This window comes from Ruditapes philippinarum, unplaced genomic scaffold (genome assembly GCF_026571515.1).
Source record: "Ruditapes philippinarum isolate M1 unplaced genomic scaffold, ASM2657151v2 ctg1401_1_1_1_1, whole genome shotgun sequence".
Taxonomy (NCBI): domain Eukaryota; kingdom Metazoa; phylum Mollusca; class Bivalvia; order Venerida; family Veneridae; genus Ruditapes; species Ruditapes philippinarum.
In genome coordinates, this window is record NW_026854330.1 from 25627 (window position 1) to 97715 (window position 72089).

The window sequence follows — 72089 nt, forward strand, 5'->3', positions numbered from 1 at the left end:
ACACATACAATAAAACACAATTAAACAATTTAAGACTAAATATAGTACTGAACGATCAAACTAGGGGGTTAATGGGATAGGAGTAACAAATATACAGGGAGTATTTTTCTTTATTTATGGAGTTGTAGTTGTTTGTTTCGTTGCTTAACAATTGTACATGTACTGTCTTATTATCAGATGAAAATGGATAAGTCATACACAATAAAATAAAATATAAATAAAATTATTTATTTTTGTTTGTTTGTTTGTTTGCTGTTGGTTTTTGTTGTTGTTGTTTTGTTGTGATTGTTTGTTTCATTTTTCATTTTTTATAGTACTGATTTCTTACCCTTTTATCGAGGTATAAAGAATAAGTATCCTGTTATTTATCATATAACCAAGGTTTTCATTACATTAATACGACATGCTTTATCATCTACGGGAATATTAAAATAGTGGTGTTGATTTTATTATAACTTGTAACAACGAAGTACTTTATGCATGCAAGCTGGAAATAAACTATTCCTCTTCTTCTATATAAAAACAACCTGGAAACGGGAAGATCCCTTGAGAGCAAAAAATATAAAGTGAAAAAAGTGAAAAATTCAGGCTCGGTCCGATTTATTATGTTTTTTGTTTTTTGTTGTTGTTTTTTTCAGCAGAGACAATAGAACGTAGAAAGTCCCACGCCCCCTAGCACCGGTTTAAGCAGTATTCACTCCCCGACACCGTATAGTACACGAGTTGAAATCAATTATCCCGAAGAACCAAAAAAATAATACAACAGAGAATATTGACAAAAACTAGAACTAAATGTAAATGAAAAGAGTATTTTTTTCATTTCTTCTTTGTGATTTTCATGACCATCAAATATGGTATCAATCAGTATTATTATTGCCTCGAAGCACAAGGTCACCATAACTTTATATTTTCGCCCGATCTGTGAGAAATGAACATGTTTTACTATAGACGAAGATAAAATGTCAACTGCGTTTAAACTTAATATCTTTGGACATTGTTTAAATTCTGTACATTCCTTTTGTAGTACTATCAAAGTCCTGGCACGAGTAATATAACACTACCAACGATATACATACATGTACGTGGAAATGGCATAGATAATGACTTGTTTGTGTGTATTAAATCGGATCATAATATCTGAAAAATAGAAAATGAATTACAACAAAAATAGATAGGCTTTATTAACACTAGCTAACACTTACCTTCTTACATAGCACGCGATTCTAAAAAAAAAAAAAAAACATTCAAATAATTATACCATTTTCAAAAAGCTATACACATGATATGGTTAAGTGATCACTGAAGTGAAAATTAAACATGGTGGTCACTGTGAGGAGCGAAACAGATCCATATGAATAACCAGCAGAAATGACTTACATTGCAATAATAGTTCAAGGACGTCTTGTTATACACATGAACAATTTTTAAGTGTTGTATTCTTAAAAATTATACGACGAGAACATAATAACATGTCATAGTTCATTCACCTTTATTATTCGTAAAGGTGCCCGTGGACATACGATTCTGGTGAGTTTAAATCTAACATTTGCGGGGAAAGGTGCCCTATAGGATTAACTGGCTGCCTTGGGAACGTGGGTTCCATCCTGGTTTCAATGATATGGTTCCCCTTAAAAAGCTAGTACTAGTTAGGTCCGTGGAGCATGATTCAAAACTTCGCAATTAAACTAATGTATAAAGATTAAACTTAACCCGTAACGTGACACCCATAACATTCCAAGGGTGCGACACGTGTACCTTCTCAAACTTATTTAATAAATTTATGACAATTTCTGTGGTTGGAAGGAAGATTTTTTCACAAATGAACGTGCTGGACGGAAAATATCTTTGTGTGAACTATCATAATACGAATACGAGAACGCTTATGGTGAAAAGTACAATTAAGGATAATGTCCATCGTCTTGTAAAAATAACTATTTGAAATAAATATAAGAAAGTTTTAAGTACATGTAGTTTGTTTTATAAATACAAATATACAAGTGAGCTGGTAAATCAATGTAAAATACGTATTAAATACTTTTGGGACGGATGTCAAAGAACAGTTTTTCCTTTTTAATTTTTTATTCATTCATTCATTCATTCATTCATTCATTCATTCATTCATTCATTCATTCATTCATTCATTTATTTATTTATTTATTTATTTATTTATTTATTATTTTCAAAACATATTTTTTGTTATGTTCAAATGAAACGTATTGTTTTTCGCCATACAAGACATTGCCCCCTTCAGGCTGTCTTGAATATCAATATAATGAAACAACAAATAGAAAATGATACGGTTACGATGAATAATTTAAGCAAATACAGTTAATCTTTACTTTTATCACAAGCTTTATTTCTTGAAAATATTCGCAAATGTCTTTGGTTATCTATAATAAAAACGACAGTAAAATTTGAATCATTTTCGTTTCCACGCGGTATACACTTCCTTAGTTTCAGTTGTAAACAACGTACTTTAGTTCTAATTGACTTATGACGTAGTTTATCACCAAAACCTATTGTTTTGAACGGAAATTTACTCGTAGATACTTCATTGTTTTCAAGAGGATCATAATTTACTACAAACTTACAATCAAGTGTTGGTAAATAATCTATATATGAGCCGCGTCACGACAAAACCAACATAATGGGTTTGCGACCGGCATGGATCCAGACCAGCCTGCGCATCCGCGCAGTCTGATCAGGATCCATGCTGTTCGCTTACAAACCCTATAGCAAGTAGAGAAACTGATAGCGAACAGCATGGATCCTGATCAGACTGCGCGGATGCGCAGGCTGGTCTGGATCTATGCTGGTCGCAAACGCACTATGTTGGTTTTGTCGTGACGCGGCTCATATATTAAAGAATAAATCACGCGATAATCTCTTGAGACCTTTGTAGATATTTCAGAAAATTTTGAATTGGTGACAACCACATAATATTAGTATCTCAAATTAAATGCAGTTTCTCTGACGTCATAATTATGAACTATATCGTGACGCTTTTAAAGGCACATTATGACTCAGAAATCCTTTTTTTTATTGTTAAGAAACGTCAAAAATTTGTTTTAATAATGGATTTAAAGCAAATCAGATGTTTATCAACTGAAAAAAGTTGCGCTGAATATGCAGTAATGTGTCGTAAAGGTAGCAAAATGTTAACAAAGGAGTATTTTGACTTCCATACAAAATACTCTTTCACTATATGATTATACCCATTGCCAACAAAGCAAAACAAGTAAAAAAATAGTTCATCTATATGTTTCTCTGGAAACTGTAACAAGATATAACGAATAGAAGGTTTTTGAGAAACGAAAATGATTGCATTTCTTAGTCATAATGGGCCTTTAAGGGTGAACAGTCTGAGAACTATCGCTAAATAATAATAAATACAGGTGCAGATACAGGGTGTTTTACAATGATAAGATTTTTTTTTTAAAAATCGACAAGGGGTTTACACTTCCTGAAGGAGGAAGAGGTTTCCGCGGATGTTGATTGTGGATATGAGTCCTACTTTTTTTTACTTGCTTTTCATTAAAAATGCGTAAATTAATATCCGATCCTTGGTGTTATCCGCGCATATAATAAATTAATTAGTAATAAATAAATTAGTAATCCCTTATTTATCAATAAGGTTTGTTTCCAAGAAAATTTAAACGACGGTTAAATAAAAAAAACGCATACAGGTACATTGTATTTAAAATGTACGTATAAAAGTTCACAGATCCATGTGAAGTTCAAAATAAAAACCTTGCAAAATTTTTAAAAGTTCGAAAATACACTAAGTTATGTTAAGATAGTGAAAACGAGTAGAAGGAATGTTTATTTTAATGATAAAGTCTCGGAGCTCCATTCATACGGGCGCAAACATTTTCTCCGCCAGCGTAAATTAACTGCAATTTTAACAGAAATTAAAGGCAATGGACTCTGTATCATTTATTGCGAGTCTGTATATTAACAAGCACCCTTTACCTCCGTTCATGGTATAATTTATTTTAAGCCAATAAATTTAATGCAATATGTATCAATACTTGCGAGCACCAGGAAGTAGATACGTTTGCCTACTGTGTCAATTATATACAAAATTACTTACATGAACTGGTACTAGTATGATACAGAGGTTAAAAAACATAACATTATGACTAATGTGTGATTTTAATACAAATTAAGACATACCAGTTTAAACTAAATAAAACACTCATGATTTCTTAATTATAGACTCATGTTTTTGGGAGTGTTACTGTAATAAAATATATCTCCTTCAGCCTTTATTTTATATTGACACGGTCTTCCCATATACATTTTTTGTACGGGGCAATTGGTGTGGCCTTACATGGAATTTAAATAAATAACTTAAACTCATTTTCTTCAACCTTTCTGCTCGATGTTACGTCATTTTATTTTGACACTGTTTATATTTTAAAACGCAGTATTGGAGTGTATCATCACTACATTGACATGCAATACGACATATTATATTCCCCTTATTTACACAAATATGCAAATTAAACATACCGTATTTTGGATTCAATTGATAAATACACAATTTTTTGCGCGTTTCAACCAATCAAAAGTCGTCTGCTCACAGACCGCGAAGTTGAATAAATTCCCCTAACCTAAAAAACAGACACGTTCAACCGCAAGATTGATAATCTATAAACATTTCTTAGAAAAACGCCGGGTTATAGTTTAATTAATTAGAAACAAGCCTTTTCATGTTTATAAATTAAATATACATTTTTTCTATACAAAGTCCGGCCCTAAACTTTCCATAATTTTTTCCAACGAAGAATGGATTAGAAATCATTCATAAACGTACAACTGCCTTGTCTAATTCAACACTTTTCATACTACCTGCATTAAGATTTTAATGCAATATCTCAGATAATAGGCCTAGTAAATAATTTATTGTCAAACATTCAAATTGATAAAACATATTTGTATAATAGGTGATTTTATCAATGAAATCATTTAAACTAAACCTGTGTTAAGGGATTTAATATAAAGTCGTAATTTATAAGCGTAAAGAACTCTCTTAAGAATTTCAGGAATATAAGCAACAATTTATAAATTTAATCAATTACTAAATGGGGTAAAAGTTTTACACGTGGAAATATTGAAATATTGATCAATAACGCACAAATATACCATTCAAACATTTCATTAATGTTAAACACTTTATATAAAGTATTGTTAATGGCCAAGTCAACAAAAAATATAATCGAATTCTTAAACAAACAAAGTGACGTGGTTTTTCTTCTAGAACCAAGGCCGAAAAGTCTATTTTGTACTAGAGGTCAAAAAATAGAACCATTACTTAAGAAACTTATATTCTCGTGCATAAAGCTATATATCTGATGCAATAATTATTGTTGGAAATGTACCTCCAAAATGCTTGTATGAAATAAATATGGTAATTTATTGCCTTAAAAGCGAAAGGCGCATGCACAAAATCATCACAAAACGGATAAAACCCTACTTGAAATACTAGTAGCAAAATAATATTTTGTTCCGGAACATTTTATTCTGTTTACGTACATTATTCATGTGTATTTAATGACACATTGTATGTAACAACTTTTTCGGGAATCAACCATATAGTAATGGAACCTATATAATTTTACTGTTGATAAATTTTATCAAAATATTTCATATGATAATAGATTTATACCCTTTTATATACTTAAGAATGTTACTAGAGGAAGAAACGTAAGGGTTCGTTCTGATATGTACGAAAGACCGGCGGAGGGCATTTCAATTAACCTCACGAATTCCAGATTTCAACATCATAAATTCACGATTTCAATTTCATTAAGTTGAAATCGTGAATTCGTGAAGTGGAACTGTGAATTCATGAAGTTGAAACCTTGAATTCGTGAAGAAGAAATCGTGAATTGGTGAAGTGGAAATCGTGAATTCGTGAAGTGGAAATCGTGAATTCATGAAGTTGAAACCTTAAATTCGTGAAGTAAAAATCGTGAACTGGTGTAGTTAAATTCGTGAAATTGAGACGGTACATTCATCGTGAATTCGCAAAGATGAAATCGTCACTTCATAAAGTTAAAATTGTGAATTCATGAAGTTGAAATCGTGAACTAATGAATTCCGTATGTTGAAAACGTGAATTCATGAAGTTAAAATTGTGAATTCACGAAGATGAAATCGGAAATTCATTAAGTTGAAATGTCCCCACCGGACTTTCGTAGATATGTTTTACAATATGCGACTGCTCGTGTTAATTTCTTTCATATAACTATATATGTCACACCGAAAATGATTAGCATTTGCCGCCAGTTTAATTTAGAGCTAGGCCAGCGTCCATACCGATGCAGTCTAACAATGCTCTATACTCGTTGGCTGGCTAGCTTGATATCCCTAAGAATGAAAATAGACAATTACTGGTCAAGTACATTTAATTAATTCGGCAGGTTAAGGGTAAGGGTCATTTGATGCAGATGATAAGGTTGAATAAGGCAAATAAATAATAATGTTAATATTTTCCGAGGAAATGACAATAAACAACACTAGTCAAAAAATTTTGACGTGTTAAAGCTAGATTCTGAGAGATTGCTCTGGAGAGCGCAGCATCTCAACGCACGATTAGTCACGTGAAATAGGAACAGTGCCCGATGGTTATCTGAGGACTATATTGCGATCATTACTAAATGTGTACATGTATATCCAGAAGAAACGCTTGATTAGTAATTAGAATTAAATAAAATTGAAACTAATCTGGAAAAAATGTACATTACGGAGTGGAAAATTTTATGTAAATAGCCGGCCTGCTTTTGTTTGACAGTCCCAAAGCGGAAACAATAATTTTATATCAGTTTTACTTTGCTATAAGATCTAAATCAACATAACGACCACCGCTATTCATAAAAAGAACGAAGAAACAAAACGCACAAGTTAAATAACGTTTATTTTAATGGAAAGCAGAGAGAATATGATACATGTATGAATCGAACGAGACAAACAACACAAGCATGCACGTATATGATCCACTAGACAACAATAAAGTTTACACATAAACAGAGCTCTTTATACAAATCGCCTTCCTTTAATATGTACCACTGTTTTTATTTACATATTCAACAACACTCTTACAATAAAATGTCCACTAAATTACGTATTAAAGCTGTATGAGTAAAAAAAATTTTGAAGAAAATAAAAAAAAATCATGAAAATTATCGTGTATCTAGAGGAATGCTGCTTTAAAATAAAATAGTCCATATGGAAACAACATGGATATCGACAAGTCATTTAACACATATATAACTCGGGCTATCTTTGAAAGTTTCTGCAACAAATAATTTTAACGGAGAAAGAAAACGTACGTACTTTATCTGATATAAGATTAAAGAAATAGGATAATCTGAAGGAGATGCAATGTGTTTATGCAGAGACTTATATTACAGATATAGCTCTGTGGTTTATGTGATATGTTCTTACATTTATCTTAAAATGTGCGTGTACATTTATGTAATTATATGAGATCGCTTTGCACTAAACACGAATGCTTTAATTAAGCATTTTAATATACATGTAATGGTCAATTAGTCTTAATAAAAAAGAGAAACAAAACATATCTGTTCAGATTGCGTTGTATGTCCTACAAAAACTAGCACGGGCCCCACAGATACACCCATAGTTTGTTATAGGTGATAATGTTTTAATAAACTTTATAGAATAGACAGAAATGGAGAAGGGGTGTCTCCAATACAGAGACCTAATTAATAACTTTAAATATATGTGACCGGGAGACCAGGTCTTTCAAATCATTTCATATTTGAATAAGACAAATAATGTCACGTGACTACAATATCTCTGTAATCGTGCTAAAACTGGGTTGATTGTTTATCTATGTTTTCCCTTCTTTGTTCCGATATTTTGATATAAAATGTATATCAACATCTGACCTCTTTTTATTGTGAACTTATATGACGTTGTATCAAATGTTTAATGTCACTGACTGTTTGAGTTCTGGTTTACTTTTCTAAATAGTTCAAATTTTAAAAATAGATCTAATTCCATAGAAACTAAAAAGATCTAATTCCGTAGAAACTAAAAATAGATAAAATATAGATCTTGGATGAGACTGATGCAACATTGCTGTAAACTGCGTTCTTAAGTTAAGCTACTATATAGCATGATGTAAATGATTTTACGCGGATGAATATTCTCCCATAACAAAATGCAGTTAGATTAAACGGCTCCCTAAACGGCCTGGTTTTTGGTGACATTCAGTTACCTTATCATAACAGCTGAGCTGAACCGCTCTTTACGTGTTGAAAAAAAAATGTGGTATTGCACCATTTACATAGCTAATGGGGGGAACAGTGAAAGAGAAGGGTGACAAAAAGACACTGACAAATTGTCATGGTCATTACGGTTGACATTACGATTTATAATAGTCCTACAACTTGAGATAAATACCTATCAAAGTAGAAGAATGTGAAGGTTTTTTTTATAACATAGATATACTGTACAAAATGACCATAACTTTTACACCACTAAAACGTACTTGTCTTTTAATAGCAGCCAATGGTGCCCTCAATTTGACTTAAGTTATATACTCAAGTTATTTCTTCGTTAATATAGATAGGGGCTGACTTAAATCAGACTGTGGGGTCCTTAACTAAGAAATTAGTATTGAAATAGTTATTTTAGTCTTTAATGAATTTATTCATACAATTATCCTTTTATGTAGGGGACATAAATATAATCAAAGCATGGTAACTTGTAACGATTCTTTTTTAATGCAAAGAGATCATTACAAAGTGTACAAAATAAAACATATCTTAAAAACATGCAAGTACATATTCTAATAAAGTTATCATTGTGTGTACAAAACTTCCAGCTAAAATTCGTATTGCATTCACACTGGATTTCTTCAAATTCTTGGTCCATTAAACATGCTTGATCCGTTACGTCATCATATTCATTGATAAACATATGAACAATTTCAATAAATACTGTTAACAATAATTCTATGCCATGACAATATTTTAAATGAAATAGAAATGCTATTTTTCTGTTGCCAAGTTTTATGTAAAGTACATGCAAACTACATAGAGAACATTGTTGAGATGTATAAATATGTATAAAGAAGTATAAAATATTATGACTATAGAAAGGGTCTACACTAATACAAAACAAGTCTGCATATGATTCACAACAGTAAGTAGGTGGGATGCATTTTATGATAAAATGTGATAAAAGTTCAATGTCACTAATGAAAGTTTTATATGTCCAACAGTTTGGGTCATCTACTGAGAATTTCTTCAAAGTTCTCTGGTAAAGATGCTCCAACATTGATAAACAAGCTTTTCAGCACTGTTAGTTCTTTGGATAACAAGTCAACCTTCTTCTGAAGTCTGTCGTTTTCTGATGTAAGTTGTTGAACTCTAGTCTCGGTGACAGTTTGCTTTATTTTGGCTTTTTCACGACTTTTACGCACAGCTACGTTGTTCCTGGCTCGTTTTTCGTAGTACTCAGCTGTGTCTTTCTTTGGTTCCCTTTTTCTTGGTCGTATAGGTCCGCCGGCCGATGGTTTGCGGCCTGGTTTCCTGCACTCGTAGACGATTGGTGTCTTTGGTGTACTAGCACGGGAACTATCTAAAGATGAATAGTCGTCGTCTTCAGCCCCAACAGTGACGTCCTGCTGGTTGCAGGCAGTGAGATCCAAGTCCTCGGACTTGATCGTCAGAATCTGCCTGCCGTCACTGCCGCTGGTTGTACTTGAAACCTCCTCAGAATTAGTCATGCAGATGTTTTGCACTGGTTCAGGCACAAACTGGAAAAAGAAGAGAGAATGTTCGTTTTAATAATCGTATAATTCAATTATTAAATGGATTATTTCTTAAAATCTTGAAAATATCAAACACAAAATAATTCAGAATATTATGAACATTTGATGTGTTATATTATGAAAAAAATACAATAAATCTATTTAATTAATCCTTAAACTATAAACGTTTAATAATTCAACTCAAACACAAATATCGATTGATAAAATTGTTTGTGTACTAGATAATAACTTTAAGTCACGTGCTGTTCTATAAATAGACTTGTTTTGACAACCTATGTAAATAATCGTCAATATTTAACCAATGTCATAATGTGAAACATTCTAAAATCGATATAACTTTAATATAAGTGAAAGCAAGATATTTACCTTGGATATATCCAAGAAATTGTTTTGATTGCCCAGTGGATAGTTGGAGGTGTGGCCCTCGACAAGGTCAAGGTCACTTGCAGGAAATATGTTATCCAAGTTTATCGGTCCCTCTTCGTTCTCCAGAGCTGGGATCGCAGTATTTATTAAATCCTGTAAATCTACCACGTTTTCAAGTGATGGATCAAGATTAAGAGCGTGTTGGCTCTCTTCTGTGAATGTAAACACTGGCTTAAATAAGTCCTTTTTAAAAATTATGTCCGGTTCACCCTCTTCATACATGCGCGGTGATTCCATCACTGGAGAAGATGATTCTTGGGTCCTGCTTGATTGGCATGTTGAATCTATTAAAGAGTCAGCAAAAACAAAATTTAAATTCTCCAGACCTGCGGTTTCTAGATCCCTAAATAAAGAATACAGTTTCGTAGCTTATTTAGCTCCGTGATTGTATTTTTAGTGTTTATCGTTCAAAGACGAATTTCGCAATGATTGTGAAAGTAGTGAGGGGCATATTTATACACTCTTAATCAAAGTGACTACGTCACATATTCATACGCTAATAGCTCTATATTTAGATTTCATATTGGCAATGTACTTACAATCCTTTAATGAATAAAATATAGCAAATAAATATAATTGAATTTGAAAATTTCTTTACTTTTACTTTTTACCCCAAGATAAACAATTAAAACGGTGGATATTCCAAGAACTATTTTTCAGTATTAGTCCTATGACGTCAATCGGAGGAAAGCCTTACTAAATTTAGCATATGAGGTAATAGAAATTTACTGATGTTACTATTATTAGACTTTAGTAATTGGCACATGCGACTGGTTTGACGTCATATCGATCACCTCCAAGTAGGTCAGAATCTATGACTTAGTTTTAGACTTCAAATAGTATTGACCAATTTTTTACTAAAACTGACATGGGAATCGCTTTTAATTAATTAACTTCTAAAAATAAACTTACGATGAAACGATATCGTCTGACTCAAGTAGCCCAAATCATATGGTTTAATGGAGATTTCAGGTATATCGTGAATCACAGGCGTGTAGCTGGACTATTCGTTTGGATGTTTCACCAATTGAAATTGTTTTTTTTTTCAAAAGTCTTTCAGAAGTTAGATTTCACTTAACAAATATTTGTTTTTTCGTTTTCTTGGGATTTACATAATTATTTTCTTTGTATAAATTATATTACAGTATGCACATATATAGATAATAATAGAAAGACATGTAAGCCTACAGTAGAGCTATATATTATGAAAGATTTTTAAAAATATTATAGTTCATTGATTGATATATATAACTTTGATTACTTGCCAACTCTACAATTTTAATTCGCCCGAAACGTATGTTTATACACCTTTATACACTTACTATGCATATATACCAGTAATTGTCAAGCTAGAAGTAGAGGCTTACAGTCCTGTCACCCATAATTAAGAAGTATATATATATATATATATATATATATATATATATATATATATATATATATATATATATTATATATATATATATATATATTTGAGACCATACTTGTGGGGTGTATATTTAATGTGGGGCATACATAAGGCCTCGCAACTCTGGCATGTTTAAAACGATGTATGGGGCGTAGGCTACCCTTCTAACATAGTGCCCGTAGGCCGGTTTTAGTAGTAAATGATATATGTCCCACAAATGTATATATTTATTATGGGGTTTTATGTTATTAGTCAATATGTTTTCACCTATGGTAAAATCAAATATATAGTTTATATATATAAATTAGTACCCCTTAGTTCTGTTGTATGGAAATGTTCATTATAGGCCTATATAGTGGCGTATATAAAAACTGACTGCATGAAATAATGCCACTCAACTCGGTCTTATATATGGGCCCCCGTAAGTGAAAATATGTGTGAATTTATATATATATATAATATATATATATATATATATATATATATATATATATATATATATATATATATATATATATATATATATATATATATATATATATATATATATAAGTATTAATTATTGTAAAAAAAGCACTGACATTGATCAATTAATAAAACTTAAGTGGGTGGCTGTTGCTGCTGTTGAGATCTTTAGCCAGGGTCTTTCATATGGAGAAAGGTCCTACTTTAGCAAATCGTTGTGTCAGAGGGTTTGTCCACAAATACTTTGTAAGTTCACGTTTCTCGTATATTCATAACTTTTCAATTTTGTTTATTCTGATCACACTCGCTTTCATATTATCATATGCTAGTAAGTCATGTAACCAAGATAACCGGAAATGGCTTACCTTAAAATAAGATGATTTTCATGTTATATGTACAGATAGGCACAAATGCAATGCATGTCATATTCACCAAGTGGAATGTGCAATTTCATATTAAAATTAAATTAATTAATTTATCCTAAAAAAACAGTACATTTAACGTAGTTTTTTCTTTTTCTTTTTTAACTAGCCACATTTGAAGAACAATCACTCCCCCCCCCCCAATTTAAATAAATAAAACAAACAAAAAATAAACAAATAACATAAAAGAGACTTAGATCTATAAATATTAATTAGTTCTACGTAAATTATTATGACGAAACACGTATCATTAGCGGTCAAAGGGACATAAATGCCGCAGAGAAAACAGAAAGTATGTGGTATTTCGGTTGCCTCCCGTTGAAAAAGTAGACAGACATTTCATAATTTAGACGGTTCACACCAAGACGGTTCACACCAAGACGTTTCACTCCCTTTTATACCAAAATTATTTTGATACTTATGATATACTGAAATAAACCTAAAATATTGAATTAAATTAAACTAAAATATACCATAAAATTTAATAAAAATAAATTAAAAAGGGGGATTTCACTTTTTTGTCAATGACTTAAAACTCAGTACTTTAAGTCCTATAATTTCAGTTATCTTATCTTCTTTATTGTTGTTTTGAAATAAGGTGTTTTTTTTTCTATTTTTAATCCATATGTGCAATTATCACATTATTTCACTTAAAGAAAAACTATTTTTGATTAAAATAACACTGTAATATAACTAACTATTTGATCTTTTGTAAACATGGACTCAATAGGCTGCCTATTTTAAGGCAATTTTAATTTAAAGCAGAACAATCTTGTGTCAATAATTAACTTCGAGTAATGTGTTTTTTGTTGTTAATTTTAAACATGGGATAAAAAATGTTAAATTATTTAATGCCAGTACAGTACTTTTGCGATATATGTCAAAAAATTTAATGGCCATTGAAATCAGAAATAACTTTAAATTAGATTAGAAGCATTGGGACTTTTATTCAATATTTGTCATGTATAATCATTTTTATGTGACTAAAATTCATTATTATATAAACAAAACTTATGGAGAAGTTTCTGTGTTTAAATTGGCTGTTGTCAAAAAATATTTTAATGGTCCAATAAACCACTGATTAGTAAACTGTTGATGCTTAAGTGCAGTGTTTATACAACTGATTTAATAGTGGTGTCAAACTGTTAGTTGATTGTCTCAGTGTTTATTCAACTAATTTAGGCGATGAGATAACACCACAATTACTTTAAGTCTGTTTAATGGCTACTGTTTAAAAATTGATGAAGAAAATAATTTTAAAAGATAATTTATTTTATACACGTGTTTCGCATTTCATTGTTTAAGAGTTAGACTTACAAAAAAAAAAATAATCATTATATAGTCAATATATTTAATCTATTGATATTTTTTATTATTTGAATAATATTAATTACTTTACTGGTAGTGATTTCAATATTTAAACTGATACTTATAATATGTCTTTGTTGTTCTTTCTATGTTATTCTATTTTTTTTTAATTTACTATAAATAGAATTTCCTTATGTTGTTACACGTATAATAAAAGTGCTATTTCAGTAATTTGTCTTTCATTTATACCTCTTATCACTCAACCCATAATTAAATGAGTAATCTTCTAATAATTCGTATTAAATCAACAAAATGAAACATTAAATTGAATTTCCTTTTTACTCTGTTTGATATTAATGAAATTAAAATTTGTTAACTTTCCTAGTAAACATCTCTAAAAATTGGGAGTGAAACGTACATACAATTGACAGAATGGGAGTGAAACGTCTAGTTGTGAACCGTATTGGGAGTGAAACGTCTCAATAATGAAAGGTCTTGGGAGTGAAATGTCTGACATTCCGTTGAAAAGGGAATTTGAAGATGGAAAATTTATTTTCGCTTTAATTGTTTTGTTTTCTTACATTTTTTTCAATGTAAAATCCATAAATATTTTCAAAATTGGTTCATTTAATCAATTATCTGTAATAATAAAAAAAAAACAACAACAAAATATAGTCAGTGCGGTGCAAGTCTGGATCTAAATTAATCGCGAGCTTATGATTGGTAGATATTCATGACGTTATTCTTGGTTCCCATATTTTCGTGTTTAGGCATTAATAGTAAAGAGCCACGCTGGTACACAATTAATTGCGTCAGGAAATAAATCGATCGTCGACATAAATCTCAGGATATTTTAGTTCTTTTTTCAAAGGTAATGTATCATAACTTCTATTTGCAGGTGTGCATATTGTCTATTAATATGTAAACAAAGTGAAGTGAAAGACTTAACTTCAATTTGTGCCTCCTTTGAACGCTGTCGATGAAAGTTTCAACTTAGGATTTTAGTAATGTTGACGGAAACAAACCAAAACAGGAATATTTGGCTGTGTTGTCAGTGAATTTTCTTCAAAATGTATTGAAATAAGAAGTCATAAGATAATGTATTTACCTTTCTGTGATGGGGTCTCCTCTTCTTGGTACTAAAGGGCTAGTGTGATAAACTAACTTATAATAATAAACGAATTTTCACGATTTCACCACTATTGCGCAATACTGGATTACCATTCTGATTCAATGATTGGTATTCCATTTTAGTTGCATCAGCATTTTGAATAGAAATGTGTTTCGTATTTATATCATTAGCTGGAAATGAACAGTTTCACTTTATAATAAATATTTAGCAGGTTGATTAAGACTCAGAAATTTAAATTGTTTTCAAACAACTTAAAACAATTATAAATTGTATCAGTTGATTGAAAGTAAACTGGTTAGTATTTCACTTATTTGTGTGAAGTTGAACTGTTGATAAGTGAAAAATGAATTTATTGTTAAAATACTATAAAAAGTACATTTAGATAGGAATGTTCACACTGATTGGACACATATATATTATATATTGTTGCTTACAAAGTTTTTTTTTTACCTTCAGGTTCATGTCTGCATCAAGATAGCAAGAGTTTAATTACGAGACAGCTGATGAAAATGCCAATGAAGAAACCTTTCCCAACAAGTGAGAGTTCAGATGATTCAGATGAATTTGTACCCAATGCTAAAAGAGCCAAGATTGAAAAATCAGGTGATGAGTACTCATTGAGAAGGGAGAGGAACAATATTGCTGTCCGTAAAAGTCGTGAAAAGAGCCGTGCTAAAGCCAAGGAAACTCTGGCACAAGTCGACAAATTGCGACAGGAGAATGAGATGCTAGAGCAGAAGGTCACTATTCTGTCAAAGGAATTAAGTGTTTTAAAAGATTTATTTCTGGCGCATGCTGGGAACGTTGGTGAAGTTACTTGTCCATCACCACCGCCAACAACTGTGACGGTGCAGGTTACAGCATCAGCTGATCATCAATACTCGGTGAAGTCGGAGCACGAGAATTGACTCAGGGAGTTTAGAAGGATGTTAGAACTTATAATGTACATTGTGTTAGACAGACTCTTCATCCTTCTCCGAAGTTTTGTGTATATTGTGATCATGGTCAACCATTCAGAAAGAGGATATCCAACAAAACTGTCTGTTATGAATTATAAAGAAGGTTTCAGTTAGCAATATTAAGAATTATTATTGTTCATACCAAAACTGTGTTTACATCATACAATTAAGTCATGACCAATCATCTAATGTTATGATACTATTCTAGGAAATAATCCCGGTTATATTGAACATGGACACATTTTCTTCACACAGACAGCTAATTAATGTTTTGTTGTTGTATCATGTACATTTTATTTAGAAAATTAAAAAAATCTTTTAAATATCCGTTTTTATGAATATGGCTCCAAATATTTCATTTGAGACATTTCAGATGAATTGTTGCATGGCAGAATCAGATGTTTGAGACAGGTTATTGGCATGGGACCAAGCCCTACCCCCAAGGGACATGGTACCACCCCTAGGACCCTCAATACTACCCAAATATTTTTCAACCGATTCAGAAAACATAATGATACAAAATCAATCAATACTTACAAAAAATATTTTATTGATACTATTAACTTGGTATCAGTGAACATACATCATTACATGTAGTAATATATTTTTGGTTAAAATTGATTGATTTTGTATTGACATGTATTTTGAATGAGTTGAAGTATATTTTGGTAGTATGCTGATAACCTATGATGTTTAACACAGATTTTACCTATGTATGCTTGCCATTAAGCCCTCTTGTGTACGAAAAAAAACATAATGCTGAACTGTCTTAATTGCATTGTGTTGTGATATTTTCTCAATCAGTCTACAAATTAATTATTAAGCTTTAGTCAGCTTGGCAAATGAAATGGCTAGTAGAATTTAAGCCAGGCCTGTAAAATTCTCCAAAAACTGACTGGTCCGAGAACAATAAGCAATTAAACCAACTAAGCTTCTGAAAATGAAATGACGGAATTTCAAACAGAGCAACTAATTTATCCTCGAATCAGGAAGTAAAATTACAAAATAACTGTGTAGGTTATTATTCTTAATCTTACTTCCCACTTTAAAATGTTTAATATTTTGGGCTTGTGAAAACTTGATTGGAGAAGTAAATATTGCCAACCACTGGCCCAAATAGTTGGTGGTTTTCCTTTCCTAAATTATTTGATTGACTTAATTATTTATAGAAGAGAATGAATTTACATGTAGCAACAATGCTTTAGATTGAATAGAAATTCCAGTCCTATGTGATGTAGGAAGCTATAAGCATATAAAGTACTCATTCTCTAGAATTTGTTCCTGGAATCAACCAGTATTGAACAAGTAGGGCAAAGTTTCTTTCAGCTGGAAACAACAGCTTGCTATATTATGATGACTATTCTGACATATGAAACCACCCAGCCATGCCTCCACTTAAGTATTACTAAATTTTTACTGAAAAATTAATTCTTAAAAACAAAAAAATTGAAGATTACCTGGCTATCATAACTCAGTGGCAACTTTCCTATCTCTTAGTTTGCCATTACACCATTCAATTTACAATCTAGGCATTTTCACTCTTTCACCAGGGGTGGAGAAATGAGCCCATTTCCAATGCAAAATAGCCTCCTTTTTTCTTCCCCAACTTCAAAAAATAACAACTTGCTCGGATGAGTTCAAAAATGGGTCATCTGGGATCACAGCAGCAAAAAATAGAAAAACCTTGTTAACACTCTAGTGGTCACAATTTTGACTCAATTGTCATCAAACTTGGTCAGGAAACTTGTCTAGAAATTGCTCGGATTATTTCGAACATGGGTCATCTCGGATGAAAAACTATGTCACAGGAGCTAAAAATAGAAAAATCTTGTTAACACTTTAGTGGCTACTGTTTTGATCCAAGTATCCTGTAAATTGGTCTGAAAGTTTGTTTTGATAATTTCTAGGTCAAGTTTGAATATGGGTCACCTGGGTAAAAAACTAGGTCACACTGCTCAAATATGGAAAAACCTTTTCACATTTTCGACTCAATTATCATCAAACTTGGTCAGGATGCTTGTCTAGGATATTGCACGGATGAGTTTGAAATCACATGTGAAACTAGGTCACCGGAGCTAAAAATAGAAAAATCTTGTTAACACTCTAGTTGCTACTGTTTTGATCCAAGTATCCTGGAAATTGGTCTGAAAGTTTGTTTTGATGATTTCTAGGTCAAGTTTGAATATGGGTCACCTGGGTAAAAAACTAGGTCACACTGCTCAAATATGGATAATCCTTGTTAACACTGTAGTGGTCACATTTTTGACTCACCCGTCATGAAACTTGGTCAGAATGCTTGTCTTAAGGTAATTGTTCGGATGAGTTTGATGGGTCAGATGAGGGAGCTAGGGCCATCATGGCCCTCTTTTTTTTTTAATTTCCCAATTACCCATAAAGGTCGGATAATCTTTTCCCAAATCATGCAAGGGACCTCTTCCCAAAATAGCTGGAAACCTGACAGTATTAATGTTATTCAAATAGGAAAGATAATGCACTAAACAGATTAGAAAAGAATGCTTTAAGCTTTTCTTATGGGCACAAGGTCACCAACATTTCTGAATATAATAATCTCGTTGAAAACCTACATGTTTAGAAAACAAGAAGACCATCTGCCCAAAAGCGCTCTCCTGAAGACAAAGTGGTAAAGCGTTTTTAACAGTTCAATTTTTTTGTTTGTTTGTTTGTTTTTGGGTTTTACGTCACATCGACACAGTATAGGTCATATCGCGACGTTCCAGCTTTACTGGTGGAGGAAGACCTCAGGTGCCCTTCCGTGCATTATTTCAGGCACAAACGGGTACCTGAGTAGAACAACCGACGTTCCGTAAGCTAGCTGGATAGCTTCCTCACATGAAAGAATCTAAAGTCCTGGTCGGGATTCAAACCCACAGAGGTGAGGGGCAAGTGGTTTGAAGTCAACGACCTTAACCACTCGGCCACAGATGCCCCTAAAAACCTACATGTATCTTGACAGAAGAAATTTGACCTTCAATTTGTCACTTTGTGACAGGTTAGCTTAAAACAATTGACACCAAACTTATTCATCAAATGAACACAATACTGGTCACAAAATTTCAAAAAAAGTTTTTCTAGATTGCCAGCATCCTACTTTCACTTAACCATGAGGTCACAATCTGTTATGTAAAGTACCAAGAGTATCCGCATTATGATATCTATCTTTTTAAATTCTTTACACATGGCTTCCATTAGTGGACGCTTTGGAGTCATTTGTTCCTTGATTTTGGCTTGTGACTCCAAAAATATGCTTTTCCTTCTTTGCCTATATAATGTGACTTACAATCTCAATTTGTAGTCTTTTGAAATCTAATGAAAGCCCTGTTTATACAATTAAACAATCTATTATTGAATTTACCATTCAATTTCATTAACATGAAAATATATTGCAATCAAAATAGTTATTCTGGATGAAATCTTGATAAAAAAAAACTTGATGTCAGTTAAGCAAAGCAAAGGGGGATCACTGTTACGGAGTTTATAAAATAGCTGGAGATATAACAAACTCACAGTCCGGGAATATTACTTTTGACTGTTCCTACAAAGGTTAGGGCTAAAAGGTTGAGGTCCAAACTTAAGCAGGCATAGGTGGGTTGTTCAGACTAGTTAAAATATTTCAATATACGGTAGTCTTCATTATGTTTTGTTAAACAAAAGAACAAACCCTGCATTCTTTTTCAAATAGTTTCCCTTTATTTTTGTCAAGATAATTACCAGTTCAATCATAAAAACATGAAATAATATGATAATCTAGTGAATATAATAGAACTTTAAAATCTGTTCATAACTTATTACCTATTGTGAATTACCTATTGTGAATTGTTTAGTAAACACTATTTAGTACGCAATGGTCATAAGCATAAAATAAATACATTTAGTTATCATTATTCATTACATTTTATCTGGCGTAGTAAAGATAAAGGCTGATGGAAATGTTTGAAGCAGTAACTATTTTTTAACACTCTTCAGGATACTACTGTACATCAAGACTTCGATCTATAGTTATCTGAATTTATCTATAACGTAATGAGCACTGACATAGCATACACATAAACCGATCAGCATTACTATTCCCTATCTGGAAGAAAGTAAAAGAGAAATAGAGAATATCAAATGAGTTTAATACTTAATATGAGCCAGTTAAATAAAATTATATTATGCAAGCCTCTGTCAAGCGTAATATTGTTTTATTCCGGCCTGTTTTATTCAACAGGTTTCAATAAAATTAGTATTGAATCTACACAAATATAATATTCTATTGATCACATTGGCAAAATAAGAACAGTTTATAGCAAAAAAGAATCACTTTTTCATTGACACGCATATAGTGTAACAGTCACATTTAGCACGTCTTTATGCTACATTTATCTTGCAATACTGTTTTTACGCAAAACCAGCACAAGTGTGTGATAAATAAACATTTAGAATCATCTTCAAACACTATTAATGCTGAAAATATTAAAACATTCTGTTGTGAAACTTGTGTCTCTTACAATTGGAACGCCATCTATAGGCAAATGGTCAAATATCAAACTGATTCAAACAAGTAAGCTAGTCATCCAAATATTTCCAATATGATTTTCTAAGCACTTTGTCATTTATTCTCATTCGTTGCCATGATGGAGTGTCTTTGGGTATCGTGTACACATTGCGATATTTCCCCGGGTTTTGGTCGTGGTTTAATGGGTTGCCATGCGCGGGTTTTTCCGAATATTTTCCCCCCAATTTTTTTTTAAAATCTCTATACAACCCCTGTCCCTGCAAAAAATGCCCCATTAAAGTTGTATTTTTAAAAAGGTTTAAAAAGATAATATTTAGTTGTGATAGCAAAAAATAACTTTAAGTGCAGGGTTTTTCCCAGTTTTTTAAGAACATGACCCATACCCATGGAATTGGGAATTCAGCAATGTTCTGTTAAAATTTGGAAAAAATGCATGACTTTAATTTTGCAGTGATGCAAATGAATGCAAAAAAGCACTGTCTAGGATGGCATCCCTAAGCATTTAAACACCATAACAGTGAAGAAGCCCTTATTTTTAAGATTTTAGAATTTGTTATTCATTATTTTTGTTTTGTAACTTGCAATTGGGATTTTTTTCCTGTGAATTGGGAAAATAATATACTATTTTCAATTGGGAATATGACCAAATATCGGCTATAAAATAAGCCAAAAATAATCCCTGAGTTGACATAATGCCCATCCAAATCTCGGACCAAATGTACATGGTCAGTGAACAGGTAAAATTCAAAATAACTTTACATTTTGCCGTTAAATTTAATACATGCATTTTACTATATAAAAAGATAGTCAATTGTCCATTTGATCAACAGAAATTCCAATTAATATTGTTCAGAATGTGTTGTTAACATTCAAAAGAGTGGGGCAGTCTCTATCATAAACATAAACATTTTTTATTACCAATTATTTGTCAATCAATCTTTTGATATACATGTATATTACTAATTAAATTCAACAGCAAAATAATAAGCAGTATGTCACTTCAACATCTAACCACATGGTTGAAAGTAAGATATTTGAAAAATCCTGTATTTAGCTATTTTTCAATTTTGTGTAACCTAATGTTGTATTTTTCTTGACTAGGTACCATTCACAAAGTCACAAAATTTCTTCATTTTTATTTCAATCACTCATTAATATAATTTACTACAGTAACTTTTTAAGAATGAAAAAAAAAAAACTTTAAAAGAAAGGAAAAAAAATTGAACTTTAAATTAAACTTTAGATATCAAATATTTGTTTATATCTGTAGAAGATGATCCCTCAATCAGGATATTTAATTTTAGTATAAATTTTGCTTTATGCCTTGATAACTTGAATATTAATGTTTCATTAAATTTTCACACTACAGGCCTTTTAACCCATTCATTTCAGAACGAACATATTTTTTTAATGCATTTTCCCGGTAAAAAAAATTTTTTAAAACTTTCAAAAAAATCAAAAAAAAAAATTTATGGAAAAATAAAAACAAATTTTTTTAAAGGCCCAAAAAAAAATTAAAAATTTTATTTTTTAAAAAAGGGAAATAAAATTTATAAGTTTTTAAAAAAGCAAAAAGGTTTTTACCTTAAAAATGGTTAAAAAGGGAAAAAAATTTTTAAAAATAAAAAATGGCCAAAGTATATTTGACTTAACAAAAGAAATTTTTTTTCGGTTTTTGCCAAAAAAAAAAATAAAAATTTTGGTAAAGGCAAAAAAATTTTTGTAATAAAAAGGCCCAAAATTTAAAAAAAAATTAAAAATTTTGGGAAAAAGGCCCTTAAACAAGCAAACACACAAGCTTCTTCATTGCTAGAATGATATGATCTAGGTACTGCTAATTTGCAGAAACTTACACATTAAATGGTTCCCTAATTGGCCACAATTCCTGCTTTGGTACAACTTCTGCTGGAGGTAGAAACTCAAACCTTGGCTCATTCATATCTGCGAATATTTGTGAAAAATATTTATACATCAATGATGTTAGGAATTTTTTATTCTAACAAGAGCTGTCGCAACGCTCGACTATCTTAGTGCTTGATAGTAAAAGAGCCTTGATAATGTAAAATTTTCTAAGTTTACAAAAGGGCAAAATTTTTCTTTAAATCCATGTTACAGTTATAGACCTTGGAAAGAGTCCTATTATGCTCTCAAAGAAGAGTATAATATTTCAACTTGTTTCAAAGCCAGATGTCAATAGAATATGAAAATATCTGAGATGGTATTCAAACTTGTACATCAATTCTAAGTCGAAAAAGGGGCATAATTCTGTCAAGATGCTTGATACAGTTACCTCCTCCTGTTCACAGGTTGGGGTCATGATGGTGAACAAGTGTGCAAAGTTTCAAAGCCATATATCAATGGACTTTGAAAATATTTGAGGTATTACAAAAACTTTAACATATGTTCTAAGTCGAAAAAGGGGCATAATTCTGTCAAAATGCTTGATACAGTTTCCTCCTTCTGTCTACAGATTGGGGTCATGATGGTGAACAAGTGTGCAAAGTTTCAAAGCCATATGTCAATGGACTTTGAAAATATTTGAGGTATTACAAAAACTTTACATAAGTGGTTACGCCGACGCGGACGCGGACGCAGACGCTCGGGTGACTTCAATAGCTCTACTTATTCTTATCGAATAGTTGAGCTAAAAATTAGATATGCCTATATATTTTCATCGCAAACAAGTTAACAAGAGCTGTTGTGGAGCAGGCCACTCCATTTTTCTAAGTGCTAAATATTAAACTGGGCTTGAACAACAAAGTTTATGTTTTGCTATAACAGATACCAGTGATCTTTTGACCTGAAAATGGATGTGTCACTTAAAACCCACTAAAATGCATCCACATATAAAATTACAAAGTAAAAGGGCTGTTAGTATTGAAGTTAATGACCACAAATGAAAACTCAACACCACTCCGCCCCATGTGTCCATAACAAAAAGCATGAAATTAATTTCCTTTATAAATCAAGCGTCAAAGTCATTATACATCAGGACTCATAGCTTTAAATTGGGTGGCATTTAGGTAAAAAATAAAGACTTTAACTCCCTAATTTTGTTAAAGAGCAAGTTATCTTTCACTAGAAAGGGCTTTTCAGTTTTTTTTAATGGATTAAACATATGTATATAATACAGACTTTGTGACATCCTTAGGTATAAAGGGAAAAAAACTGTATTAGAGGTGGTGGTATAATATTGGTTTGCTAGGAAAGAGCCAAAATTATAAGTGCTTTGAATTTTACAAATGTAATACCATGTTTGGTTTTCAGTTATCATTACCTAAAAATGTGTTTATAACATTCTAAATGCTTTGTTGCTTGATTTAACACCATGCTAGGCAACAAAGAATCAAAATTAACAACATAGCTTGGGGTGTCCATGGCTTAGTGGTTGAGGTTGTTGACTTCGAACCATTTGCCCCTCTGCTGTGGGTTCGAATCCCGTTAGGGACTTTGGATTCTTTCATGTGAGGAAGCTATCCAGCTAGCTTACAGAATGTCTGTGGTTCTACTCAGGTGCCAGTTCATGCCTGAAATACTCACCTGAGGTCTTCCTCCACCAATAAAGCTGGGAAGCCACCATATGACCTATACTGTGTTGGTGTGACATAAAAAAACCCAACCAAAAAAAACAAAAAAAACACTGTTTCCGATATGTAACACCATTACATCTCTGAGAAGGCAAGGCCCTTATTAAACGTGGAAGTGAATTATGCTTAATCCTCCGATTTAGCAAAAGATAATAAAATACAATAATATAAAACTTCTTGGTATAAATGCAAATAATTTACCTAAAACATTATGAAACACATTCCGAACAGATTCATCCCACTCTGCTTGGAAGAAACAAATTCCAACAGGAGTTATATGTTCCTGGTTATTTCTGTAAAATTTTAATGTCTTGAATGTTCTCTCTTCTAATGAAGTACTGAAAATATATGACAGATATTTGTAAAGATGTACGAGGGTTGTTCAAAAAGTAATAGGACTGGAGCTCTACTGTTTACAGTTTTTACTTTACGTACATAATTTTACAAGAAACAAATATCGGAACATGTTCTCTTTATACAGTGAAAAAATCATGACAAAATATTAACAAATAACAATTCTGCGAAATTTTCAAATGACAAGGGGTACGAAACCCGGCGCACGCTGACAATACAATAAATGACGTTCATGATGTCGTTAACAAAATACAAAATATAACAAGTGTCATCCATCCTGAAAGTATTCTCCCTAAGCTCTAGGTGTTTGAATCGTGCGACCATGATCACGTTCCATAAGTAGAGATTAAGCGAGAAAGAAAGCGATCAGAATTTCGTTCAATTCTCCAAGAAAAATGCCCGATAGCCGGCCATTCTCCACTTTTCTCAAATATTTGAGTAAACTTGGAACGCAACAAGCATGGACTTATGCTAAAGCAAAACCGATTTTTATTATTAATTTTCACATGTATGTCATTGTACGTTTTTAAACAATATGATATTATACAGTAAAAAAACACTATTCATCAATTGATAAGTATCATTTATTTTAACAAAATTTGGGTAAATTCTACTACTATTTATTAAAACCGTTAATCATTATAATAACCAAGTATATCTAATGAGATGCAATAAAATAATGTTTGATAGAAACGTCTTATAAACAATCCTTTGATGAGAACTAAATAAGTAGACCCGAAGCAGACATAAAAAAATACCGGACAGTCCGCGTACCGTTTACCATTGATCCATTAACAGTGCTTTTGCAATTGACGTCACTAACGTCATGTCAATTTTCCATTTTCATCCTCACACATTCCTGTGAGAGATTTTGTATTCGCCGTTATTAAATTGATTGTACCAGCTGAAAACGAGTGTCCTGATGGCAGGATAATTTTCCTTTCTTAATTTTATGATTTTGTATGTATCTGGAAGAATATTGCCAATTTGTTGGCACAATTTAACGATTGCACGAATTTCTGTTTGTTACCGAGTGCCGTATTTCTACATTAAACGCATAAACCACAGCTATTCAAAACTAAATCATTATGCCATCTCTTGCCCGAATGAAGTCAAATTTAAATATAATGTCACTTAAATATAAATAAATGTGTTCGTGGAATATATGGACAAATAAAGTGTATATTATAAATAAATCAGAAGTACAACTTAGGTTCAATAACTATTTGTATGTGTTGCGCCGGGTGCGTGTTACCATGGTTATTCAATATCACAGGAAACGCGCGTTCATCACAATAAATTAATAAACTTTTGCATAAATTGTAGAAAACATTTTACGATCCTTATACATATGATGATATTCTAAATTGGATGAAATATGAATATGCAAGACTCGCAGTCCTATTACTTTTTGAACAACCCTCGTATACTCTGAGATTTAATAGCTAACAACTCAATGTTCAATAAATTGCTTTAAACAAAAAAAATATGAAATACTCATCAGTTTTGTTTATACTTATCTATTTTACATGTTTTAGTTCGATAGTGTTGGAAGCTATAAGCTAATTGAAACACTCTCGAATCGGGACCTGACACCAACCAGTACTAAGCAACAAGTGTAAAGTGTACTTTGTAAAATAAAACCTGGAATGGCATAGTGGTTAAGGTTTCTGTCTCTTAACACTGAAACTGTGTGTTTGAGCCCTACTTGGGCCACGAATAACTCATACTGCATGTGTACTGTTTAGTCCAGGAAGCTGACTAAACTGCTTTAATTGACCTCAAACGTTTCATCAAAATCAAGCTTAAATGTCAATGATATTTACCTCATAATTTAAGGATCTAAATCTGTGAGGAATATAAGCTTAGCTGCTACCCAGGCATCATGAAATATTTTCAGAATCACTCGTCCTGCAGGATGAGTAGCTTCTAAATCCAATGTGCAGGCAACATTTTTCTTCTTGTCCTGCATTGAGTTCTCTTAGATTCTACTCGTAATTATAAGTGGACAAGTGGAATTTTCTATCTCTCCTACCTACCGCTAAAATGACCAATGGTCATTAAAATTTAAACTTCTAACTTCCCGGTATAACAATTACCTGTCTGAGATTTGTACTTGAGATGAGAAATCAACTGGTTTATCATGTTGATAAAGAATGAACACATATCTATGGTGACCAGTGCCATGTACGGGGAATATAGGTAAATAATTGCAGATTGTCTCCCCTTTGTCCACTGACTCACCTGGTATGTTACACCTGTAGAGTAAAAAGTAATGTAAAAATGAAATTTTCCTGTAAAATGATAAATGGTTTTGTCATGATTGAAAGATGGCCAAGTTCATTTAAGATATTTAGCATGATAAGTGTGAATTAATATGGTTTCTGAAAAATGTTATTAATTTAAGAATACCTAGTTAGTACATGAAGTTATCTCATATGAGCTTAAAATATTAAAGGCTTTCAATGAAATATATATGTGCCAAATGATTTATCATCACAAAATGATTTGCACTGAATGGTATAGTATATACAATCATTTACATGATGAATATGCCCCAGTGCTCATAAATAAAATAAACCAGTCTATACAATTTTCATGATACAACTTGAGAGAATATGAGATATGTACATGGTTACAATGATTTATCACAAGGTTAAACAAAAGATGTTTAAAGAACCTGAAACCTCCACTTTTGTTGCCAACAATGCTCATTGCTAACAAGGTCCCATATAATATCAACAGTTATATGTTAACAAGCAAATTCTTTGAATTTATATCCCCCGCCGAGTACTGGTTATTATTAACACAACAACTGATGATTCCCATAAAGTTTCGTTGAATTCCAGCCAGTAGTTGCAGAGAAGTAGTGCGGAAACGATTTTTACTCTATATGCATACTACATAACTAATCAAGGGCCATAACTCTGAGTTAAAGTGTCTGACCGGAACAAGCCGACAATATGCGCATCTCCTCTTGATATTGATGATTCCCATAAAGTTTCGTTGAATTCCAGCCAGTAGTTGCAGAGAACTACTCCGGAAACGATTTTTACTCTATATGCATACTACATAACTAATCAAGGGCCATAACTCTGAGTTAAAGGGTCGGACCGGAACAAGCCGACAAATGCCCATCTTCTCTTGATAATGATGATTTCCATAAAGTTTCGTTGAATTCCAGCCAGTAGTTGCAGAGAACTACTCCGGAAACGAAATTCGGACGGACGGATGGACGGACATGCCACTTAAATGGACTAAAGGGCCATTTCTTTTGTTATTTTCTTTTGTTTAATAGAGGGCCATGGCCCCTTATTCTATTGTTACGGAATGAACTCTATTGTTCTCTTTTGTTCTGTTTACTGTTAGATGGCCCCCTAACCCTATTTAGTTGCTCGGAAGGACGGACGGACGGACAACGCCAAAACTATATCCCCCTCCCGATTCCATTGGCGGGGGATAACTAGACATGACTGTGACTGAGCAACTGTGAGGTTAGGTACTTGTGACCTTGCATTTAAATCCAGATTGAAACCAAAGAATTATTTAATGTATAGAAGGTTCAGTGCTTCTAAAATGTCCCAACTTATGCTTGAAATTATGTATGACAGGGTATCTAAGGTACTCTTAGAAAAATCTCAATAAGTAACATACACTGTACAATATTAATATAAAACCATACAAATAAACAAATTCAAAACTCTTTAATAGTCTGCTAGCTGTAATAGGTTTATCCCATGTAACTAGTGCCGACCAGGATCTCAGCCGGCATATCCATGCAATCTGATCATTATCTGTACCATTCTTTATACAGTCAATAGATATTTTGAAATCTCTAAAAATGTTGGTTGGTTTTGTCCAAATTTAAGGATCCACAAGTCCATTTAAGAATATTCAAAGCTGTTCTATGTGTTACTAATAACAAAAATGTGAATATATTTGAAAAACTTACACCATCCAGTGTAGATACTCCTGATGATTGTTAGTGAGATGGCTGTCCGGTGCCGTCATACACAATGTGTAAAATTTACCTGGCTCGGCTTTAAATTCAAAGTGCGGCTGTTGGCTAACCTATACCAAAATATATAACATAATGTTAATATTCTCTTAAAACTTCAACTGCATAAGAATATTTGATGCCGATAACTGATGTTGTTTAACTTTTAAAACAAAATAACTTTGTTTATCGTATAAACCACGATGCAGGTGAGTAATAAAGCCATTTAATAAAATCAATATTACACTTGTGTAATAACAATACGGCATGGTGGCATTTGTGTCATTATATACAATTCTAACACATTTCACAATATTCCCCTATCAACCAGTAAGGGATGTCAAGTGCATTATTAAACAGAATAAGTACAATACCAACAAGAGCTGTCACAGGAGACAGCGAAGCTCAACTAATTAAATACTGGACGCAGTAAGGAAGACAAAACTATTAAAGAAAACTCAGATATGATATAAATATATTTCTTCTTATGACATGAAATTATAGTTGTTAACATAAATTTCAAGGGGGGGAAATTCTTGAAATAGTCACATTAGAGTTATGGACCTTGTCAGACAACATGTGTGTAATGATAAGAAATATATGTTTGAAGTAGATACCTTAAAAAGTAAAGAAGTTATAAAATTTCTTAAAGAAAATTCTAAGTTCAAAGGGAGATAAAACTGAAAATATTGCTTCAAGAGTTAATGGGGAGATAATTCTTGCAATATTGGTACTAGAGTTATAAACCTTGTCACATAAAATGTGGTTAATGATAAGAAAAATATATTTGAAGTATTAAGTTGATCCCTTAAGAAATAAAGAAGTTACAGTCAAAAATATTCTTTTTTTTAAGGAAAATTCTAAGTTCAAGGAGAAATCAATCTAAAAATATTGGTGCTTGAGTTATGGTCACATAAAATGTGGCTGATGATAAGGAACATACATGTATATTTGAAGTATAAATTTGATCCCTTAAGAAATCAGTTAAAAAAATAATATTTTTTAAGGAAAATTCTAAGTTCAAGGGGAGATAAATCTTAAAATATTGGTGCTAGAGTTATGAACCTTGTCACATAAGATGTGGTTGATGATAAGGAGCAAATATTTGAAGTATTAAGTTGATCCCTTGAGGAATAAAGAAGTTACAGTAAAAAATAATATTTTTAAGGAAAATTCTAAGTTCAAGGGGAGATAAATCTGAAAATATTGGTGCTAGAGTTATGAACCTTCTCACATAAGATGTGGTTGCTGATAACGAACATATATTTGAAGTTTGAAGTTGATACCTTAAGATATAAAGTTTAAGTGAAAAATAAAAACAAAAAACTTTAATCTGAAATCTGGACGCGGATGCCGGGGCGAGTAGGAAAGCTCTCCAAATACTTTGTATAGTAACAAGCTAAAAATGTAACTTCTTAACTGTAAATCATTGCTATTTTTGATAAATAGAATATTATTTCAAAAGAAATTCTAAAATCTGGCAAACCTACCTCCTCAGGAGGAAATTTATTTCCATAAAACACTGGGTTCACCATACTTTCTTCCCCATCTATTGGATATCCTACATGAAGATCTAAACTTGGGTAAAAGTATGCATTTCCAAATAAGTCTTTAAATATTCCATAATGAGCTGTGAGTGTATGAATTCTTTGTTGTCCTTGACCTTCAAAGTCTTCCTCTGTCACCTTTTTAATTGGTACTTCCACTTTAAATAAATACAATTCATTAAATATTCAATATCTTTATCAAGAGAGGGTATTACTTATCTTCCATAAGATAAGTATCTTTCACAGTTTGGTCTGATCAACTAAAACTTCACAAAGAACATTATTGCAGAGCATTAGAATTCATTTGTAGAAGATTCTCCAAGAAAGAATATGACCTAAAAACTGACAAGAGATTATTAAGCCTGAACATCAGTTTTAACAACAGCTGTCAATAGGACAGTATGAATGCCTTTTCGAGCGCTTGATAGCAAAATAAAAACCCGGAAAATTTGGAATTCTCTAAGTTCTGAGTTCAAAAAGGGCCAAAATTATGTCAAAATCCACATTACAGTTATGGGCCTTGGTCAGTCACCTCCTGTTATGCTCTCAAGAAAAGTGTATGAAGTTTCAACCCATTCCCTTAAATAGTGTTGGAGATACTAACTTGCATGCAAAAACTTAGTCAAAGTGTGATGCTGACACGGACACGGGTGCCTGGGTGAGTTCAATAGCTCCCCCTATACTTTCAATAGTCAAGCTAAAGTATGTGTATACACTCTAATTACTGTAACAGATAAATAACAAACTTCAGAGTCTGTAAGCAAACTTTTATATACAATATCAAACTAGTCATTATGTGGCTTCCACAACCAATCGGGGGATTTTGATTCCAAGGCAGGAGATCTGGAGACACTGTTGAAAATCGGGGGTTTTGTCCCCCGGGGGGATATGGCATGTATGTAATGGATTCTACAAAAGAACCTCAAAATAAAATCATGAGCATCAAACATTGCCTTACATTGGCTACGAATGAAGCTGAATCAGTACAATTATTTGACAGGACAAGTGTATCTGAAAGACAACCCTCAGAAGTGATTAATGTATTACTGAAACAAGAAAGCACCACATTTAAATTGAAGATCTATGGTAGGAGCTAAGGACTAAGGTTTGGTGCTTACACTGATTTAATCTTGATTTCCTCTCTAACTCCTCAAGGTTTCTTTCTGTTTTTAGTTGTCGCATAAACTTCCTTGATACTCTATTTGTTTTGACGTTTGAAACCAATCCAATATTCACAACCATATCTTGATTTTGACCTGCCTTCTCTATCTCTGAAATATAAAAAAATGATATTTTCTTCAACAGATCTTTTTAGAAAGTAGACAATCAAATTTAAAGGAAGATAACTTTTCTATATATATATATATATAGATCTTTTCTATTTTTATTTTTCATTACTTAAAAAACTGAACTTTTAATCTAGTTCTCGAAATGTCAAAACCCGTCTCTTGTTTCTTGTCAAAGTTTCAAACTAAATGAGTCAACCTGTTGAACATATTTTCGAAATCTGTACTTTGTTTGTAGCCCCAGATTAAAAAAGACGGAAAACCCCGAAATATTCTTAATTCTGGAGTAGTCCATGATTCCCCCTATATCAAGCCAGGACTATCCTTTTTAAGGTAGCCAGCTTTTTTCCCCCTGAAAGACCAGATCCATTATCACTCTCAGCAGCAACATTTTCGTATTCTCATGTTTATAGGCTACATAGTACATGTAATAGTACTATGATAACTATTGGACTGTGCATCCCCTGAGAACAATGCTTAATCAGCACTTGGTAAAGTGGGTTCACTTTGTTTGCAGATTTTATACGGGGAAGTCAAAGACCGGGCCCGCGAAGCGGGTCCGGGCTTTGGCTTGCCCGGCTATAGACTACACGTGTATATTTAAAAGAAAATCAAATAAAAAACAATTAAAAAAATATATAGAATTCTATACCTATCAATGAAATTTTCAGTGTCAGTTCTAGTCGGGCGCCGCCATTTACAATGTAACTCAATGATAAAAGGCGGGGTATTCCGATAACGGAACAAATCTCAACTTTTCGGATCAATAATAAACGTCGAGTGTTCCGAGTGAAAACGGAAGCGGTGCATGTAATACCGAATGACAATTTTAAAACGGAAAGAATGAAAGGAATTTTTTAACGACTTCCCCGTTCATAGGCTTTGCCTAATTTCATATTACTTCACAACAGCAGGTGTCAAGTGCTGTGTGGCAGCTGTAAAAAGTTGCCCTGTACTTCACTTCAGTGTTATTATATTTTTCTGGTCTTTCAGGATCCTTGATGCCAGCACTACTAAGTGTTGAGATTTGAGTACCGCTTAAGCCAGTGCTAGGGGGCATGAAGGATGTTGCACTTATTCATTATCCCTCATGTACAGACTCAATCAGACGGAGTCTGCAAATTTCATGTAATTTTGTTGCGATTAATTAATGCTTCCGAGGGATCACTTTGTTTCCAGATTTTTTACAAGAACAACATATTTTTAACATATTTAATAACATTTTGCTGAGATAGTAAATGGCTGATACAGATTTTAGTGTATGATGTCATTGCTTCCTCTCTATTTTATATCACTCTGTGATTGTACCAACAGGCTATGGCCCAAACTTCGGTATAAAGTGTCCGGACTTCTCGTCAGAAATTAGTCCTTCATTGAAAGATTTTGCATTTTCTTTTTTTAACAGTTTTACTTTGATCGGAAAATGCGAAGACTTTCAATGAAGGATAAATTAGCAGATTTGATCAATCATCAATGTATAAAAATTTTATTATAGCTTCAAATCTGTGGACAAGTGTCTGGTTTGCAGTATATGTGATTGGTCTGACATTTCCATATTCCTACTCATTTCTGTTTGCACAATTTAAATATTATCATACTTTGCAATTTGATTTTTGTAAAATGGTACGTTTTGCCTTGGGGACGATTGACTTTCTAAGGTCAACATATCAATGAATAATATACCTTCCTTTCTCTGTTTCCATGATTTTTGAGTATCATAAGACGGTTCATTACTTCTGAAAACGTCGTTTGTTAAAAAAGAGGTCCGAACTTGAGTTTTTAAACAACAGCCCTCTATTTTTGTCAAGTGCTTCGACAGTCGTCCGATCATGGAGGCTGCCATTTTGAGAAGAACGATAACCCTGGACAAAAATGAAGGGACAAGTTATTATTGAAAAATATCTGTTTAAAATATATTCAATTCAGAAGTGAAGATTAATATAAGCCAACATAAAAAGTCTCTGTTCCTTTAAATTTATAATTTTATAATATAATCTACGTATCTCCTGATAATTTGTCTTTCAGTATTTTCTTTAAAGTCTGCTGGTCCCTGTATAGAAAACAAAATGGCGGCGCCCATGAGCACACACGATTTTGACAACAAACAATTTTTGAAACAAGGAGCGGAGGCTAAAGTCTACAAGGAAAAGTTTTATGACAAATGTTGCATTAGTAAAGAAAGGTTCTCAAAAGCGTACAGGCATCCGTCACTAGACAAATCGTTGACTTTGCAAAGATTAAAAGGAGAAATACGTGCAATGAACAAATGTAGAAATTTGGGTAACAATCTTATCATGTTAAACTCAATCTTTGTTCTTAATAATAATTATCATAAATAAAGGGTGGTCTCTGTTTGCACGAAGGGGACATCAGAATTATTTTATCTACCACGTGCGCACGTGATAGCTACTGTACTACTTTGCATGCGATACATGTAGCATACAATACACATGTGCATGTTATGATTAACTAATGTAGGGGCTAGTATCCTGTAATAGTAGCTGTTATGTGAGCACATAGTAGCTATCGCGTGCTTATATAGTATGTATTGCCTGCGCACATGCGCATATAGTTACAATCAAGTGGGCACGGAGTAGCTATCGCGTGCGCAAATGATAAAATCTTTCTGATGTTCCCTCTATGCCACCGTAGTGGTCTCATTAAAACTGCTCTTTTATCTAAGTCATAAGTATAGATATTTTATGACCGTTATATGCATATTTTTTTGTACACAGATAAGGTAAAAAAAAATTATACTCAAGGATGCTAAAATTAGTGTTTTCCAGTTTCTCGTACAACCTTTATTTAGTGACTGATGTACTAAATATTTAGAAGGAACATAACTTTGTTGGTCCAGATTTGGGAGTCACAAGGCAGTGATTTTCCTGCTTATATAACAGACTGCGATAAAAGGCCTCTTCCCAATGGAATTTTCTTTAAAATGATGCAGTTTTCCCAAAAATCTGAACTTAAACCTGCTTTTTTACTTCCCAGTTTAGCAATTTTAGCAATATTTTTTCCCAAAATCAAGTGGCTAAGGCCTCTTCCCAATTAAGTGAGAAAAATCACTGCAAGGTCAAGGTCACGTATGCTAAACAAGAGATTTTAACACTTTTGCTTATACATTCTTTATTTTATTACCATTGTCTTATGATTTGGAAGGAACATACCTTGGTTGATTCTCTCTTTTTTGATGGAGTTTGGGGTCACTTGGTTTAAGTTTATGGTCTTCCATGTATCTTTTTTTGAATTGATTAACTTTTATTGATAGGTAGTACAATTTCTAATTTTATCAAATATAAATGGCATGCAAACATACATTTTTCTACAGTAACAAAATGTCTTGACTGTCAATTTATGATATCAAACTGTGTTTACAATATTCTTTAGTGATCTTTCCTTCCATAACTGTGTGAACCTTTTTGGAAAAATGTGTTACTGACTGTGACAAGAATCTGGGTTTTGTTTTTACCAAAAATGCTCTTGTTTGTCTCTATTTTTTGACAGACTACAGGTTATCCCTTAGTATCACAGATTACAGCTTCATGTGTACAATTATATATAACTCAACTGCATTCTTTACATTATTCAGAACTAAAGTTAAAGCACAATAGTATTTTAAAATAATCCTAATTGTATTTGCAGGAATAAGAGTGCCAGTTTTATACTTTGTGGATACAAACACAAGTACATTTTATATGGAAGAGATAACAAATAGTCAAACTGTTAGAGATTACATCATACATATTCAGTCCACGTCACCAGACGATGCTGTAGAAAAACTTACACCACTAGCTACAAAAATAGGACAGATATTAGGCAGGATGCATCGTGGGAAGGTTATTCATGGAGATCTTACAACATCCAATATGTTACTAAGTGGAAATCCAGACAATTTAGATATTGTGTTAATTGACTTTGGATTGAGTTTTTTGGAAGGTCTACCAGAAGATAAAGGAGTTGACTTGTATGTGTTTGAACGTGCTTTGCTCAGTACACACCCAAACACAGAACAGGTGTTTGAGATCGTATTAGATGCATATAAACATGAAAACAAGAAAGAAGCACCAGATGTGATCAGTAAACTTGAAGAAGTGAGGATGAGAGGGAGAAAGAGGACCATGGTTGGATAGTTAACAAACTGTTGATTATTTGGTTCTGAAAACTGTAACAATTCACCCTTCAAATATATTTTGTCAACTGATAGAGTAACTGAACTTTCTGAGTTCATTTTGTACAATGAAACATTTACTTCCTGCAAAATGAATGATATATGTACATATTAATATACAGTCTTTAAGTAATTATCAAACCATTTACCATTTAGATTAATGAGATTTTTTCTGAACCTAGATGTAGATTAAATGCCAATATATTTTATGGTATAAATTCAGTTAGGGTTTCTAATGAATTCACTGCCCAACAATAAATTTTATTACAAAAAAATAATCTGTAATTAAAACATTATTAAGTAACATTAGTGTATCTACTTTATTTTTGTCACAAAGATTTTCCTTTATCAAAATAATGCAATAAAATTTGGATTATAAATAAACATCATTTTGTTATTCAAAACCATATATATGTACGTGTTGCTTCATTTATAGGCATATTAAAAAAATATGGAGCTTTACTCTAATAACAAATGTGGTGAAGGACATCTGTGTTGAGTGCAACATTAGTGCCTCGGAGGGCACTTTGTCAAATAGATAATAACTGAGTTTATACAAGGTTTATAAGTCTTGTTAGCAATATGATCTTTATTTGATACATATGAGAAAGTTTTCCTTGCTTATTTTAGGTTTTTACTTGTGTGCCAACATATGCTGCATGAAATAATGCATGGTTGGTCACTCACTCAAAAATTCACTTCACCAATGGCAGTACATGTTAAAAGTGTAGGTTTTACTTCAAAATGGAACATAACATAATTGATATTCAAATAAATGGACCCATTGGCTTGTGGAGTAAAATGCCAGAAGGGCTGAAATTGTCAGTTAAATGATTTAATAAGAAATTAATAATTGTACATGTAAATGCCATTTGAAGCTTTAATGAAAAGGAAACATTCACTAAATAAAATTTATGGAATGTACAGAAAACAAAAACAAAACATTTGTGTAAAAATATATTTATTTTTATACTTTACTTCATAGATTAAAAGATTAGTTTAATAAACATATGTAGGGACATTCATTGTCACACACAAAGTTACATACACAAAATATCTGATGAAATGTTGAGCATGCAAGCAACTATGTGTATGTACTGGCATAATCCACCCACTAATAACATAACTTTTATCTTAAAAGGGACATCACTCTATATTTTCATACATAAAAATACATGTAGTTCACAGTACTTTACTTTCTTATAAATCATAAAGGGAACTTATGATCTTGAAAAACAAGAACTAACAAGTTACAAATGTACAAACATAAAAAAATTGTTTTGTTATAGGTTGAACACTTGTTATTAATGCTTTATCCTCGTGGACATTTATCCTTGGGAATTAAAATAAACATTCAAATATTATATGTTTTCAGTAATATTTTTATGTTGATGAAAGGAATACAAAAAAGTGTTTGCACAGTTCTAGACCATGTGTGAGAGGAGATGAGAAATGAGCCGCGTCATGACAAAACCAACATAATGGGTTTGCGACCAGCATGGATCCAGACCAGCCTGCGCATCCGTGCAGTCTGATCAGGATCCATGCTGTTCACTTACAAACCCTATAACAAGTAGAGAAACTGATAGCGAACAGCATGGATCCTGATGAGACTGCGCGGATGCGCAGGCTGGTCTGGATCCATTATGTTGGTTTTGTCATGGCGCGGCTCAAATTGCTCTGATGTTTTTGTTTTATCTTTCAAACTTTGGCCAACTAATTAATATGAACAAAAGTTATTATTCACTATTTCTGTATTAATAGTGGCCTTTGTTTAAAATTGTTTACAAATCTAACTAAACTTATTGTTCACTTAAAACAAATATCCACATAACATCAATGAAAGCAATGAAATCAAACTAAATTATCAAATTTAAGTTACCTGGCTGTAGAAATATCTTTCACTAAATACATGTAGCAACTATGAACTTGTGCTTTGCCTAGGATCTATACTTGCATGCCCTGAAAAAAGGACTCCTCTATCGTCATAAAATGCAAGTAATTATTATAAGATTGTTTAATTACCAAAATTTATTATAAGATGGACATTATTCCATATTTTAAGTTCTTTATCTTTGATGTGTCATATAATATAGAGAGGTAACTGTAAATTTGTCAGTAACATTATAGACATTGTGAAATTATAACAAGCTGGCTATCATTAGTTATGGTATGAAATGATAATTTTAGGCTACATTCATGCAGTATGTCCAGGATTCATGATCATGGCTGGCCAGTTTCAAATTTTCTTTTTTTGATGTAAGCATAATTGGTAATGATCAGTTAAAGATATAGAAGCTGGACAAGTCCATTTATGAAATTCGGCAGGTTAAAGGTTAAATGAATTTCTGAATCACCGTTTCATACATTTTGTGTGAGAATATTGATGACCCTGGATGAATCCTGACACCTCAAATGACCATAATTATAGCCATAAAATTATTATGTTTCACCAAAACTAATAAAGAAGAAGTGAGGCAAAAAAATATGAAAACAAAAAATTTTACACTCGCAGTCTAGAACCTTTTGAAATTAATGCAACCAAAAGTTACTGTTGACAGTTAATTAATGGTAACTTGCATTATGAAATATGTGAAACAACTATCAAGAAACAAAAGAATATTTAGCAATATGAAAATCTATTTTTAGCCTCAAAAGACCTTGACCCTATGTGCCTCAAGCTCCAACCAATGGTAAGTGTTTACTTACTTAATGAATAAATAAATGAACTTGCTATGAAAAAAATGCATAATGAGAGATGGAAAAAATCAACATCTACAATCAACAAAGCTGGCAAGTTAAAAAAAATTCTCTTAAGAATTTTCTTATTGTATTTATATAAAATGACAACAATATTCTGATTTTCTGTTTATCACCTGAATAAAGGATGCTTTATACAACAGTGCTTAATCAAATAATAATCATACAAATGGTAAATAGTAAAAATAATTATAAAAAGTGTGTTGCTGTTTAATTTATGTAAGACCTACAAGCACTCAAATTTTATCATAGTCTTTTATCTATATTGTACTGTAGTCCTTCATTGAAAAACATTGCATGTTCTTTTTTTTTTTACAGTTTTATGTTTTCGGAAAATGCAGATTTGACCAATTTTAAAAAATAGCTTCAAATCCGTGGTTTACGTCTAAATATTTGGACTAAATTGCACTGTAGACTTCATATTGTAATATAGAAATATGTAATGATTAAGTTAAAACAAAGCCAATTAAATGAAATAAATAGAAAGTATTGCACAAGTGTGCTATTCTGACGGGTTGTATTGCTTGAGTTGATTATGTAAAGTTGTTTTCTAGCATCTAGTAAATTTCAGGGTGTATATATTCGTTCAGTTGAAAATCAGAAAACTTGTAGGTATTATATAACATAATCTATATATAAACATAATTTCAATAACATGAATTCAATATTATGATTATACATTACTGAAATAAATAGGGATTGCAAATATAAATATAAAATCATAATTTAAAGAAACCACTATTATAAACCATACACAAGCAATCATAACTTCAATGAGTATTATCTCATGTACCATTTTTACAAGATAAAAACAAGTTTATGATAATTGATCATTGAGAATAAGGTCAAATCTAATAAATTATCACCACACATAACAAGAAGTTAATGATCATCCTAACATGCAAATCTGTATAAATGGATATCAGCTTAACATTTAGTTCGGTGCCTGAAAGGGCAGATGGACCCTCATTAAGCCTAGAATACACATAAACGTTTAGTTAACTGACTAAGGATGCCATAGACTAAAGTATGTGGATGGATCACAAGAAAAAAAAACAAATATAAGTTACTTGAAAATGAAGTCTAAGGTTAGTAAAAGAAAACACCACACACATTAAAACAGATATGAAATTAGTGTTGGGTAAAATATTGTATCAATTGTCACTCATTTTCCGACTAGAAAAATCAAAAAATCACACACTTGTAAAACTATCTTTTTATAATAGTGTTATATATTGGTATAAAAGAGTAACACAATTTGTGAAAGAATTGGCAGTTTTAACAGTCAGGGAGACACAATGTGCCACATACATGGGATATGAAACTTCAGTCAGGTTGACACCAATATATCACATACATGGAATATGACACTTCAGTCACGGTCACACAAATGTGTTACACACATTCTAAAAGATGACACTAGTGGCAATTGTTACAGTCAGGATGACACACTTCTCCATTAACACGACATCTGCATCCACCACTTGTATCTCCATTTCCCTGTTATTGTGAAAAATATCAAATGATAAAATTTCAACATCATGAATTGCAGTTAATCTAAGAAACTATTTGTCACATACATGTAGTTGAAATAATTATAACTCGGACAGACATACTTATCTAAAAACACTTCATTTCCAAGGTTCCTTTGATATTGATGATTTAATTTACATGTTATTGTATACTGCTGATAAAATGGTACAGTGATTAATACTGAGGTTTGTTTTTCCTGGAATATGAAATTGTTTATTGTAATCACAAGTGCCTGACGTCAAACACACACACCCCTACTCTACCCCTTTATATATATATAGATATAAGAAGGTATAATGGGGATATTAGATGTCAGGCACCTGTGATTGTTATATACTTTTAAGTAAATTTATATTATTATTTGACATACTTTTTACTGCAAAAAATATACATGTATTTCATTTGAGGTATCATACAACATTACATGTAACTCCAAACAAATTCAGATCCTTTATGTACAAAATGTATTATAATTATATATTATATTTTCTTCTGGATTTATTACTTAAAAATAACAAGTGATAATAACATACCCCAGGTCCCCATCTTGGCCCTTTAGTCACCCAGCAAATCTCTGTCTTACAGATAGAACATTGAATCCAGTCACACCCTTCCTTCTTCATGATAATTACCTGTAGTAATTGAGAGAAAGTTGTATTTAGCTCATCAAAGTTTGAACTTCTCTGTTATTCAGTTACGGCTTTCGTAAAAAACCTCACAGGAAAATGTCCAGGCAAATGTCAGTATACATAAAATAATCCCATCCATGTTTTACACATGTAAATTATTTAAAAACATATATATCTAAATAACACCTATATTTTAATGATTGAAAAAATTTGGCATATAATCATCCATCAATCCTAAACTGATATGTGGTTGAAGAAAATGGTTGCATTACGTAATAGCAGGGTGGTCTTATTTTTCGGATTGCAAGACAATTGAAATAAGAAGAAAAAAACATTCTTTGACAAATTAGTCATAATAGCGGGGTGTAAAACCTTACCCGACATTGGGGACAGTTCATAGCATCTCCATCATCAAGCATACGTTTTATCATAATTTGTGTCTGACTGGCTGCCTTGTCATTCACAGCTCTTGCCTTCAAATCTTCTTGATATTGTTTACAATTCATCCCTTAAAAGGAAAAGAAATTTGTTAAAAATGAAAACCTTATAATGTAGCTTTACAATTTTGTACATTTTACAAATGTGTACATCTTTACACTTTCATGATTAATGTCAATTTTTACTTGCTTTGTTTAAAAATTGAAACACTTCATTATAAATTTCAGGGAATTCAGAACCTACCTACATTTAAAAAGTTGATTGAATAAAGTTTGATCAGAGAGCATTAGTCATTCTTGACACTACCATTCCAATTTAGTAATGAGAACTACTGACCATGTCGTTTGATGGTAGTCTGAACTGGTTGCAATTCAATGAGTTATTATCAAAATTTTCCCTAAAAATGATGAATGGATAAATTACATTTATCGGTAATTAAAGCTGTGATGCATTCATGAATTTACTTGTATTCTTATTCAAACTCAATAAACATTTTAAATAATTATAAAACAAACATGCATGTAGAATAATAGTTTCCATTTCTCTTACTAATACTGAAACATGTTACAGGCATTTACTTTTGAAGTTGTACGGTAGAAAAAAAATCACTTTTTATTAAGCTTACCTTGATGAATAACTTTGCAAGTCAGACAGTTTTCTTTGCCACATACTTGACAAACGAAAAAATTGACATGGTCCTCATATATACACCATCCAGGGCAATCAGCAGTTTTACAGTGGAAACTATTCTGGGCCTGACTCTCAGCTGTTGCTAATCCACGTGCTAAATACTTCGCAAAACCAGCCTGGCCAACAAGCTGTAAAAAGCACACATTCTAATATTTAAGTACATGTATATTCTGAAGACAGAAGTTCATTTCTTTGTATTTTCAGAATTTTTGCATCAGTGGTGATTTTTCTTGCAAAAACATTTTCTTGTATGGGCTTCCATTGTAAACTAGTTCTGGTTTCTGTTTTGTTCTTCACTATTACTGAGTGGCCCAAAATCAAATTCCACAAGGGACATCGGAAACAGAAGCTCTTCAGCCAGATAACAAGAGCTTGTCGGTTCTTCTTTTAAACCAGCTTACATCTGAAATCATGCATCAAGGGACACCTGTGGTCTTCTTCAATCAATGAAGCTCCTTGTAATCATATGACCTTGACAGTACTGGTGTAATTTTACCAACTCCACCAAATAAATAAATACTTTTATTAAATTAAATAATATAAAGGGGTTCCCATTAATAACTTATTAGCAATCCGTATAATCTGTTGAAATGCTGTTTAAAGTTGGTTGTATTTTCAGCATGTGGATTAAAATTATCCGACTTGACCCTTGGCCAAATCGGTTGTTTTGGCACATCTGTTCTCTCGGATAAAAATGAAAACACTGATTTTACTATACAATCTTATTTACTTATTGTTAATATACAATATTATATGATATAGTGTACTACTTACAGCTTTGATCTCACGTTCCTGTAATGTAGCACAACACATATAGTCCGCATCAACAAATGGACATTTTAATTCTGGTTCCTCATTATACAGTATTGCATCCTTCAGACAGTCCCTATTAACAGATGCAAACTTAATGTCATGCATAATACTTAAATTCATCACAATGGACCTTTTTTATGGCATTTTTTCTACGTTTTCAATGTTAAAACATCTTTTAATTGTTAAATAAGAGCTTCAATGTCATGGGTTGAGCATAACACTCCGGAACAAAAATAATCTTTAAAGGCACTACGATCAGTTATTTGCATTGGACTCTACATATTTAGTAATTTATAAAAACTCAAGCTGCTCTTAATAAAAACAACATACAGTGTATAAATGGAAAATATTTTTTCTCCTTCACAGAAATAACATTCATTTCAGATTGAAAACCTGGAGTTGATGTTTTTGAATTTAGAAATACTCATCTCTTCATCTCATCTGATTTTATTCAGTATTCAGATATAGATGTCTAATATTTTGTATAGTGTAATGTTATGGAGCTGATTTTGACCAGAATTGTCTATATCTTATATTGACTTAGATAGGTATACTTTGTTAATTTTATTTACATTATAATACAAAATAAAATCCAAGATACCTTTGCATAATTCAAGGAGTAAAACTTATCTCTGTATATTCTACTTCAAATATATAATTAATGAGCTTTAAAACATTTGCATGTATTCCTGGAATAAACCACATATCCAGGAGATACCCCTAAATATCTTACTTGCAGAATGAATGTAAACATTCCCTCAGGACCACACCCTCTCCTGCATCATAATCATCAAAGCAGATAGAGCAGGTAAATGCCTCTCTATTTGGGATAAGATCTTGCTCATCCACTTCCCGGAGGTACGCAAAATTTTTCAACTGCTCACGTTCCCTTAATATTCTCTCCTTCTCTGCTGCCTGAATAAAAGGGAAATTAATTTTTGTATTGTCATCTTTCAAGTAAAATTTCATTTTATGCATAACTGGGTTAAAATCCTTTGCAAAACGGTTTTCACCTTGTGCAAAAAACGGTTAACTCCTTAGGGGAAAAATGGGTTTTCACCTTAGTGAAAAAAACGGTTCCCATTATGGTTTTAATCCATTTTTGTTTAAAAAGGACTAACCCCTTATTGCACGGGGGACGATACCTCTCAAATAAAAAAAATTTTATACCTTGAAAATGGAAGTGTCACTCATTGTTTTGTTCTGCATCAACTCTTTATACCCTGAGCAGTAATAATTGCTGACCGATACTACAACTCAAGAGCTAAGCCAGTCTTCCTGTCTGTGCAGGACAGATTAATTATGAAATACATTTACTAGTAATGCTTAAATATTACTATAACTCATATAGTATAGGTTACCATTTAATTTTGTTTCAACAAATTTCCTTTGCCATTGGCATCTTTGTAAAAAAACAAAAAACAGTTGTAATATAGCAAATTCAATCATACAATTAGAAAGCCACTGTGTGTTGTTTTTTTGTTGTTGTTTTTTTTGTCAGTATAAATCTGTAAAATAAACTTTGTTTGCCTTTAGTTATATGTATTGATGCCTTTATAGTAACTTGTAATGATGCAGTTAGTTTCAAGTACATGTACATGTGTAGATGCCTTTATATACATGTATAGATAGTCATTTGAAAAAAATGAACATTAAATATGTCTTCCAATTACACTTTTAACTTGTTAAGTTTGTAGTTAAAGCAGAGTTAATATTCGAAACAACTATCTGGCAACTCTGAAATTATTACGGTGCTGTATATCTTTAGTACACATGTGTACATCATCCAATTAGTTTCCCTACATAAAAGAATTCAATGTCAAAACCACCTGAATAAATTTTGATGGCTAAGCATCAATTAACAGATTGGGAGCATGTTACGTTTGTCCTGTCTGACTGCAATGGCCTTATCATGTTACAAGCTAGAATGTTCACATTTTGACAAGAGTTTCATTTTGACATACTGAATAACAATTTAAACTTGGCCCCATAATAACTTTGACATTAAAGATTAATTTTTTTAAATGCAGGTAAATTCAACATACTTTTGTAGATTTTGGAATAGGCTTTAACATGTTTTGAACACATAATGGTCACCTTTTAGTCATTTCATCTTTTACTCAAACATACATGTATAACAACAGTGTTTAGTTCATATGGAACTTTGTCTTTCCTTAATACCTCAAAAGGAAAACCTTATTTGCAGCATCATTCACTATTTTCAGACAGAAGAATGAATTTCAGATGATCCCCAAACTTTCCTTATCGTAACTAGATAACTTCATCACATGAAAGAATGTGAATATTTCTAGCAGGATTTGATCCCAACATGATGAGGGAGAAATAATTTGAAATTAGGGACATTCACTACTTGAGCCAAAGAAATCTTCCAAGCTACACAGACTTCTGTCAATACCTAATATAACTGCTCTGTATCAAACTGCCCTTTGAGTGCTCAGGCAAATTGACATCTGCTAAAAATGTCATTCTGTTAAAATTTAGAATTTTATCTGAATTTTCTTGAAATAAAGTAAAGGGTGACTATCAAAATGATTGGTTCTTGACAAGATGCTGAGGTATATTTTGTGTGGTCTAATATCAAGCTGTTTGCAATAGCCAATGTGACCACTCTCAGAATAAGTAAGGGTTATAATGTTAAACTTCATTTTTGTATTTCTAACTTAAAGGAGGATAGTGCTAAAACAATAACTCACTTGACTGCATTTATTACATAAAAGCATTGTACATCACTTTTATTAAATCATTTATTTCATATGCACAAATCATTACAAATATGGCTGTATAACTCGCTCCAATAAACAAATAAACAAGAGCTGTCAGTAGGACAGAATGCTCAACTATTCTCAGTGCCTGATAGTAACCCAGAGTCTTGATAATATAGAAAGTTGTCCAAGTTCAAAAAGAGCTATAATTCTGTCAAAATCCATGTTACAGGTATAACCCTAAAAAGTGACCTCTTATTTTGCTCTCAAATAAGCATGTGAAATTTCAATCCATTCACTTTATTATTTGAAGATACCAAATTTCACACAAAAATTTAAACCAAAGTGTGACGCCAACACCTGGGTGGGTACAAAAGCTTTACCTAATTCTTCGAAAAGTCAAGCTAAAAAATCAAACATACTTGAAAAGGGCACATATATACATGTATATATATCATGTGAAGATAATACTGTTCATTTGCAACATCTTATTATAATATTCCTGTTGATTTTTATGACCTTACATCAAAGATGGTCCAATAAAAAACCTTATAATAGATTGTCTTGTATAATAAAACTGTTTTGTTTAGAAAAAATACACACATTAATGAGATTCTCTTATCTTACCTCACAGCAGAACAGAAAAAAAGCATATTTTATGAATATACAAAAGTATTCAAGCCTTTAAACATAAATAAGTCACACTCAATGCAACAACATGTACTTTTTAAAATTAACAATGGTAAAATGTTCCATTTACTTTTCTCAGCAATAATAAGCAGTACATCTACTTTCAAAACATTTATACATTGTACAAATATATTTGCTGTAATAAAAAGGAGTGATACATCAATCACAAAGTAAAAATAATCCTTGCTGCCCTATATAAGAAACATTAAGTGTAAACAGATTATGAGAGATACATCAATTGCACATCTTTTTACAAGAGGGCCATGATGGCCCTGAGGTCGCTCACCTGTATATAGCCCCCCCCCCCCCCCCCCCTGGGCCAATTTTTACCCAAGGGCTTTTATTTGTTTATTTGAACAGACTTGGTAGACACCCATAAGAAGATGTTTCATGCTAAACATCTAAGTTCTAGCTCATTGGGTTTTTTTAAAAGAAGATTTTTAAGTTTTTACTATACACATATAGTTAAAAACAACGACACCCTGGCGGCAGGGCCAGTTTTGACCCCCGAGATTTTATTTGAACAAACTTTGTAGATATTTACTTAAAGATGTTTCATGCTTAATATCTAAACTCTAGCTATTTGGGTTTTTTCAAAGAAGATTTTTAAGTTTTTGCTATACACATATAAGGAAAATCAATGACACCCGGGGCGAGGCCAGTTTTGACCCCAGGGCTTTTATTTGAACATACTTGGTAGACACCCATTAGAACATGTTTCATACAAAATATCTTAGCTCTAGCTCTTTGGGTTCTTTAAAAGAAGATTTTTTAAGTTTTAACTATATGCATATAGGGAAAATCAATGACGCCCTGGGGCGGGGCCAATTTTGACCCCAGGGCTTTTATTTGAACAAACTTGGTAGACATTCACTAGAAGATAATTCATGCCAAATATCTAAGCTCTAGCTCTTATGGTTCTTTAAAAGAAGATTTTTTAAGTTTTCACTATATGCATATAGGGAAAATCAATGACCCCCCGGGGCGGGCCAATTTTGACCCCAGGGCTTTTATTTGAACAAACTTGGTAGACACTCACTAGAAGATGTTTCATGCTAAATATCTTAGCTCCAGCTCTTTGGGTTCTTTAAAAGAAGATTTTTAAAGTTTTTACTACATGCATATAGGGAAAATCTATGACCCCCCTGGGGCAGGGCCAATTTTGACCTCAGGGCTTTTATTTGAACAAACTTGGTAGACACTCACTAGAAGATGTTTCATGCTAAATATCATAGCTCCAGCTCTTTGGGTTCTTTAAAAGAAGATTTTTAAAGTTTTTACTACATGCATATAGGGAAAATCTATGACCCCCCTGGGGCAGGGCCAATTTTGACCCCAGGGCTTTTATTTGAACAAACTTGGTAGACATTCATTAGAAGATGTTTCATGCAAAATATCTTAGCTCTAGCTCTTTGGGTTCTTTAAAAGAAGATTTTTTAAGTTTTTACTATATGCATATAGGGAAAATCAATGACGCCCTGGGGCGGGGCCAATTTCGACCCCGGAGCTTTTATTTGAACAAACTTGGTAGACACTCACTATGTTTCATGCCAAATATCTTAGCTCTAGCTCTTTGGGTTCTTTAAAAGAAGATTTTTTAAGTTTTTACTATATGCATATAGGGAAAATCAATGACCCCCCTGGGGCGGGGCCAATTTTGACCCCAGGGCTTTTATTTGAACAAACTTGGTAGACTTTCACTAGAAGATGTTTCATGCCAAATATCTAAGCTCTAGCTCTTTGGGTTCTTTAAAAGAAGATTTTTTAAGTTTTTACTATATGCATATAGGGAAAATCAATAACCCCCCGGGGCAGGGCCAATTTTGACCCCAGGGCTTTAATTTGAACAAACTTGGTAGACACTCATTAGAAGATGTTTCATGCCAAATATCTAAGCTCTAGCTCTTAGGGTTGTTTAATAGATGATATTTAAAGATTTTTCTTCCGGTTGCCATGGCAACCAGAGTTCTGCATGGAATTAAATTCTTTGAACAATTTTTAAAGGTGACCACCAAAGGAACATTCCTGTGAAGTTTGGATGAAATTGGCTCAGTGGTTTATGAGGAGATGTCATTTAAAGCAAAAGTTTACGGACGGACGGACGACGGACGGACGATGGACGGACGGACGGACGCCGGACGAAAAGTGATCACAAAAGCTCACCCTGTCACTTTGTGACAGGTGAGCTAAAAATGGACAAGCACATTAAGTGTCGTATTGACTGTTTCTTCTAATCAAGAATAAATATGTTCACTATCCGAGTCTATTTCCCCTGCCGAACCACGCCTGAAATTAGTCGCTTCAACAGATCTTGGAGAATTGTGCTGTGGCGACCTACTAGATGGCATTCTTTGAAGCGTGTCTTGCAATGCATCATGGAATTGTAATAAATTGTCAAGGTCACGTTCAGAGTCGCTGTCGTATTTTCTGTCCTGGCTGCCCGGTGGTACCTGCAACACAGGAGAGATAATCTGACAACAACCCGTTGCTATAGCAACCATGACAATTTACAACACTTCCTTGCATAATAATTTGAATGTTTTGATTGTGTAACTATCTTGTCCAACTGAATATTACTATAAAATGTTGCAAATTTCTTTATGTTAACACGAGTTTCCGAAGACGTTCTATAAAATCTATAAATGGAAGATGAAAAGAACAATTATTTAATTCCCATTTTATCTGTAACTAACATTTTATAAACTGAATTTTTAACTTTACCTCTCTTGTTTTTCTTTCAATGAGTGCATCTAGCTCCATACGATTTCTTTCTTCCTCAGTTAATTGGTAATCTGATGGTATTTCATAATCAGCAGGTCTGTCACTGGCACAAACCTCGCATCCAGGACGTGTTGGTTGGTTGATGTATGTACATGCTGGACACGCCCATCCTTGCTGAAGAACACAAACCAAAAAACAGTGTTCAGACTGAATGTTTAGTACTAATAATCATTATCTAAATTACTGAAATTTTGCCTGTTTTGCCAGAACAAAATACAATCCAGAGTATAAAACAGGTATTTTTTATAAAATATCTTTGATACAAAGTAACTGCGAGGGTGGGTACATTTTCCCCCCGGGTACCTGAATCATAAAAGTTTTGATGAGGTCTTCTTGGCAAGGATACATGCCAAATATCTTAGCTCTGGACATTGTACTTTTCCACTATGTTTTCTTGTAATTATATTAATCTATATACATGTTAACTACAAGACCTTGGGCCAGGGTCAATTTTAAAGTTTACTTAAATACAGTAATAACAGAGCTTAAAAGACATTTCATGTTTCAGTCTGACGTTGGCCAGAGGAAGTCCAAACCTGTGTTCTGCACATAGTCTCATTATGAGTAACATTTCTGTCAAATATTTTTAATTGCCTTATATTGGTTAAAAAAAAAAAATTAACACAAAATTGTTTAATCTGATAAGGGAGTGCAACCTTACCCTTGAGCCAAAGCAGCCCCAGAATGTGCTTTGCACATTGTCTCATTATGTTAACATTATAAACATTTCTACTCTACAATTTTAATATCCTTCTTTTAGGGTAAGAGATACAAGGCAGACACAAAATATCATGACTAAGTGTGACCTTGACCTGACAAAGCCCCAAACTAATTCTGCAAATTGTCTTCTTATGTTAAGAGTAATGGATACTACCTAGTAGTTTCGATTTTCATCTACTTAAAAAATAAAGAGCGGACATAAAATTGCAGACACAGACATGCAAATGACCAGATGCATAATATTTAAGGAAGGTTAATTCCTTCGGGCTTCAGAAAAGGCTTTTTTAAATAAAATCTGGTTAACTTTTACAAATCATGAAACAAAATATCTTAGAAAATATAATTAAAAGTTTAAAATTTTCAAACCAGAAAAGGCTTAAACAATGTTTTGTTGTGCAGTGATGTTACAGTTTGGCATATCTGATCAGGCAATTTAAACAGGCAAATTCACTTGCCCTTGAATAAATATCAAATATGAAGAATATATATTGATGCATTACGGAACAGAAATAACAGATATTTTATACCTGAGGCTCCTCATTTTCTTCAGGATGCATGACAGGTACCCGTTGTCTTGACTCCCCATATGGCGTATCATTTATATGCTCCATGTAGGCTCCTAACTGAGGTTCGATCGCAGCAAGACCGTGTACAATTTCCTCGGCACTCTGCTGAACGGCGTTATGTTCGTACTTCACTCTCGATCCCTGCGCTACAGGAAGTTTCTCTGGAGTACGCTTTTCATTTCTCCCTGATATATTTATATTAGGATCTAAAGTTTGTGGCTCCTACAAATAGGGGGGAAAAACAGTATTAAGTACTTGTGTTAGGGAAAAGTGTAATTTAAAGATATTTTACTATTAAAATTTCCCGTTATGAATCTTTATAAAATTTATATGATGCTATTTAAATCACATGACCAAGACATTACCCAGCAAACACCTTATGTTAGATCAATGTTGGATCACAATTGACTATATGTCACAACGTAAAAACCTGAATATGATGTTGAAAAACATTGTATGTGTTTGATTTACATGTAAGTCATTAATGACATCTGATTGATGTTGGATTTCAACATTTTAAAAAAAAACTTTCCTATTCAACTACATTCAAGTGTCTATCCAGCGTTAGGCTCCAATGTCCAACCAATGTTGATAAAAAGTCACGAGTTTGATGGGTAAAAACTAAATGTTATAGTCTTTTTAAAAGTATCATATTTCTTACAACCATAATAAAAGGAGTGAAAAAATGTAAATGTCCGACTTTAAGAAATGAATGTAGAGTGAATGTTTATAATAATATAATATTGTTTGTGGTTACATGAAATGTTATCTAACAGTAAGTATATCACAAATGTTTGGCTCTTTACTCTGTTACTTGCACCTTCACATAAAAGTGTCAAAGTTTGAGCACAAATGGTTTCGAAAATATCTATAAGCTTACCATTCTTGGTTTACCAGTAGATGCTGAACTGGTAGCACCGGACTGTGGTGTCGCTGATGATCCTAATCTGCCATGTGTTGGAATCATTTCAGGATTTGGCGCCGGTGTTTTCGGTGTATGCGACATAGCTAAATCTTAATAACAAATAATTAAATGACAATATATAATATTTATTCAGAATTTCTTATAGTAAGTTATCTCATGGGGCAGAAAATTACTTAAACATCATGGAATGAATTATACTCTTGTTATACATATGTGTATTCAATTATCAACACTTATCTTTAACAGCTTAATCTTATTACATTTTTATATATCTAATCATTTCAAATTGTTCTTAAGTAAGCTATAAAATAAACTATTAACCAGACACAACTTATACAAACAATACATTAATACTAGTATTACATACTTGCTTTTTAGCAAACAATATGATATTAATGCATCACATTAAATGCCCTGTACTGCGAAACTAAACATTACATCTTACATTATAAAATATGAACACTTGATGCCCTGTACTGCGAAACTAAACATTACGTCTAACATTATAAAATATGAACACTTGATGCCCTGTATTGCGAAACTAAACATTACGTCTAACATTATAAAATATGAACACTTGATGCCCTGTACTGCGAAACTAAACATTACGTCTTACATTATAAAATATGAACACTTGATGCCCTGTTCTGCGAAACTAAACATTACATCTTACATTATAAAATATGAACACTTGATGCCCTGTACTGCGAAACTAAACATTACGTCTAACATTATAAAATATGAACACTTGATGCCCTGTACTGCGAAACTAAACATTACGTCTAACATTATAAAATATGAACACTTGATGCCCTGTACTGCGAAACTAAACATTACCTCTTACATTATAAAATATGAACACTTGATGCCCTGTACTGCAAAACTTAACATTACATCTTACATTATAAAATATGAACACTTGATGCCCTGTACTGCAAAACTAAACATTACATCTTACATTATAAAATATGAACACTTGATGCCCTGTACTGCAAAACTAAACATTACATCTTACATTATAAAATATGAACACTTGCCCTAAACACCACATATGAAGTCTGAAGACTTACCTTGGCAAGTGACACTGAACTGTACAACTTACATTTATAATATTCACATTTGTCCTGCCATGTGACACTAAACACTTCACATAAAATCTCGACACTAAACACTACTGCTAAAATTTACATTCTAAACTCTTAACATAGCATGTTCCATTTCATACTACACCTTAAAATTAAAAATAAGTTCTTAAACACTAGGCTTAGCATGACAATCATAAAATCTGAACACTTGCCCTGGCATGTGGCGATACATGTCTACTACACCTTAACTACAAGATCTCATACCTGCTTTGTGAGGCACATTTTGTCTCATAAAGTCCTCCTTGTTGATCCCAGCAGCCTTGGCTGAGATAAGATAAAGAAATGCCGTAAAACCGTGAGTCTTTATCTTACACTTATCCAGTGTCTCGTTATCCTGTGGTATTCGTTTACCAATGATCCAGTACTGAACCTCCAGTGGAAACATGTGTTTTCGTAACATCTAGGAAATTAAAGGAAAAAAATAAGTTTAAATCTTTATCATTTTGATTAATAAACATCTTTAAACAATTTTTTATTGTTTGTTTTTTGTGTGTGTTATTTTTAGGGCCGGGAATTATATTTGAATATTCGAAACACTACCGAATATTCGAACATTGAAAAACAAATACAAATATATTGTATTCGAAAAAACCCGAAATGTTTTGATTTTTTAAAATAAAAACCTGTTATCACAATATGAATCTCCAGAAAAAAGTAACCAATGAACGAGCATCTGAATATGATATTTCTATTGCTATCCCTTTCTCTGCCGTGAAAATAAGTAAACTCCAAGAAAAATGAGCCAATCAATGGGAATGCTCTGGAGTGCAGGTAACTAATACCTGCACTCCAGTTATTACACTGTACATGCATATGTATCGATTTAACACTGACACATTTTCTACAGAAAGGTCCCCAATATAATATACAAACAATAATACAAGGAAGACAGACAAAACCCCACACGTCAAAACCCCACACCTAAATTTTATAGAGTGGACATAACCCCACACTTTTTATAACTAATATGTATAGACCTTTGACTGACAATAAGATAATACAAATGTATATAAACCACAATAATTATACAAACTGACAGGACATAAATGTATATAAACTGTCTGGTGGTAACATTTATCTAGATTTTAACAAATGTATTTTGAAATCTAATATTATCATAATTAAATCTTTTCTGAATGTTGTTACCATATTTTTGAGATCTCTTATTGTATCAGAAGCTTTAACTTTTAGCGTAATAGTGCCTCCAGATGATTCCTTGTCCTCAATGTTCACCTTTAAACTGAAATAAAGACAAAACACATGACTGTAAAACAATTATTCCCCTATAAAGTAAACACATACTGTATTTCAGAGGTCAGAATGTAAGATTGGAGATGTGCATCAGTAATTTATTTTTTTGTTATTTGTTTATGCTGCACCAACACTGTAAAGGTGATATGGTGACTTTCTGTTTTACTGGTGGAGGAAGACCTCAGATACCCCTCTGTACCCAAGTAGAGCCACTGACGTACCGTAAGATAGCTGGACAGCTTCCTCACATAAAAGAATCCAAAGGCGGGATTCAAACCCTCAGCAGTGACGCGCAAGTGGCTTGAAGTCAACAACCTTAATCACTAGGCTAAGGACACCCCACACCAGTAAGTGAAATGTTAAACTGTCCAATTTCTTAATTTAACCCTTAACCTGCTGATTTTGTATAAGGCATTTTTAACAATAATGCCTAAAAATACAGATGCTATATAACGCAAATACAATTCATGCTATGTTACTTAAATAAGTAAACTTACTCAAATTCCTTATCTCCCTTGACAAGTATGTCCTTTTTGTTTGGAGATAAATACATATGAACAACAACAATCTAGTTATAAAACATACCCTTATTATCAATTAAGATAGGATATGTAAGCAAAATTTTGCCAAATACAAAATGTATATATATAACCCCCTTGTAGCTGAAAGGTTTCCTTTAACGGTTGAGGCATCAGAATTGCAGCCACCATTTATACCTGTGTGAGCGTAAGAGCCTTAGAGGCAACTAAATGGGTTTGAATTACTTAAGTCTGTGTATCTCTTACCTTGAGCAGGTGATGTAGTTTTAACCCCTGGTGCTTTTTTAAGTTTGTAACACCCGGGGTTAGCCAAAATCATCTTTCCTGTTTATGGCACAATATGACCTAACATGTGTTGGTGCACCGTTAAGCAAAGCAAAAGTTTATATTTTATATTATTATAAATGTAAATGTATAAACTCACTCAAAATCTTTATCTCTCTCATTTGGAATATGTGTCCTCAGTTTAACATCAATTGTTACAGTCACATTCTCATCACCTGCAAGCTGTCTCGCATAATCCTCGGCACGAGCCAGATCCGTATTATTAATAGCAGTCTGCAATAACTGAGCAACTTCCTGCGCTCTGTGTAATCTAGGATTGGCTTGACCATGTTGCGCCATACCTGTCCTATTCTCCTCTTCTTTCTGATATGCTTTCTTATTATCTCCAGCTACAAATCCCATTGGAATATATAATTCTTCTGTTTGTAAGAATTCTGAGGCAAGTCTTTCAGCAGATTCATTCTTTTGAAACGTATTTATTACTAATTTCCCATCAGGTATATTGTCTCCACGTACAAACGGACTATTTTTATTATCTTCTGAAATACAACAATCAGTTATAATGTCCGAGTGCCTCGATTGCTTTCTCTTTTTCTCTTCTGAATTAACCTGAGCAGATCTCAGAATAGATTCTAACCTTTGTGGTAGTTCGTTTGGATGAATGTGCAGACTGTCACACAAATAATTTATACTTTTTGAAACTGCTGAGTCATGTATTGAATCATTCACAGACTTGTTCTCTTTATTTTCTTCTTTTTCATGACCATGTGGTGACCAGTCAGCAAGGTCAAATGGATCTGTTAATGAAAAGTGTTCTGGACTTTTTCTGTCCTCCTTTACTGGAGAGTTTTCATCACTACTTAATGACTGTTCAGAGTGTGTAGGTGTGATTGTACCCTCTCCAATTAAATTGAGGTTATACAAGGACAATCTGCTGTTTCTGTTATGACTTAATGTACTTTTTCTCTTCTCTAAATTGGTCTGTACAGCAAGGAGAATGTAGGCTATATAATCAAATAGACAAAAGATAAGTTAAACTGATAATAAAGAAAACAAATAATTATCGGTAAGAATAAAATAATTAATTACTGTAAAATCTGGTAAATAAACATACAATACTTAAATTTTAAAATGATTGTCATTGCAGTGGTATTTTTATGTGCCTATTTTTTAATGAAGTTAAGCTTAAGCAAAACAAATTCTGTTAAAAAGAACTAGTATTTATTGTATAGACAATACCTTTATAGCTAATGCAAACCTTATGGACATATATTTACTTATCTATTTCTAAATTTTACAAGAAATAATGTGATATTTATGTATTTTGGCGATTTATATCCTCCCTATTGTTTAAAATGTACATGCATATCATTTTGTGAATTAACTACTGTTTAAACTAAACTCAAACTGATATACACCATTGTTTGGTACAAACTTTCATCTTACTTTTCTTTATCTTAGAGCCTTCAACACTATTCACAAGCAGAAGGATGTTTTTTATTTTATCCTCCAACTCCCAGTACTTCTCCTCCTCCTCCTCGTCAAACTTGAAGAAAAAATGTCGCCAGATATCACCACTTTTGTGACTGAATTCGTGCCAAAATTTATCACGGATTTGGTAACTAAAGTCGCCTTTCTTTGGGCTCAAAACTGCACTAAGACATATCTGAAAATATATCATTTTCCATAGATTTTTACTTTATAAATTATATCAAACAGGACAATTTGCAAATAAATCACTTAAGTAGCATTTAAACATCAAATCCATAGCATCATTATCTGGAGTATGGAGAAAATATTGGAGACAACTATTCTATTAAGCAGCTCAAGTTTAGCATTTTAAAATAAACATTTACTACCAGTGGTTCAGTTTCGGCAACAGACCTGTTCCAACTCATTCAATGTCGTTTTTCTAGATAAACGGCAATTCATAAGAAAATGACCTGCCAATAGATGGTTAGACACACATTGCATTATATTATCAACAAAAATTTCAAAAGTCAGTAATATTTCAATGAAAACGGCATTAAAGAAACTGGCACTGGCCCTGTACCGGAACTGGTTACTTGACTGTACTATAAAGGCTATATTGATTTTTTATCCTTACCTGAGGCTAAATATCTTAAATGGACTTTTTCTTCCCTAATTGTGGGCAGAATTTACAATCATCACTTTTAGTGTAAAATTTCAAAATATGTACTGAATGAATAGTAAACTGAGTGCAGACGGCATAGCTGTGCTCCATGATCTTGGTCTGCACTGGTTGCATTGTTAGAACAGTTGTCACCAGCAGGCAAAAAGATAAGATGATAAAAAATCAAAGCAATACAAGTCTGTTATGTTAGTAAAGTTGAGTAAAAAGAGATAAGCAGTTTTCCTATCAAAATCTGACAATAATTTGCTACAATGTATATTACATCCTGGTCTAAAAATAGATTAAGTGAGTCAACACAGTTGATATTTATAACTACAACTCAATCTCATATTTAAGGTGTTCAACTACCTTTCATTTAGCAAGTTTCAAGCATAAAGTAAAGCAATGTAAATGATGAGATTAAAATATCACAGTGAAACCTATTCTAGTTTGTTTTACTTTATATATACATTGTACGTGTACAAGATTATCAATTCTGCATAGTTTGTTTGGTTGTTTTAAGTCACACCGACACAGTATAGGTCATATGGTGACTTTCCAGCTTTACTGGTGGAGGTGCACTTCTATGCCATAACTTGATTTCCGTATGGTAAAGTTTGTTTAAATTTTGCATACAGGTGTACTTTAAGGTATATATCTGACCTATGATATAATTTTTTCAGTTCCTTATAGTGCCCGTTAGGGTGATAATACCTTAAATGATTTATAAACCTGACCATATTTGAGGATACAAACAGAGGAAATTAAATCTTAAAACCATAACAAGTACTTTTGTCATGAAAAATTGACATTAAAACTTCCTGTTGTCTCAAATTCCAAAATTTAAGTTTCAAATAGTTAAACCTTAGATAAAATGTAAAAATTAGACAAGTCCTGTTTCTTGCTTGTAATCTTACTATGTATACCCACAACTTATTCGCATTATCATTGAAGTTTTTGCGGGTTTTTTTTGTACTGATATTAGACCAAAGATATCAAATGATGATATCAACTATATCATCTTGTAAGAATAACAAACAGGTTTTTAAAGTGTACAGAGAAAATAAAATACAATGATTAAATACAAATGCAAATATAAAACAAAGTTTTCGAAACTTTTTTTATTGAAATTTGCTCCTTACCTTAGATAAAAAGAAGATCTGGACTTTGCTCCTCGTATTTTTTACTGCTGAATCTTTTATCATTCTTCACAGGTTATAATAAATCATTATGTAAATCACATAAAATCTTTAAAGCATTAAACCCTTGAATTCAAGAGCAGATATTCTCTTATCTTAAAATCAATTTAATACCTGAATTTCTTTTGCATTTAAGAAAAAATGCAGTTTGTACGTAATATATTCATGTGAGGAAGCTATCCAGCTAGCTTACGGAAGGTCGGTGGTTCTACTCAGGTGCCCGTTCGTGCCTGAAATAATGCACGGACTGGGGCACCTGAGGTCTTCCTCCACCAGTAAAGCTGGAATGTCGCGATATGACCTATACTGTGTCGACGTGACGTAAAACCCAAAAACAAACAAAAAACAAACAAACGTAATATATATTACGATATCTATCTACAAAGGAGCCAAGAATGTAAAAAAAAAAGATGATTAAAAAACTATATGAACATTAAAAACATTCAATATTATCTGAACATTATTATAATGTCATTTATAATACAGCATGTTTGAATTGTTGCTTTTCATTGGATAATCATATGTTTATTTAAATATATACATGGCTACATGTATGAAGAAACTTATTTTTATTTTTCTCTACTTAAGGAAAATTGCACTGTATGAGTAATTTGTTTGAAAGATTCTTGACAGGTTATATGGCTGTAAATAAATGGTTGTTAAAATGCAATATAAACTAGCACTTCTGAATATATATGAAAACAACTTTTTATATTAGGGCCATGTGTGACCTGTTAAAAAAATCCTTATAACAAATATAAGAATAGGTAAGAAAACAATTAACATTATTAAAGGGACTCCACTGAGGTTTAAAGGTCTAAAAACATAACATTTGAATTTCTTACATAAATGAGCTGGGGCACTTTAAACAGAAATATATGCAAAGACAGTGAAGAAATATACTTTGAAATAAATTGGAAATCGTATTTTTTATTCAAGAAACATAATTGTAGTAACCACCTTGTCCTTTTGTCATTTCTTAATATATTTCTGAAAGTATCCAATATATACCGGTAATATGATACAATACTATAATACAATACAATATGATATGATAAGATACAATATGATACAATAAGATACGATAAGAAACAATATGATTTAATATGAAAGGATAAGATACAATATGATACAATACAATATGATACGATAAGATACAATACAATACAATATGTTATGATAAGATACAATATGATACAATAAGATACGATAAGAAACAATATGATTTAATATGAAAGGATAAGATACAATATGATACAATACAATAAGATACAATAAGATACAATACAATACAATATGTTATGATAAGATACAACATGATAAGATACAATACAATACTACACCTCACAATCCTGGCCTGTATCATCGAACATGAACTGAGAGCTGGGAGACAGTCCCGTCACCTCACATATGTGTAAAATACAATGTTTACTCCATTGAAGTGTCTCCCCGGACACACACACCTCCTTTATTGCCCCGAACTCATCAAGTTTCACCGATGGCTCGGGACAATACAAATCGCAAGGACAATGTGTTATAGAATGATCTTTAATTAAACGATCTGAGCAGAAAGACTGTCTCTTCTTCTTTTTACCTATTCTTAAAGGCATGTCTGTTAATTGTAACTGTTTTGTATATACAGTCAAAGTCTTTAAACACCACTGATATAATATTCAAATAAAACAAAGGAGTTATTTTAAGAGTATTATCACTGTTTTTTGTTTAATGTCACCGTAATCTAGGATTGCCGGTACATTTAAATACATCTTATTTCTATGTCACTATTTAATATAATTTAGCTGTCAATATTCAAAATTTAATTGTTTTCTATATCTCAGCTAATTAGTGTCAGTCTCATTTTGCAATTCTTAAAAGGAAAAAATATCCAATTTTAAATCCAGTTCCATTATATCTAATTCAACCAAATAATCATACACACAACGCAACTATCCTATTAAAAAGCTGTTTGTAAATGCCAAATAAATAGCGATCAACCTCTAGATTGGCCTACACTTCCTTGTCAATTGTATTTTACTCAATTTAAAATACAAAATCTTTCATCTCTGACATTTAACTCTTAAATAAACATGAAGAAATCAAAAGACGAAAGCAATGGTAAATACCCACACTGAATTTATTCATTTCTAAAAATAGACCTTTACAAATCATTTGCTTAATCTCTGGAACAAAAATTTCTATTTTCTTTTTCTTCAATTTAAACAGGTTTAACTCCTTTTCTAACAATTATGTATAGGTTTAACTCCTTTTATAGGTTTAACTCCTTTTCCAACAATTATTATAGGTTTAACTCGTTTTCCAACAAATTTTATAGGTTTAACTCCTTTCTCAACATTTTGTTATAGGTTTAACTCCTTTTCAAACAAGTTTTGTTGGTTTAACTCCTTTTTAAAACAATTTTTACAGGTTTAACTCTTTTTCCAACAAATTTTACAGGTTTAACTCCTTTTCCCACAAGTTAAACAGGTTTAACTCCTTTTCCAACAGATTTTTTATAGGTTTAACTCCTTTTCCAACAATTTTTATAGGTTTAACTCATTTTCCAACAAGTATAATAGGTTCGACACATTTTCCAACAAATTTTACAGACTTAACTTGTTTTCCAACAAGTTTATTTTGTTTACCAATACATTTTACAGGTTAAACTCCTTTTCCAAAAGTTAATCCAACAATATTATTACAATTCAACATTATCTAGATGATTCATTTCATTACGGTGACGAAAATTACTAATCACAAAACAAATGAATGTTGTGTGAACTTTAATCTATATAATGACATAAAAGGTTTTTTTACTATTTGTAACCTATTATATATACTTGTATTGTAAATGTCAGCCATTTACATTCTTGATAGGTTTTTATTAACTTCCTTGTTTCTATAAATTAATGGCTTAGGTGATTACCCAAATGTCATAATAACAATAATACCTTTATTATATTAACTTTACATAGTGTTATGAATGAGTGGTCTACATGTATATGATTTATTTGATACTAATTTATAGTTTATATACACTCTCATGTACAAAAAGCTGTCAGGGCTTTCTGTGTCATCTATAGCTATGTCAGTGACTTGAAAAGTTTTTGAGTAAAAAAACAAGAGCGATCAGTGATCATGTGTCGTCTCATGATGGCCAATTTCAAGTCGGGACAAGTTTTGTGACAGACGGACAGACAGACAGACAGTGAAACAACTAGCCTTGGTACTGATCATTCCTGTAAAGTTTGGATAAAATTGCACCAGTAGTTTATGAGGAGTAGTCCGGACAAGCTTTTGTGTATCTGGCAACACACAGAAAAAACCACCTTTTTATCACAGGGCCGTAACTTGGCCAAAAATCATTCAACCGGAAAACCCGTGCAATATGCGCAAGGACTTGAGCTACAGATCAATCCTGTAAAGTTTCATTGAAATTGCATTAGTGGTATAAGAGAAGTAGTCCAGACAAACTTTAAAAATAAAAATTATTAAAGGGCCATAACTCTGACAAAAATCATTGAACCGGAAAATGCTGACAATATGCACAACTAGACTTGGTACTGATCATTCCGGTAAAGTTTGGATGAAATTGCACCAGTAGTTTATGAGGAGTAGTCCGGACAAGTTTTGTGACGGACGGACAGACAGAGAAGTGATCCCTATATGTTGCCACGACTCCGTAGAGGCGACACAAAAATGGCTATTATAGAAAATTTCATTTGATCATAGAAAATGATTTATTTACAGTGTACAAAAAATTTTTATATTAATTTAAAAACGTGTTAAGCAACAGCAACAGTCCTAAACTTATATAATTACCCTCAAGGTAAATTAATCTTCAGTACATTGTAATCTAATTAGAAACAAGTTCGGGTAAAACAAACAGTTGACATATATACATTGTACATTGTCTAGATGTTTTTCCCCTTTCATACCAAACTATGTATATTTTGTTGATCTGTTAAGAAGTTCCTAGACTAAAATTTTCCTTCCTGAAACTTATATAATTACCCTCAAACGTAAATTTATCTTTGGTACATTGTATCTAAGAAGGTCAAATATAACAAACAGCATATATACATTGTGTAGATGTTTTCCTCCCCCTTTCATAACAAAAAAAGTATTAGGTATATTGTAATTTATAAGGAAGTATGGGCTGTTGGAACTAGTTTTAATTCATAACCAATTACCATCAATATACAGTTTCAGGAAGGAAAATATTTCAGATATTATACAAGTCAAGAAACTCTTTAACAGACCAACAAAAAATCTTAACCCAATTCATAACAAACATTCAACACATAAATTACAGACAAGTGCTCAAGTATAGTTGAATTCTGACGGCAAACTTTCACAGCCATGCATAATGTTTGGAACAATTTGCCTTAAGGTAAGAAAACTTTTATTTCAAAATCATGCAAACTGTATAGATTCAAATCAGAGCATAGATGTAAAGGCATGCGTGACTCTATATATATTGCATATTAAACTAATAACATGCTGGGAACATTAAATGTTAATGAAGTAAATACAGCTTCGGGTTTTCTCAAATCTGACTAAAGTTCAGATCTGCTTATTTCTTACATGTAGGAGCGTTATTTAAAACTGATCTCAAACAGATTGAGTTTTTCTCCATCTAACTTTTATAGTATTTATAATAAGATGATGAATTTTTATGACAGTATTTAGAATATGATGATGGAAAATAGAATATGGTGATTAATTTTCTGTTACAATTTATGAATATATGTTTTTTAATGTAGCATGGGACACTGTATTATCAGCAAACTTAACTTTTCCTATATATTTGCATTGAATTTTGTTGATGAATTTAATAATCAATATTTTGTCTGAAGCAGTACAAATTCAACTAAAAATTACATTTATTGAATGAGGTCAAAGATTTTTAACTTTGATATAAGCCTGACCGCACATGATAAAATACTGAGAGTATGTTGGTTATATAGTTGCACTGATAATACAGAGTTTGAGTATAATGTTACAAATTGATTTAAAATACTCTGGTACATATTAATTTTCTTTATCTGTAATTATAATAATACTTTTCTTTATTCAAACAAACTTGAAAGTTATACTAATCTGTATACATATGCCCTTTTAAAATTTGTTAGAGAGTGAGAAGAAAATTCAATTTGTCACACTGGATTCTATGGTAGGTGCATTTAATACATTGGTAATCCTCATTTTTGGTGGGGTATTGCAATGTATCATAATTTTATTTTTTTTCTATAAAAGTTTGATGATATTAGAAAACATCATTCTAGTACTAGAAATATGTTAGCATAACAGAGGGGCAGACAAACAAAGGCAAATCTACATGCCCATGCACCACCCAACCCCAACCTCATCAACCATCCACCTAAGTGGAGGTATAAAACTCATATTTTCTGAAATGCTACTACATGTAATATGAATATACCTTTGTACTGTTCACAAAAACTTAGCTCCTTAAGGGAGTTCTTTTACATTTAACCTGTTATTATATTAAAACATGTAAAAGGATTGGCCTATAGTATAATGTTTCAAATTATTTGTTGATGATATTCTGGCACATTTAAACCTGTATATTTATACCTTTACAGAAAGATCACAAAGACTGTATTACAGCCTTGGTGTATACAAAGCGCAGTTCATTCATAGCCAGATTCAATGGAAAAATAGAAAACTGCAATAGTTTCATTTGTGATAGTTTAAATAAAATGTTAAAGATTTAGATTAAACTTTTAAAAAAGTTAATGAAATAAATTTTGGAATTTTTCCATAAATGATCATTCAAACCTGCTTTACAAAATTGGGGAGCTATTTTTTCCAAATATACATAATAGGAATAATAGGAAACTATTTTTTTTTAATAAACTTAAGAAGTACTGAATTGTTTCAAAACAAATATTAAATTGAAATATATATGAATTTGCTGGCAGATGTTTGATCAGATAATAAGATCAAGGAAATAGTTTGTTTGTTTGTTTGATTTGGGTTTTACGTCACACCGACACAGTATAGGTCATTTGGCGACGTTCCAGCTTTACTGGTGGAGGAAGACCTCAGGTGCCCCTCCGTGCATTTTTTCAGGCATGAACGGGCACCTGAGTAGAACCACCCACGTTCCGTAAGCTAGCTGGATAGCTTACTCACATGAAAGAATCCAAAGTCCCTGTTGGGATTCAAACCCACAGCAGTGAGGGGCAAGTGGTTTGAAGTCAACGACCTTAACAGACACGGACGCCCCAAGGAAATAGTTACCCCACTGGTAATACATGTATATTATGGTTCATATCTAAAAAGATAATGTGACAAAAAGCTTTAAACTTCATGGCATGTGATATTTTATTAAAGAAGAATGAGTATATTTTGAAAATTTAATACCAACTTAAGAAATGTTAGATCTAGATATAATACTGATTTACATGCTGAAAATCAATCTATTGCAGCAGGTATATCATTGTTAGTATGGTGGGTCACACTCACACAGTGAAGGCCATATTACAACTTTTCAAAGTTTACTTGTGGAGTAGACCTCCAAGACCTCTGTGCATTATTTCTGGCATGAGTTTGCACCTTTGGAGTAGAACCACTGAATGAAATAGGCTCTATAGGCTCTTAACGTTTTTCCAGCATTATCTTTTAAATTGTGCAAAATGACCAAAAAATGATTAGTGTTTAAACACTTTAAACTCAAATTGGGTTATGAATCACACAAGATAATAGTGTTCAATTTAACGCTAGCATGCCTCCAGATGAGCCAAAATATTTAAAAAAAAAAAAAAAAACTTGAGAAAAATGTATAAGATTTTAAGAACAGTAAAATGATTCAAGATTCAAAATTTTCAAATAATTAATCTACATAGTACATGTAGTATGTGTGATTAAAGACTGATATCTGCAGTATTTATCACTGTATTTTAACGCAGCTTTTTTGGCATATTTTTTATCTCTTTTTGGTAATTTACGCGGATTGTAAGTGCAATGTGTAAAGTACTTTCTTTGTTTACTTCTCAATATTTTACTTTTAAAAATACATTTGCAAAATTTTCATGAAATTACATATAGCATGAATCTAGAGACATGCTGCTTCAATTCCGAGTTCATATTTGATAATCTTTTGCATATGTTTACATTTTAAGTGCCTAAGTTGACTGATGAATTTTAAAGTCTATGTTTCAAGAATTAATTTGGCCCTCAGCGGAGCTCCTTTATTAAATTTAAAAGATATCTTGTCTGATTACTTTCAATACCAGAATATTACAAAAATTATTGAACCTATACAAAGAATACATTATTGTTTTTTAATTAATAGTTAACCGCTTTCTCTCTATTTCTGACATAAAAATTGATATTCTGCTCAATATATTTATAAATATCTCAGAAGCTGGCCTTAACATTGTTGAGTGTAAACTGTTAAAAGTGAAAGTAGGGCAATTTACAATTTGTAAAATCAATTGTCTTAAAAGATATTTTAAACAAAAATCAATTTTTATCTGGACATTTATGTTCTTTATATTATTCTATCCATAAGAACAGTTCCATTCTTTCATTCATCAAAGTATAGAAAAGATAAAACAAAAAAATGCAACTTGAATTTGTATGGGTTACACATCTGTTTGTATAAGACAAGAAATAACAATTTAATTCAGACTTTTTTTCTTTACATACCTTACATTTCTATTTTGCTAACTATTATAATCATTTTTAATGTGAGTGTACCTAAAATCGATTGTGCAAGCAATTGGTATATGCAAATGTACACATCCGAAATCTATTCCACTAAGGAATGACGTTTACTGACATTCTGTCTAAAAAAATTCAGATGCACTATAATTAGACACCTTTTATTCATGGTCTTTATTTAGATTTTTGTGCTAATATTTGTGTTACCTTTTATTTCAGTTTATGCGTGTTTTCTGGACAATGTTGTTTTGTGAGTCAGAGATTAGTTGTCATGAAACTGGATCGTACGGAATGGAACGGCAAGGTGAAACAAAACACGGAAGTTTCTGTTAGATCTCTCATTTTTTTTTCTTAAAAAAATGACTCAAATTGAATGGGCTATGTGGGCAAATGAACAGGCTCTCACCAGCTGTTCAGGTACTGTATAATAAGCTGAAAAAATCTTATTATTATGTCGGGCAATTAACATTTTTTTCTGAAGTTGTATTGTATTCGGATACTCACAATATGACCAAAAAACAATATGTCACTAGTAAAATGATTTACATGTATTTAAATATTTCTGGACTTGTTGCTTCACAATTATCAAATTTCTAAAATGTTATAGACCCATATGGTTACAATTGTTATTCAAATAAACTATTAATTAAGCATCAATAGTGAACATGTCATGAGTTCTATGTACCAGGTTACTAATTAACATAATTAAGCTGCATACATGCATTCAGTGTATGCATAATGATGGCTCATCTGCCTATTAAGGCACAAACAGTAGCTGTCGAGTACCGAAAACAAGGACATGTTACCAGTCATGCTGTTGAAGGGTGAATTTTGATAATATACCTCTGCCTAATTTCCACCAGACTTCTAATAATATTAGCTCTGTGTTTCCACAGTTTATAGGTGGCACGGCAGCTCAGTTGGTTAGACCACTGACTGTCACTCCTGAGGTCCCGGCTCGATACTGGGTAACACCCTTGAAATTTTTCAGAGACACTTGTAGTGTTTCCAACCTACCTATAGGTGTACTGGTAAGAAATCCAGGTAATCCTTACATGTATAATTGCTATACACTGGGCATGGAAAAGAACCAAAGGTTCTATTCAATAAGAGCTAGGGACTGGTTCCTGGATTCCCTTATATCTCCAAGCTGACTCTGAAGTCTAGAGTCATGTCTAATCCCCGCAAGGGGTTTGACATAAATGGAAGATAGATTGCTAGAGTATATTAGCCAAAGATGTGAATTTTGAGGCGAAAGTAGGTGACTGTACAGGGTCAATGAACACTAAAGATTCGGTGACCTGAGACAATATGAAAAGGTCAGATAGCCCAGATAAAGGTCCATTGTTGCTAGCAAAGGTTATTGCCATTCAAGTCGTTTCTCTGTACTAAGGGGATTTAAGTACCTTCTTCGTTGTCTCTACCTTCTTCCTATGACCATTCCCTTGGTTTCAGTCAGGACATTGACAGCTAAACCCCAGGTACAAGACTTAGTTTTTAGTCTTCAAGTAAAAAGTCTCATGTTGGTAGCAAATATCAAAGGGTGAGAAAAATGTGCAAAACGGAGGGGAGGGGGGGGAGTAAAAGTCTGGTTATCATGCACTATTGTAACCAGTTGATGAAAGAAGAGCTGTACAGGGGTATAGTATCATTATAGTATCGTATCATACATCTGTCCCTTACGCCATAGTTAGAATCACACCAGAGGAGAGAAAATCAGATATTTAGGGGAGACTGGGGTACTCTGGGACATGGGGCACTGCGGGACAATGGGATTTTTTGATAGCTTTTGTTCTTTGATTTAAACCTGATTTATGCAGATGATTGATCTTGTCAAGCCTTTTTCCCTTCAAAAGTTTCATAGCAGCAAATTGAGTAAAAACCAGTCTGGCGAGTACAATGCACTTTTTACCTTCCAAAGTGAAATTCTAGAAAATTCCTATATAGCTTTCAAATTCTTCTACATTGAATACTTATTTGTATCATATTAGTAAATGATAATGTGCTAAACATTGCCTTTATTTTCTGATTTGAAATAAATCTTGGTTTGGTTGTCTTTTTAAATTATTGTCACATAAAAATGGTGGGGGTGGTCGGGGTACTCTGGGACAACACTCTTTTGGGTTAGACTTTCATGTGTATCAAACTCAAATTGACCTTTGATCTTTTATGACCTTGACCGTTAGATTATTGCACTTTCACTGATTTTTGCCATAATTGATTGTAACTTGGTAATTAATAAATGAATTATCTTAATGTTTTGGCAAAACAAAATTTTGGACAAGAACTTCTGAAAGGATAAACTGACCTTGACCTTTGAATGACCTCGACCGTCATGGCCATATTATTGAATTTTGATTGTCGTATTTTGTCATTATGGAAGAATTTGATTCATATTTGGACAAAACAACACTTGTGATCAATGAAACATATGGAATAATTTAGATATGTTCTTGACCTTTAAATGACAATGAACGTCAAATGAATGAATTTAGATTATATTTTCCTAACTTTGTCATTCATTAAGATGGCAATGATTCATGCTTGGACAAAACAAGTGTGACTATACGCACCTATCAAAATTAAAATAAAAAAAGAGAAATTTCAATAGAATTCCTACAGAAAGCCCAAAACAGCAAAATTGAAAATGTTGCAGGCTCAGTTTGATTTCAAGCCTGTTCATAAACAGTAATGGAAAGTGCAATTAACCGCCCCCTCCCCCGCCCCCATCGGCTTAAGCAGAATTCCACATTAAACGTGCACTGGAACATCTAGATTTTTGAAACAACCGCAGATTTTCAATTCCAGTAATATTTTTGTTTCAATGAAATTATACATGTTGTCCTACGTACCCAAGCATGTCCCACTGTACCATATATGGTGTCCCAGAGTGCCCCTAGCTCGGGGTACTCTGGGACATTTTAATGACCGTATTCTAATGTATACCTCCAAGTCAACTTAATTATTTTAGGTTCAGTTAGTTATCTGCTACATCCAGTACATATTGTCCTTTTCATCCACAAAAGAAAGCATCAATCCGTAAGATATGTTAAGTTGGAGATTGAAAATTATGATTTTTGTCCCAGAGTGCCCCAGTCTCCCCTAACTTTCATTTCTTCATTCAACATTGGTGTGATTACTGGTTAAGCACCCAGGAATAAGTTATTTGGTATGACTTCAAAAGTGCTATGTCTATGTCCCTTTTGGAAAACAATATTTGGTGACATTCATGGATGTAAATCTTTAAATTTTTATTCATTTTTTTTTTCATGAATTTTAACAAGAGATGTTCATCTTGCTATAATTATATCCTGATTTGTACTGTTGTATCATCTACATAAGAGAAGCATACTAAAAATAGGATGTATCATAATTATCATTGAATGTCTATATTGTTTATCTGAATGAGCATTCTTGAGGTTTGAATGTAAAAAGTTCATGATATTAAAATATTTGACATCTATTTATTGACATCATATGTTGTCTCATATTATTTAATAGGAGATAACCTGTTTACTGCACTTAGATGATTATGTGCTATCCTCTTTGTATAAATTTAAAATACAATGTATGTTGTTTTATTTGTAATTGTATTTCAGTTTTGTTTGTTGGGAGTGTTGTGGGTATAGCTGGTATGTTTAACAGATGGCAGTTTGGGATATATGGACTGTATCCTTTATGAACATTAAAACAATTATATTTAAAGCAGCATGCCTCCAGATTCATGCTTATTTTTTATGAAAATTTTGAAAATGTATTAAAAAGTGAAATATTTTCAAGAGAACAAAGAAAGTACAACTTACTCATATTGCAAACAAACTTTCAATCTATGTAAATTACTAAATAAATGTCAAATTATACCTAGAAAAGCCCTTTCTGCTTAAGTGACTGACATCATAGAAATAAGGTGATAAATACTGCAAAGTCAGTCATTCATTGCATGTAAATTATTTTGACAAAATAAACATCCCACAAACCCACAAAAATGTTCTTTGTGACACAAACCACAAAATTTTATGGCCATGAAATAAGTGAATTCACAGTACATACTGACTGAATAGGGAACAGTGCAGACCATGATCAGACAGCACAGATTTACTGACTGATTTTAGTCTGCACTGCACATCAAACCAAGTCTGCAATTTTCATGTAATTTTGTTGTGATTAATGCTTCTGAGGGAGCAGTCTTTTTCCAAATTTTTATCTATCCTTTATTGGCTATTCATATAAATGGAATCCGGATTTTTCTCTACTTTTGTTGTCTCACTTGAACATTAGATACAGTAATACGATCCTTAATTTCATTTAGTATTGCCAGTCTGTTGATTGTAGTGTTGGAATGGCCAAGAGGCAGAAGGAGAAAAGGAAACACTATTCTACGTCGGTCAGTCAAATTTGACATCATTATTTTCATAATTTCATGTAGACATGAATGATAATATATTATTATTGAATAATAAAAGTCTACACATTGACAGTATACTGATAATACATGTACACTATATATAGTTTTATGTATGAAGAAAAGAGAAACAAATCTGCTTTACAATTTATTTACTTAGAAAACTTAATTAAGAAGTTTTAAATGTTAAAATTGTAGAACTATAGGTTTATATAGATTGTGTAGGTTTATATAGATTGTGGAGGTTTATATAGATTGTGTAGGTTTATATAGATTGTGTAGGTTTATACAGATTGTGTAGGTTTATACAGATTGTGTAGGTTTATATAGATTGTGTAGGTTTATACAGATTGTGTAGGTTTATATAGATTGTGTAGGTTTATACAGATTGTGTAGGTTTATATAGATTGTGTAGGTTTATATAGATTGTGTAGGTTTATATAGATTGTGGAGGTTTATATAGATTGTGGAGGTTTATATAGATTGTGTAGGTTTATATAGATTGTGTAGGTTTATACAGATTGTGTAGGTTTATATAGATTGTGTAGGTTTATATAGATTGTGTAGGTTTATACAGATTGTGTAGGTTTATATAGATTGTGTATGTTTATACAGATTGTGTAGGTTTATATAGATTGTGTAGGTTTATACAGATTGTGTATGTTTATAAAGATTGTATAGGTTTATATAGATTGTATATAACTTAATTAAGAAGTTTTAAATGTTAGAATTGTATAACTATAGGTTTATACAGATTGTGTAGGTTTATATAGATTGTGTAGGTTTAAATAGATTGTGTAGGTTTATATAGATTGTGTAGGTTTATATAGATTGTGTAGGTTTATATAGATTGTGTAGGTTTATATATAGATTGTGTAGGTTTATATAAATTGTGTAGGTTCATATAGATTGTGTAGGTTTATACAAGTTGTGTAGGTTTATATAGATTGTGTAGGTTTATATAGCTTGTATATGTTTATAAAGCTTGTATAGCTTTATATAGCTTGTATAGCTTTATATAGTTTGTATACAAGAAGATTCGTCTATTTATTGTCTTAGTTATAAATGAAAATTGGCTGGAGAGTTGTGTGCATCATGTTGCACTTTTTGTTTGAACAAACTCTATAATTATCGTGTCTGTGTTGTATTTCAGTTTCCAAAGACCTTTCACATTACTTGTTGATAAACTTGGTATAGCAGGAAGAAATTATTTCATCAGATTTATAGCTTACCTATTGTAAGTACATTGCATGTGTTTTATTGGCGGCTTTAAGTGGCTGCACTTGATGCCATTGCTAGTGAACACATTCTTCAATGGCTAGTAAAATAACTGATAAGTGGATTTTTTTTATTCCTATATAGCAAATAGGATGTATTAAATTGTTAAAAGAATGATAAAGAAAATAAAAAAATATGACTTACATGCATCAATTTTGTTAAGTTGTTTATCTGTAGAATTATTTATTTATTTATTTATTTTATTTTTTTTTTTGGGGGGGGGGGGGTATTTTGCATTTCATTGTCTTTTATTAAATTTATGATTCAATGTAAGATATGATTTAAAAAATCATAGAGGTATAAAGACAAGTGGGATTGAAATCCATAAGGCAGAAATTTTGGGGATTTTTTTTCAGTGTTAACCCATTCAAGTTAGGCTGTGTTCAACCAGTATGTTATGTCAAATACCTGTAATTTTTGAATTTGTTTTGTTTTGCAGAATGTGTATCCCATGTTGCTTCACACTAGCTACTCTTCTTGGAGGTATATGCTTATTGTGTACTGGGGCAATATATTTTTTGGTAAGTATTCAATCAATCAATCAATTTATGAATGAGTAAATTACTAATTAATTAAAGGCATAATTATGCCTCAGAAATAAATAAGGGCAAACATCGTTTAAATAATGATTTAAGAGCATGTTAGAATGCTTATTAGCAAAAGAATGTAATATTGAATGTGAAGTTATTTGTCTTAAAGGTAGTAAAATGTAAACAAAGTAATATTTGACTTCCATACTAAATCACTATAACTTAGAGCTGTCATCGATAGAGACAATATCGATGTATCGTTGATATTTTTTGCCGATCAATAATCGATACACATTTAAAAAAATCGATACTTTTGACTAATTAATTACATGTCTAGAAATTATAAAAAAATTCACCCAAAACATATACAGAACATTTACTTATGTCTAATGTTATGCTTTTGTTATATAGTGGAAATATTTCATAGCAATGGTGACAAAAAATATTGTCTGGAAAAAAATGCAGTGGACAATACACTGTACAGAACATGTTTTAACTGAAATAATTTAAACAGGTATGAAAGTGAATGACAGACAAGTGAGTATAGGATATTATCGATATATCGGTGTATCATTGATTTTAGTCATCTGATATCGATATATCGTTGATATGCTTTGCACTGAATCAATGACAGCTCTACTATAACTGTACTAATTTCCAAACAACAAAGAACCAAAAAATAGTTCAGGTTTACCATTAATGACCAATGAATATCTTTTTGGAAACTCATATAATAGGAAACAAAAAAAATAAAAAGAAAGCTTTTGTAAAATAAAAATTAAAGTATTTCTGGGGCATAATGTGTATTTAACCAACAAGTAAAGCAAATTTTAAATGGTTGTCTGATTGGATCAGTTCATTCTATGCTTTTGTTCAAATCCTGCCAGGAGCTTTGGATACTTTTATAGTGGTAAGTAATCCAGCAAACTAAAGCTGGGTATTTCATAAAATATTTGAAAGACCCTGACTTAAGGAAGGCC

The 72089-nt window shown here is 32.1% G+C and overlaps 6 protein-coding genes across 9 annotated transcripts in view; 3 read left to right on the forward strand and 3 right to left on the reverse strand.

Annotated features, from left to right (window-relative positions):
• Nucleotides 1-8736: 8736 nt before the first annotated feature.
• LOC132739834 (uncharacterized) lies at nucleotides 8737-10673 on the reverse strand. The gene is made up of 2 exons (XM_060727644.1): nucleotides 10178-10673; nucleotides 8737-9796 (listed from the first exon to the last, which is right to left on the reverse strand). Exons 1-2 carry the CDS (start codon nucleotides 10472-10474, stop codon nucleotides 9266-9268), a joined length of 828 nt encoding a protein of 275 aa, XP_060583627.1. The 5' UTR covers nucleotides 10475-10673; the 3' UTR covers nucleotides 8737-9265.
• Nucleotides 10674-11181: 508 nt separating this feature from the next.
• On the forward strand, nucleotides 11182-16254 carry LOC132739835 (CCAAT/enhancer-binding protein homolog 2-like). 3 transcript variants are annotated; one of them, XM_060727646.1, is made up of 2 exons: nucleotides 11182-11209; nucleotides 15429-16254. In XM_060727646.1, exons 1-2 carry the CDS (start codon nucleotides 11197-11199, stop codon nucleotides 15878-15880), a joined length of 465 nt encoding a protein of 154 aa, XP_060583629.1. In that variant the 5' UTR covers nucleotides 11182-11196; the 3' UTR covers nucleotides 15881-16254. The 3 variants fall into 3 exon arrangements, with proteins under 3 accessions (XP_060583629.1, XP_060583630.1, XP_060583631.1); XM_060727647.1 differs by lacking the exon at nucleotides 11182-11209 and adding an exon at nucleotides 14554-14711; XM_060727648.1 differs by lacking the exon at nucleotides 11182-11209 and adding an exon at nucleotides 15122-15266.
• A 5995-nt stretch (nucleotides 16255-22249) lies between these two features.
• Nucleotides 22250-33085, reverse strand: LOC132739836 (large ribosomal subunit protein mL38-like). The gene is made up of 7 exons (XM_060727649.1): nucleotides 32902-33085; nucleotides 31051-31203; nucleotides 29876-30090; nucleotides 28341-28459; nucleotides 26488-26646; nucleotides 24236-24372; nucleotides 22250-22388 (listed from the first exon to the last, which is right to left on the reverse strand). The coding sequence occupies exons 1-7, from the start codon at nucleotides 33059-33061 to the stop codon at nucleotides 22297-22299; spliced, it is 1035 nt and encodes a 344-aa protein (XP_060583632.1). The 5' UTR covers nucleotides 33062-33085; the 3' UTR covers nucleotides 22250-22296.
• A 161-nt stretch (nucleotides 33086-33246) lies between these two features.
• LOC132739837 (EKC/KEOPS complex subunit TP53RK-like) lies at nucleotides 33247-35773 on the forward strand. Its single transcript, XM_060727650.1, has 2 exons — nucleotides 33247-33498; nucleotides 34864-35773. The coding sequence occupies exons 1-2, from the start codon at nucleotides 33285-33287 to the stop codon at nucleotides 35349-35351; spliced, it is 702 nt and encodes a 233-aa protein (XP_060583633.1). The 5' UTR covers nucleotides 33247-33284; the 3' UTR covers nucleotides 35352-35773.
• Nucleotides 35774-38467: 2694 nt separating this feature from the next.
• Nucleotides 38468-59948, reverse strand: LOC132739838 (ranBP-type and C3HC4-type zinc finger-containing protein 1-like). Its single transcript, XM_060727651.1, has 14 exons — nucleotides 58554-59948; nucleotides 55324-55543; nucleotides 54017-54881; nucleotides 52949-53042; nucleotides 52007-52202; nucleotides 50613-50746; nucleotides 49694-49954; nucleotides 48387-48560; nucleotides 42986-43167; nucleotides 42214-42325; nucleotides 41375-41567; nucleotides 40689-40819; nucleotides 40216-40314; nucleotides 38468-39649 (listed from the first exon to the last, which is right to left on the reverse strand). The coding sequence occupies exons 1-14, from the start codon at nucleotides 58818-58820 to the stop codon at nucleotides 39569-39571; spliced, it is 3009 nt and encodes a 1002-aa protein (XP_060583634.1). The 5' UTR covers nucleotides 58821-59948; the 3' UTR covers nucleotides 38468-39568.
• Nucleotides 59949-61453: 1505 nt separating this feature from the next.
• Nucleotides 61454-72089, forward strand: part of LOC132739839 (cytochrome b-245 light chain-like) — a 12550-nt gene continuing 1914 nt past the window's right edge. The window contains exons 1-6 of one of the 2 annotated variants that reach the window (XM_060727652.1): nucleotides 61454-61600; nucleotides 65119-65316; nucleotides 68499-68568; nucleotides 69209-69283; nucleotides 70455-70538; nucleotides 71019-71100. In XM_060727652.1, the coding sequence (XP_060583635.1) occupies nucleotides 65259-65316; nucleotides 68499-68568; nucleotides 69209-69283; nucleotides 70455-70538; nucleotides 71019-71100 (369 nt within the window). In that variant the 5' untranslated portion in view covers nucleotides 61454-61600; nucleotides 65119-65258. Of the gene's footprint in view, nucleotides 61601-63126; nucleotides 63482-65118; nucleotides 65317-68498; nucleotides 68569-69208; nucleotides 69284-70454; nucleotides 70539-71018; nucleotides 71101-72089 lie in introns of those variants that run through there. The other variant, XM_060727653.1, reaches the window with a different exon arrangement.

Excerpts from the sequence above, each read along its gene's own strand:
- LOC132739838 (XM_060727651.1), bottom strand. The coding sequence starts at position 58,820 with ATGCCTTTAAGAATAGGTAAAAAGAAGAAGAGACAGTCTTTCTGCTCA. Across the intron at positions 52,203-52,948 it reads TAAGAGATCTCAAAAATATG|ATGTTACGAAAACACATGTT; the intron begins GTAACAACATTC and ends TTAATTTCCTAG. Across the intron at positions 49,955-50,612 it reads CTACTGGTAAACCAAGAATG|GAGCCACAAACTTTAGATCC; the intron begins GTAAGCTTATAG and ends CCCTATTTGTAG.
- LOC132739837 (XM_060727650.1), top strand. The coding sequence starts at position 33,285 with ATGGCGGCGCCCATGAGCACACACGATTTTGACAACAAACAATTTTTG. Across the intron at positions 33,499-34,863 it reads GAACAAATGTAGAAATTTGG|GAATAAGAGTGCCAGTTTTA; the intron begins GTAACAATCTTA and ends TTGTATTTGCAG.
- LOC132739836 (XM_060727649.1), bottom strand. The coding sequence starts at position 33,061 with ATGGCAGCCTCCATGATCGGACGACTGTCGAAGCACTTGACAAAAATA. Across the intron at positions 24,373-26,487 it reads CAAGTACAAATCTCAGACAG|TACTTCATTAGAAGAGAGAA; the intron begins GTAATTGTTATA and ends ATATATTTTCAG. Across the intron at positions 22,389-24,235 it reads TGTGTTTCATAATGTTTTAG|ATATGAATGAGCCAAGGTTT; the intron begins GTAAATTATTTG and ends AAATATTCGCAG.
- LOC132739834 (XM_060727644.1), bottom strand. The coding sequence starts at position 10,474 with ATGGAATCACCGCGCATGTATGAAGAGGGTGAACCGGACATAATTTTT. Across the intron at positions 9,797-10,177 it reads ATTTCTTGGATATATCCAAG|TTTGTGCCTGAACCAGTGCA; the intron begins GTAAATATCTTG and ends TTCTTTTTCCAG.